We start from the raw sequence: 56,627 nt of genomic DNA, 5'->3' as shown, positions 1-56,627 counted from the left end.
AGCATTCTAAACATTGTCACCTTCTATATACTCTCCCTCGCAATCTCTACACTGCTCCATATGGATCTTCCATTGATTGAAACAGTGCTGAAAGTCTTCTTGCTTGAGGTTCTTCAACAGGCTTGTCGTTTCTGTCTTTATCCATTGAAGAAAAATGTGTTCCCTTCAGGTCACTTTTGATTTTCGGGAACAAGTAAAAATCACAGGGAGCTAAATCGAGCGAATAGGGAGGATGATTGAGGACAGGAATGTTTTTGTCAGTCAAAAATTGCCTAACGGAAAAACCAGTACGATCATTTTGAACAATCTGATTCACCGTTTTGATGTTTTCATCCGTCCGAGACGAGCGTGGGCGACCTGGGCGTTTGAATGTCTTCCACATTTTCTTGTCATTCCTTGAAACGTTTGTGCCACTCAAAAACTTGTGTGACAGACAAACTGTTATCACCGCACACTGTTTTCATCATTTCGCAGGTTTCTGTGTCGGTTTTGTTCAATTTTGTGAGAAATTTGATGTTGATTTGCTGGTTTTTTTTTTTTTTTTTTTCCCACCCGACATTGTCACGGCAAGGCACTGTTGTGCCGATACTGACTGAGTTCTTCACAAGATATACGTAGCCGGTCGACGAGTTGAGACGGTGTGTAGGAGGGGATATAGTTCTATGATTCACATAGGAATTCAGACAGTTTTCCAGGAAAGCCCCAAGCCCAGTCTGGTAATTTGTGTCTTGCCTCACATACATACATACATACACACACGCACACACACACTCACACAATCAAATAATTGATATTGGTGAATAAATGCTGCTTAAATGTAAATATACCTGCACTTACAGGTGTTAATTATTTTTAATCATTGCGTTGCATTACAGCTTTTTTGCTGTGAAAATATACATTAACTATATTTGTACAGGTGTTTTTTTTTCTTTATTGTATCAGCTAGACATTCATAGTTCTTGAGGTGTAATTATAAATATGGATTTCCATTTTAATAACGCAGTACTCCTTTCTAACCAAAACTTATACTGTATGACACACAGCGACAAATAGTAAACACAGTACAAATCTTTAAAATAAAATGCAAATGTTCATGCGAGATGTTTATCAAGAAGAAGACACAAAACAGGTTTATAAGTAAAAGACACGTTTTTCTGTTAAGCTAACAAGACTATTGTTAACTAAACAGCAATTTCAAATTTGTCTTCTTCCAGTGGAAATGCTGAGGTACTTAAAGGAAGCTTGCAGTCCAAACTCAAATGGTTTCCACTTTAATTTAAAGGACAAAACTAAAAGGTCTGAATTCATTAAAGCAGCTGTTCTTGCCGTTTGATTAAGTACATGGGACCACTCCTCCGATTCCTTTTTCTCTGTTTATTGCTTCGCTTTCTTTAACGTAAAGGCTAATATTCCAATTCTCTCTCGTGCTCTTGTAAAACAAGCCTTGGTTTGCTTTGTTTTCACTGCAAGAATTTTGCTGCTAAAAAAATAAAGACATGGGCAGGATCAATTACGGTAGTACCTCACATAAAGGAGCACTGTAACTAAAATACCGTATAGATTAGAACAGCAGGTGCTGAAAAAAAATTTTTGTGATCAATTTACCAATCAAGCCTTTTTTTTAGTGAAAATCTGCCGATTTAGATCTGCGGCTGATTGATCTGAGCATCTCTAATAGATAACCAGTGCTGCCCAATAGGGTGGGCAATGTCAGTCCTGGAGAGCCGCAGTGGCTACAGGATTTCATTCCAACCCAACTGCTTAATTAGAAACCAATCCTTGCCAGTCTCATATCTTATTTTATTTTATGGCTTGTTAGTCTGCAATGTAAGGTTCTTAGATCGTAGATTTTTTTCCTCTCCGAGGATATCATTCAAATGATTTGAAGCCTAAAACGGATCATTTTCAGCCTGTCACGTTTTCTGTTACATGTTTTATTAAATCAAACCGTGCATGATGAACACACACAGATGTAAATGAAAACAAACTGGATGGAGAACTACTGGCTGCTTTGTCATTTATATTTTATTGCTAATAAGGAGCCATTAAAATAATGAATGCAACTGTTTAAGACTGAAATAAGCAATCGAGGGTGGGGAACCTTAACAAGCAGGCCACTAAAATGAAACATCAAAATGTCACTTAAGCAATAAGTGCTTCATCAGCAATAATTGTTTTCTCATTAAGAAACAAAAACCTGCAGCCACTGCGGCTCTCCAGGACCGACATTGCCCACCCCTGCGATAGAGGAACCAGTTTGGTTGCTAGTTGGGATGTGCTGATGGCCCAGAGATTAACATTATAAGGAGGAAGAGGTTAGGAGCACGTGCTGATACAGAGCATTGCTGCACCCACCACATAAAAAACCAACTCAGGATCCCAGATTAGGACCTGAGTGCAGCCATGCAACGGGTGACACCTCAGCACTACACTTGTTCAGATGAAGTAGAACAATGAGGTTTTTTTTTTTTTTTACAGTGGCTGGAGTGCCAATTCTGCCACCAACCCCCAGGTTTCTCCCTGCAGGTTGGAGGGTCTACATGTAGGGCTGGATGCAGATTAACATCATACCAAGGATGAAGCAATTCCAGGTTAAGGGCCTTGCTCAAGGGCCCAGCAAAGTAGAGTCCCTTTTTGGTATTTACAGGATTCGAACCGGCAACCTTCCATTTGCCAGTACAGATCCCTTGTCTCAGAGCCACCACCCCGCCAGTAACATCATAAGGCACCCAGATAAATGCTAAAAAAAATAAAAAAACATAAAAACGACCAGAGCACAGAAGGTGAGGAGGTGTGAGTCTTTTGGAAAACGCAGATGGTATGTGTTTAGGAAATTGAAAAAGAAGCTGACTGGAACAAATACATAAATTACTAGTACAATACAAAATGATGCTTGCAATGCCTGAGCATCTTTAAAATTCAGTTCCTCTTGGTTCATTTCAGTAAAATTATTAAAGTTTCATTTGCTGTTGAAAATTTGGAGGTTTTCCACACCAGAATACCAATGTCCAGTTCATGTGACGAACATCATTCCACCAGGAAACGACTAAAATGTAAAAATCTGCTAAAGCTGCAGACACAGTCGGCACAATGGCTGACCACAACAACACAATTTCTGTTTTCACAATCGGAAACAAACTAAACTACCAGAGAGCTGCCCTCTCCTAACGTACATCTCTAGCCTGTTTTCAAAGAACTGATGCCAGCAGAATTTGCAAGCATTGATCTGATGATAAAACCATGGCAATGGAGTAAAAACCGATGGAAAGAAATAAGCTATGGCATGAGAAATCCTTTCATGTTGGGTAGGAATAAAGTGTGGTTAAAAGAAAAAAAAAAAAAGGCACAAGCCCGAAAGGTGCCAATGAATTATTAAAAAATGGCTTCCGTTAGCTCGTTACATTCATGGATTCTCAAAAGCCTGCAACTGAACTAAACATACAACGTTGTGATAAACTTCATAATGCACCACTGTCAAAGGACGCTGCACTTTCTTCAATAACAAGAGGCCACCAAATCCAAAGATTAGGAGATGAGTGAGTATTCCACTGAGATTCTATGTCAACATTTCTGGATTTGATGTAAGAGAAGAATTTGAGGCCCCCCTGCCTCTAACCTGAAACTGCACATGGTGGAATTTTTTTTTTAATCAAAGGAAAGTTCTTATCCCCCAAACATGCCAGCGTGATAATGATAACTGAACTTGATAAGAAATCTGTACAGTAACCAGAAATGTAGAAGTGGGTAATGCTGGTACCATGTAGCATTACGTCATTTCATTTTGTGCAGCATAATTGTTATATTTTATGGATAACTTATGTCATGACATTGTGCATTTTATGAATCTTTTCTATATATTTTGATATGAAAAGCAACTGTAGCTCTTAACACTCTTAGGTTAGACAGGGCCATTTGTAGCATTTCAGTTCATTACAGTACTTACAGTGTTACAGGGAAAATAGCTTGGTGTGAAAAAGTGAGAGGTTTTGTCAAATGAAAATAAAAGTACACCAATGTGCTATAAATGAGGGCTGCTGAATTAATTTTCAAATTTAGAATATGGTAATATGTATAAGGGAAAGGGAAAAAGCAGTTAACAAATAGAGAGGAGAGGGGAAGAAAGGATCAAAGCCAGGGCCGATGAAAGGAGAATAGTAAATAAATTGAAAAGTCATATTGGCACCAGTATTTAGACCCTTTACTCAGTACTGCATTGAAGCAGCATTGGCTGCAATTACAGCCTGGTTTCTTCTTGGGTCTGAGGTGATGAGCGTCACCCGACCCAGATTTTGGGGGTTTTCTGCCATTCATCTGTGCAGATCCTGTCAAGCTCTATCATCCGTAGACAGCTGTTTTCAGGTCTCTCTAGAGATGTTCAATTGGATTCAAACTGGACCACTCAAGGACGTTCCCACAGGGTCTACCCTAAGCCACTCCTGATGTCTTCTGCTTTATGCCTAGGGTCCCTCTCTTGTTGAGAAGGTGAATCTTTGGCCTAGTCTGAGATCCAGAGAGTTCAGGATATCTCTGTATTTACAGTATACTGCATATGAGACGTGCCAGATAGAAAGTGAGCCTACCAGTAAAGGAGAAATGGCAGGTACAGTATGTGGATTTTTTTTTCTTAAGTAGGCCAGACCTTGTTTGTAATTCAAACCAACTTTAATCCTGTCAATGTTGAAGCAGATTAGATGGCACAGGCACCCTCGGCCCCAAAGAAGGAATGCAGAGGCTCAGGACAGGCACCAGAATCAAGTTTTATTATGTGATGCACACATGGCCCCAGTTCAGATAAACTGAGCCCCGAGCATTCCGTGAGCTTCAGATTTATTGTAATTCTTATCACAAAATATTTCCCCATCAGACAATTTCCCATCATCTGCTTTACAGTTTCTAATAATAATGACCTCGCTCAGCACCTTTTCTCTTAAGAACCTCCAGGGGCCTCATGCATAACACTGTGCGTAGAATTCACACTAAAACATGGCGTACGAACAAAAGCAGAAATGTGGGTATGCACAAAAAAATCCAGATCCATAAATCTATGCGTACGACAACTTCCACATTCTTCCGCTCCATAAATCCTGGTCAGCGTGAAAAGTAACGCACGTGCGCACGCCTGCTGCCACTCCCAAACTCCTCCCAGAATTACACCTCTTTGAATATGTAAATCAGTATAAATACCCCTTAAGCTCAGCGTTCTGTGAAAAGGCAATGGCAAAAGCACAGGGGGAAATAGAAGAATTTCAGTGAATACCAAATGGAGGCAAGGAAAAATATACTATTTGTTGGTTTAAACAGTGGTATAAACAACAAAAGGAAGTTGATCGAGTGACACAGAGTGATGGAGAAACTCGAAAGATTACAAAGTCACACAGTGCCCTAAATAAAAAAAGTCAGATATCCAAGTCACCGTGAAAAGGCGAGTCATAGCCCACCATCTGAGTGTCATATGAAAGCTTATTAGGGTACAGAGAAAAGGAAAAAAAAATAGGGACACACTGAGGAAAAAAGCACGAAATGTCAACTTTAATCTTGAAATTTCCACTTTAATCACATAGTTTATTTTGTCATTAAAGTAGAACATCATAAACTTCATCTTAATCATTTAATTTACTACAGTAGTTTCTCAAATCCCATCATAATTAAAGTAGCACGTTAAATGCATTTTTTTGTATGTATTCTTCTATGTGCTGTGTGTGTGAATCACAATGTGCTTCTTAAACGGACTTTCTCTTCTGCAGACAGGACACAGACTCCATTACATTTGTGATATCACAGCTCGTTGAACAATTAAAATACTGAGATATATACTTGATATCATTTTTATGATGATAGGAATTAAAGCATGTTATTAAACATGGGAACACGGTGGCGCAGTGATAGTGACAAGCTGGCGCCCTGGCCAGAGATTATTCCTGCCTCACGCAAGATGCTTGCTGCACCGTGCGCGACCTTCGATGAAATAATGTATTGCAGCAGTACTGTCTCTTTCAAACGTACTAACCCCCAATTCCTGTCCTTCCTTTTCTTTCTCCAAGTAACCAATAGCCACACAATCAGCTCTGTAATAGACGTTAAGCCATCTGTAAGCTTAGAATGCCGATTCTTCAAAACTTTTAAGGAATATTGAAATATCTTCGTAGTACATGTTTAATTATTCTATCCATCTATCCTTCCAGTGTCGCGCCAGTCCCAGCAAGAATACAGTGCAAGGCAGGAACAATCACTGATCTAGCTAGCGCTGCGACACAGTGTCCTCTCATGTTTAATTATTAACAATACAGATTATTTAAATGTTGTTAATAATAATAATAATACATTTTATTTATATAGCGCCTTTCCCATGCTCAAGGCACTTACAGAATATAATAAAGAACGGCAGAATATACAGTATATAACATTGTACAAACCAGATCAATAAAGAAGATTAAGACAGTAAATTCTGAAAAAAAAAAGACAACATAATTGATGGTCTCGCACACACATACAGGTTACATGAGCATCTTGACAGAGAAGTAAACTGAGAGGAAGGTAATAAAGTCAAGTAGAGCTAAAAGCCTTCCTGAACAGATGAGTTTTGAGTTGTTTTTTAAAAGAATTCATGGAGTCAGCTGACCTGATTAATTTCGGTAGGTCATCCCAGAGTCTGGGCGCTATAAAGCTGAAGGCCCTGTCACCCATGGAGTGTAGATTAGTGAGGGGCACAACAAGATTGCCAGAATCAGAGGACCTTAGTGGGCGGGCAGGCACATAGTGATGGAGAAGGTTACTGATGTAGTTTGGTGCGAGGTTATTTAAGGCTTTGTAAGTTATTAGTAGGATTTTATATTCGATTCTGTAGGACACAGGGAGCCAGTGAAGACGGAGCAGGATGGGTGTGATGTGCTCGCTGCTGCTGGTTCGAGTAAGGACTCTTGCAGCTGAGTTTTGAATAAGCTGGAGCTGTGATATAAGATTAGAAGGGGCACCTGCCAGTAGGGAATTACAATAATTGATGCGGGATGTGATAAAAGCATGGACAAGTTTCTCAGCATTAGAGAAGGAGAGGAAGGAGCGAACACGGGATATGTTACGGAGGTGAAAGTAAGAAAGTTTCTTAATGTGATTTATGTGAGCGGAATAAGTGAGGGAGGAATCAAAAATGACACCAAGATTTTTTACAGTAGAGGCAGGTCTGATGAGATCACTGCCAAGATGGACTGGGAAGGAGCTCATTTTATTAAGTTGCATTTTAGTCCCAATTTGCAGGAGTTCAGTTTTATTGCAATTTAATTTTAAAGAGTTCTGCTCCATCCAGGTTTTAATTTCACTAAGGAATGTTGTGAGCTGAGAAAGCTCTGATGAAGTTCCACTTTTAACATTGAAGTAGAGCTGAGTATCATCTGCATAAAAATAATAACCCAATCCATAACTACAGATAATATGGCCAAGGGGAGGCATATAAATACAGAAAAGCAGAGGACCGAGGACAGAGCCCTGAGGGACTCCTTGTGTGACTGGCACTGAGCTGGATCTGCTGTTGCCAAGACTAACAAACTCTTGCCTATCAGTCAGATAGGACTTGAACCACTGGAGGGCAGTGCCAGAGATACTCAGCATGTTCTCCATTCTGGACAGTAGGATGTCATGTCTGACTGTGTCAAACGCTGCACTGAGGTCTAACAGAAGTAATATGCTGGTTTGTCCAGAGTCTGCTGCCATAAGCAAATCATTGGTTACCCGTAGCAGAGCAGTTTCACAGCTGTGCCACGCCCTGAAACCAGACTGAAAGGGTTCCATCAAATTATTAGAGGTTAACATTTTATGCTTAATGTAATACACATTTTGCTGCATTTCATCTTAAAAATATCGTCATCATATGTAAATACGCGCTTTATAAAGTGTCTCAGGTTGTGCAATATTATAACTGCATTGCAAGTTTACAGTGAGGTGATTGTACTTATAAGTACAAGCAGTTCTACAAGGAGCACTTGATGGACTGATTGAGTGCATTAATAGTTCTTGGGATGAAACTGTTTCTGAAATGCGATGTCCCTACAGGAAAGGCTCTGAAGTATTTGTCACATGAGAGCAGTTCAAATAGACTGTGTGCATGGCTGAGGTAGCGTGTGCCAGATGCTGTTTACCGATAATTCTCTTTCCGATCAACTGCTTTAGAGCTGTGATTCCCCACTCAGATACAGTGATATAAATACTCTGAGTGGTGTAGTGAGAGTAATATGGAAAAAGATGATCCGCTGTGGCAACCCCTAATGGGAGCAGCTGAAAGAAGAAGAAGAAGGTGCAGTGAGAGTAACAATGCTAAAGCAGCTATGGTATTTGGAATAGTTTGGCTATTCTGTGGACCATTATATTGTTACAGGTTAATTACAATCAGATGCCTTAAACTAATAAAAAAATATGCAGTTCATTTCAGTGTATATGAATGCTTTGACGCTGGGTGCCACCAGTTTTCAAAACCGAGCGGAGAACTTGCATACGGCAGGGATTGAGCTAGCGTGAAAATGTGTGTGGCTTTCCACCAAGTTTAGTTTTTATACATCGCGATGTGAGCTTGGAAACGGGCGTACACAACATTTTTTTGCCTACGCACCGTTAGTACATGTGGCTCCAGGTGTTGTAGACTTTCTCATAAATCTGTTTCTTCATTAAAATCCCTTTGGCTCAAAGGACGTATTTGCCTCAGGGAGGTGAGCGTCGCCTTATTGCTCCTCCTTAATCCTGAGCTGTTAAAGATCGACGGCCTTTAATTAATCAGTTCTCACCATTACTTTAGACTCCGTAGAACCCACCTGTGAAACTGGACTACTTATTTAATAATTACATTAATGTTTACTTGTTGTACTAGCATCTCTTAAGGCTGACATACAGTAATAGACAGGTGTGCCAGTTAGGTGGCAGCAGGCAGCTTCATTGATAAGGGCTAAGCTGCAGACAGCTTGGCATGATGCCTAGTGGCTACTTGAAATAAAAGTACAGGCCATTAACAATTAATTCTTGCATAGTTTAAAACTAGTTTAATATACTCTTCTGTAACTTTTTTATTATTATTCATAAAGAGGCACAAACATATAAACTTAAATGCACCTTTAATCTGTATGTATACGTGCTAATATGAAAGTTCCCATTAATTAAGCCTTTGAATGCTTAGAGAAACTTGTCTAATCTGTCAGGCAGAAGAGCCAGCCCAGCGCCTGTGTTCCTAAAACAAAATCCGGCTGTTCGTTAGCTCACCTCCTTCAAAGAACACAACGGCCTTGATTCACAGAAATTCAACACAAAGCAAGTAAAGGGGCAGGCAGGCCGCTCTTTTATGCTAAAATCAATTGTGCCCTTTCTTAATTAACTCCTCCATGGTCTAAGACTAACCGTAACCCTCTGCTATACTAATGTGCACCAGGATATAATGCATATATATATATAATATATATAATCCTAAGCCAAAAAGTGCAACGATTTTATGTCCCGTATTTTGTCACGCTTTAAATCGGGCTTATTTTAAAACCTACATATATGTTTGGTATCATTCTTTTCAGAATTTATCGAACTTTAAAGTGATGTTGTTAAATTTCCAGATTCTTATTCCGTTTCTAAATTATAAACTAAAATATCAAGAAAGTTGTGGGGTTTTTTTTGAGTGAGTAAACTTTTTCACAGGAACAAGCTATTAAAATAGTTCTCTATTCATAACACCAATGTTTGTATTTAGGTACTTTAGTTAGCTGAAGGTCGAATTAAGATGACCCATTGCATACCACTTTAGTTTTCACATGGTTTTTTTTCTGTTATTTAAATGAATTTTTTTTTAAAAATTTTTGTCTGTAAGAATGTCAGTTAAAACAAATGGATCGTTTGTTTAGTCTCATATAAATACTCATCGAGCACAGTGGACCTCTGTTTAATGGGAACACTCCAATCGGTAAGAAAGTAAATATTTTATTCTCATTTCGTGATTTTTACTCCATTAAATAATTTTTCTTTTACATATTTATAGAATTTTGTGATTTTGACTCCAATAAATAATAATTTTGCTTTTGTACATTTACAGATTTTACTAATATTCTGGCCACAACGTGGGGTTGGGTGCCGGGGGGGGGGGGGTTTGCCCCCCTAGTTTTCATATATGCACATGAATCTCTTTGAATATATGCAAATCATCAACTTTAACAATATACTTTTCTATATCAACTCTTTCTCTTCCTCTGCCATTGCTGAAAAACAAAGTGTCTCGTGAAGGTGTCCCTAAGAGTCCTCATTCATTATGACAGAATGCACGGGACAGTAGAAACAGTGCAAGAATGCGACTTTGCACCGCTGCTCCACCCTCCCTATTCACCAGATTTGGCACTTGCTGTCCTCTTTTTCTTTCCTGAAATAAAGAAATTCCTGCATGGTCACCATTTTGACACAGACGGACTGAGAAGCTTACTGAAGATGTAGACCCACAGGACATTTTCTACAGCACCTACACAATAAAAAAGGGCAAGGTTTTGTGGACATCGTGTAAAGCTAAATTGGTAAATGCAGCATCATCACTGCTTGCTTTACTGTGGACACTCACTCCATGACCATCATGCATAGCTTGCGGCATGCAACAGCGATTAGGAAGGTCCTTCTCCTTCTTCTTCTTCTTCTTTGTGTTTATGGCAGTCTTCAATTCACCTGCAAATACCTTGCCGCCTACTACTGTTCTGGAGTGTGAAACAAAAATTCAGATTCTCCAAACCAGCTCTGTTTTGACTAAAATGCAATTTCTGCTCCTAATCCATTTTCAATCCCCTCCTTCCAAATCCTTTTTGTATTTCCAATTAAGTTCTTTAGGTGGGTTCTTCATGTGTAGCTCCATTACTACAATCTGTATCTCTCGCACCAGAGGGCTCTGAAACTATTTTCCCGTCTCATGTCTTTCCATAATATTAAGAATATTAACTTAGACTCTGTTTCCTCTAGTATTGATTCCCTTATGGTCATTCATAATTTATCCACTGCTGAAGAACTGGTCTCACACTATAACACTGGACTCTATGGTATTCTTAACTCTCACGCTCCATTAAAAACTAGATCTGTTTCTTTCTCCTTTTTTGCTCCCTGGTTCACGCCTGAACTTCGGCTTTTGAAAGCCAAAGGCCGGCAACTTGAACGGTTGTATAAAAAAACTGGACACTTTGTTCACAAAGAGATGTATAAAAACATACACTTTATTACAAGGACTGTATTGCCCAAACTAAATCTATTATACTGGCATTATTTCTTCCAATGAAGGCAACACCAAGTCATTGTTTTCACTACTTAATAATATCACACAACCCCTGGATTCTTTACCTTCTCACATTTACTCAACTGATTTTTGCAATTCCCTCATGTCCTTTTTTAATGAAAAAATCCAGAAGATTCATCAGTTTCTCAGTACGGATTCCTCCAGTACTTCATTTGAATTTCACCCACCAACTCACTCATTTTCCTGTTTTCAGCTTCATACTTTCTCAGAAATCTCAGATCTTGTCTGTAAGTCTAAGCCATCCACCTGTCAACTGGACCCCCTTCCCACAGTTCTGGTCAAAGCCTGCCTCCCCTCTCTGGTCCCTGTTATTTCTGCTATAACTCTCCCACCACTGGAACTGTTCCTTCATCTTTTAAAACCACTGTAATAACCCCGATACTGAAAAAACCTGGTACTGATCCAACTAATTTCAATAATTTTTGTCCTATTTCTAATCTACCCTTTATTTCCAAAATTCTTGAAAAAATACTGGGCATTCAACTTCATTCTCATTTATCTCATAATAATCTGTATGAACAGTTCCAGTCTGGTTTTCGTCCCCTCCATAGTACAGAAACGGCACTTATCAAAATTATTAATGACCTCCTTATGGCAGATGATTCAGGTTTAATTACTATTCTCGTCCTTCTTGATCTGAGTGCAGCCTTTGACACTGTTTGTCACACTACTCTTCCCAATAGATTATCTTCGATTGGCATTACCCACACTCCACTAGATTGGTTCAGATCCTACCTCTCAGGCCGCACTCAGTTTGTTCAGCTTAAAACTTTCACATCCCAACTCACCGCTGTTAGTTTAGGTGGGCTCTGTCCTGGGACCTCTCCTTTTCATTATTTACCTCCTTCCCCTTGGTAATATCTTTCAGAAATATAACATTAGCTTCCACTGTTATGCTGATGACACCCAGCTCTACCTCACTAGCAAACCTACTGCTTCCTTTCCACCTTCCTCAATTATTGATTGCATAGCAGAAATCAAATACTGGTTTTCTTCAAATTTTCTTAAAAAGTGACAAAACTGAGGTTCTCCTTATTGGTACAAAATCAACATTATCCAGAACTGATCATTTTTCCTTTGTAATTAATAATTCCTCTGTCTTCCCTTCCCCACAGGTTAATAGTCTGGGTGTCATCCTTTATAGTACTTTATCTTTTCAGTCGGGGAGAGGGAAGTCTGGGCATCTCTGCTCAAGCTGCTGCCCCCGCGACCCGACCTCGGATAAGCGGGAGACAATGGATGGATGGATGGATCTTTTCAGTCCAACATCAATAACATCTCCCGGTCTGCATATTTCCACCTTGCATAACATTAATCGTATTCGCCCCTCCATCACTCCCTACACCACTTCTATCCTTGTTCATAGCCTTGTCACTTCTCGTCTGGATTATTGCAATTACCTTTTCTTTGGTCTTTCTCACAAATCTCTTTATAAGTTTTAACTGGTCCAGAATTCAGCTGCCCACATCATTACTAGAACCCCCTCTATTCACCATATCACTCCCATTTTGCAGCATCTTCATTGGCTTCCAGTTCAGTTCCGAATTCAATTCAAAATTCTCCTACTAACTTTTAAGGCTATCCACAACCTTGCCCCCTCCATATCTGTCTGACCTCCTCCATGTTGCCATTCCCTCCCATACCCTTCGATCCTCTTCCTCCATCCACTTGACTGTCCCCTTCGTCCATCTTACCACTAAGGGGAGCACAGCATTCAGTTGCTCTGCTCCCCAGCTCTGAAACTCACTACCATCTGAGCTTAGAAATAATGATTCATTTTCACTTTTCAAATCTAAACTTAAAACTCATTTGTTTAAGACTGCTTTTTCTCTGATTACAATTGCTCTGTCTGATTTTAATTGTTGTATTTTTAGTTTTGTTTACAATGTGTTTTATGTATTGTTCAGTGTCCTTGAGTGTTTAGAAAGGCGCCTACACACAGCCACAGGGGACGCACAAACCAGTGTGTTTCTTCGTGCTGGTCCCAAGCCTGGATAAATGGGGAGGGTTACGTCAGGAAGGGCACCCGGTGTAAAATTTTTGCCAAATCAATATGCGGACAACAATACAAATTTCCATACCGGATCGGTTGAGCCCTGGGTTAACAACGACCGCCACCAGTACTCTTAGCCAACAGGGTGCTAGCGGAAATTGGGCTACTGTTGGCCGAAGAAGAAGAAGAGTGGGAGACGTGTCCGGAGGCAGGAGGAAAGTAAAGAGAGTGGAACTGAGAGTAGGAACTTTGAATGTTGACAGTATGACTGGTAAGGGGAGAGAGCAGATATGATGCAGAGAACGAAGGTTGATATATTGTGCGTGCAAGACACTAAATGGAAGGGGAGTAAGGCCAGGTGGATAATTCAAATTGTTCTATCATGGTGTGGATGGGAGGAGAAATGGAGTAGGAGTTATTATAAAGGAACAGTCTGTCAAGAGTGTTCTGGAGGTGAAAAGAGTGTCAGGCAGAGTAATGATTATGAAGCTGGAAATTGGAGGTGTGATGATGAATGTTGTTAGTGCATATGCACCGCAAGCTGGGTGTGCAATGAGTGAGAAAGAAGATTTTTGGAGTGAGTTGGATGAAGTGATGAACAGTGTACCCAAGGGACAGAAAGTGGTGATTGGAGTGGATTTTAATGGGCATGTTGGTGAAGGGAACAGTGGAGACGAGGAGGTGATGTGTAGGTATGGTGTCAAGGAGAGGAATGAAGAAGGTCAGAGGCTAGTGGATTTTGCCAAAAGGATGGACATGACAGTGGTGAATACATATTTTAAGAAGAGGGAGGAACATAGGGTGACATACAAGAGTGGAGGAAGATGCACACAGGTAGATTACATCCTATGCAGAAGAGTCAATCTGAAGGAGATTGAAGACTGCAAAGTAGTGGCAGGGGAAAGTGTAGTTAAGCAGCATAGGATGGTAGTCTGTAGGATGACGTTGGAGATCAAGAACAGGAAGAGAGTGAGGGCAGAGCCAAGGATGAAATGGTGGAAATTGAAAAAGGAAGACTGCAAGGTTGAGCTTAGGGAGAAGGTGAGATAGGCACTGAGTGGCTGTGAAGAGTTACCAGACTGTTGGGAAACTACAGCAGATGTAGTAAGGGTAACAGCAAGAAGGGTGCTTGGTGTGACATCTGGAAGGAGGAAAAGGAAACCTGGTGGTGGAATGGGAAAGTACAGGAGAGTATACAGAGGAAGAGGATGGTAAAGAAGTAGTAGGATAGGCAGAGAGATGCAGAAAGTAGACAAGAGTACAAGGAGATAAGGCGCAAGATGAAGAGAGAGGTGGCAAAGGCGTATGATGAAGTGTATGAGAGGTTGGACACTAAGGAGGGAGAAAAAGACCAGTGGGCTAGACAGAGGGACCGAGCTGGGAAAGATGTGCAGCAGGTTAGGGTGATAAAGGATAAAGATGGAAACATACTCACAAGTGAGGAGAGTGTGTTAAGCAGATGGAAAGAGTACTTTGAGAGGCTGATGAATGAAGAGAACGAGAGAGAGCCCAAGTGCTCCTTGTAGAACTGTTTGTACTTGCAAGTTACCGTGAGGTAATTGTACTTATGATACAGTTATAATATTGCACAACCTGAGCCACTTTATAAAGCGCATATTTACATATGATGACGATATCATTTTTAAGATGAAATGCAGCAAGATATGTTGATTATATTATACAGATAAAACTTTAACTACACGGTGCCGCAGCGCTAGCGAGCTTGAGCTTCGTTCACGGTTTGTTCCTGCCTCGCGCTGTTTTCATGCTGTGGCTGGCGTGACACTGGAAGGATAGATGGATAGAATAATTAAACATTACGAAGATATTTCGATGTTCCTTAAAAGTGTTGAAGAATCAGCATTCTAAGCTTACAGATGGCTTAACGTCTATTACAGAGCTGATTGTATTGGGTATTTGGAGAAAGAAAAGTAAGGACAGGAATTGGGGGTTAGTACGTTTGAAAAAGACAGTACTGCTGTGATAAAGCATTTCATTGAAGGTCACGCATGGCACAGCAAGCATCTTGCTGAAAGACATGAACAATCACTGCGCCACCGTGTTCCCATGTTTAATAACACGCTTTAACTCATAACATCATGAAAATGATATCACGTATACTTTTCAGTATTTTACTCGGAGACCTGTACTATTACGAACGTAATGGATTCTGTGTCTTGTCGGAGGAAGAGTAGTGATTCAGGCACATAGAGCACATATAAGATCAAATACAAAACAAAGCATTTAACGTGCTACTTTAGGTACGATGGGATTTGAGAAACTAGTAAATTAAACGATTTTAAGATGAAGTTTATGATGTTCTACTGTAATGACAAAAATAAACTACGTGATTAAAGTGGAAATTTCAAGATTAAAGTTTACATTTCGTGCTTTTTTCACACTGTGTGCTTTTTTTTTCATTGTACCCTAATAAGCTTTCATATGACATTCAGGCGGTGGGCTACGAGTCGCCTTTTCACGCCGACTTTGATATGTGACAACTTCTTTTTTTATTTCAGGCACCATGCGACTTTGTGAACTTGAGCTTTCGAGTTTCTCCGACACGCTATGTAAACTCAATCAACTTCCTTTTGTTGCTTATATAACTGTTTAAACCAACAACTAGTACGTTTTTCTTTACCTCCATTTGGTATTCGCTGAAATTCTTCTATTTTTCCTCGTACTTTTGCCATTGCCTTTTCACAGAACGCTGGGCTTAAGGGCTATTTATATTGATTTGCATATTCAAAGAGGCGTAATTCTGGGAGAAGATGGGGCGGGACAGCAAGCGCGTGCACGTGCGTTTATTTCCACGCTGAGCGGGATTTATGTAGCGGAAGAACGCGGAAGTTGCCGAACGCACAGATTCCTGCATCTGGATTTTTCTGTGCGTAAGCACATTTCGGCTTTTGTGCTTACGTCATGTTATAGTGCGAATTCTATGCACGGCGTTATACATGAGGCCCCTGGTCACCCATTCCCCTGTTGCGTGTCCCTTTAAGCCAGGGAGTTAACTGCACACTTCCACCTGTTGACCAGATTGCGCTGCTTCACGTTCACGTACGCCTCCCGACTCCTGCACATGACTTCATATCACGCCCGAGCCAACGCACCTCTTCAGACGGCCACCAACAGCAGCAAAAAAAAATGCAGTTTTAAACATGCTTACTGAACTTTCCTATCCTGTTGCGCACAGAGGCGTGACCCACGGGGGTGCTGGGGTGGGCACTGCCCCCTCCCCATGCGAAATGCTCTGTATGTCCAATGAAAACTCTGGAGAAGAATAACATTTGATTTTCAAAACTGAGTTGCTTTCCAATCGGCCCGTTTGAATTTGGGGCGTATCCGTCAGTGTCTCCTCCACTAGACAGGCACCGTGCTTCTCACAGTTCACTTCGCCGCACATTTTGCAGCACGTTTTGAACCTGTTGACCGCATTCTTTAATTAAAACAGCATATACGTTCCATTCTTCTTTTATTTTTTGGTTGGTAACACCAAAGGCTATGCATAGGTGGCTTATTAAAAAGCAGACATCTTCAACCTCTGCCCCTCCGCAAGCTGCTGGCTCCACGGTTGAGCCCAGCACCGCTGCTACCAACATGGAGCACTGCGCACCCACGTCAGGAACTGAAACGCCAAAAGATGTAGATAAGCCTACACAATCCTCCAGGTCTGCACCCGTGTCGGGTACTCCAAACCTCTGCCTTCAACAAAATATACAGTCCGGTCTGTTAAATATGGAGCCCATCCCAGCCCATTTTAATTAATTATCCCAAGCGCGTCATTCGGAAAGACACTCAGATGATTTAGTGCAAGCTGGTATCAGTCTCGACCATGGCTTGAATATTCTGTTGTCCGTGATGGCAGCTTTTGCTTTGCCTGCCATATATTTAGTGTTTCCAATTCGGACCACGAGGACATCTTCACCAAACACGGCTACACTAATTGGAAAAAAGCTCTAGAAAAAGACGGTGGCGGCTTCCACAAACACGCGTGTAGTATCCAGCACGTCAGAGCCATGTCTACATCACAGCACTCATCATTGGTGTGTCTTCAGCTGCATGCGAAAGCTCTTTCTCTACTTTGAACCGCATTCCCACTCCACTCCGCCGAACAATGCAACATTCAAAGAAGAGAAATGTAGTCATTCTGGTACATGAGAAAAACATCACAGAAAATCTAGACATGAATGAATTTATTTCAGAATTTGCCAAGAGTAACCGCAGACTGGTCCTGAAGATGATATCCAGGTTAAACACTGGAAACTGATGTCCTATAGCCTCCCATGACTACAATAAGCCACGTTTCTGTTCTTGCTCTCATATGTTGTATACATTTGACTTTATTGATATTTACCTTGTAGATGTAGTTCTATATTTGTTCACAAAAAATAATACAAGTTCCATTGCCTCTGTTAATTTTATTGAACAATAGGTTATGATTTATGCCACAATTTTTGCTTTTATATGTTATATAAAACTATGTTGTTATTATTATTTGACCCCTCTTACAAAAATGGGGATGAATGGATATTTTTTGCCCCGCTAGACAAGCCAAATGCCCACCCACACATGATGTTCTGGTCACACCTCTGTTGTCGCCTCCAAACCCACAGCAGCAAGCAAGCGGCTCTGGAAGAAACGGACGAGCGGTGGCCACCACAACTCCCCGAGGGCCCTCCGAGGAGAGACGCCAACAGCGCTCTCCTAATTCCTCCCAAGATGCATCACCCGGTGGCTGCTGACATCGTCCTACAACCCCCACCCTCATGTGAACCCGAAACGATGCTGCTACGTTCCATTTTTCTAACCTTTACTTTAAATACTGAGGACGAACAGTACATCTCCGGGAGAATCCGTCCTGCAAAAAAGGTGGTGAGGGCAAATATAGCAGTACACTGCTGAGCAGGGAGTTGCATTTTCACATGCTGTCTGACTAGTAGATTTACACAGCCAAGTATATCCGCATGTCATGCACTGTTTAAGGAACCATCCTTAAGTACTTTGTTTAAACACAATTCAGGATCCCCTTAAAATAATAATGTATTGTAATAATATGCAATGTCTTTGGACTGTGGGAGGAAACCCAAGCAGACATGGGGAGAACATGCAGACTCCACGCAGGGAGGACCCGGGAAGCGAACCCAGGTCTCCTTACTGCAAGACAGCAGCGCTACCACTGCTCCGCCCTTCTGTATACTGTATATGATGTGTGTAAATTACTTCATATATTTGATATAAAGTTTAAATCTTTTACTTAGCCATGTTTAATTCAATTTAAATTCAATAAGAACTCGATTATTTTAATTTGTTCTTATTAAGTGGCCTTCTATATTGGTTTGGACATGTGCAGAGGAGAGATGTTGGTTATATTGGGAAAAGGATGTTAAAGATGGAGGTGCCAGGCAAGAGGAAAAGAGGAAGGCAGAAGAGAAAGTTTATGGATGTGGTGAGAGAAGACATGCAGGTGATGGGTGTGACAGAGCAAGATGGAGAGAATAGGAAGATGTGGAGGAAGATGATCCGCTGTGGTGACCCCTAACGGGAGCAGCCGAAGGAAGAAGAAGAAGAAGAAGTGGCCTTCTATACTTATGATCCCAGCATAATATACTTTCATTACAAATATAACATGAAAAATTAAATGCAATAAATACAGAACATGATATATAGATAGATACTTTATTATTTAATTTTTAATGATGAAACAAAACATGAAGCAATCCAATATTTAAATCCAAATTCCACCTAACCTAAATCAGCTGTCGTTGGTTTACATGAAAAACATTAATGTCTTTTCACTTGTATTAATAACTAAGCTTTCACAAAAGAAAAATAATTTCAAAATTAAAAAAATACTTTTCAAAAGAATTAAAAGAAAATTAAGCAAATGTCATTTATTGGATATTTACCAGCTAAAAACTTTGTCGCCCTCCGGCACGCGCGTGTCATGTCATCTACATCAGCCTGAGTTGTTTTGGCCTCCGGTCTGCTAATCTGCAGGAGGTTCCCTTACGTTCTGATAAATCGGGCCGTGATAAGCCACCGGTTAATTTTCTACCTTTGATCGATTTTATTACGTTTAACTGAGTCATTGATCCGTCTCTCCGAAGAAGAATGTATTGTGTCTCGTATAGCTGCGCATTAAAATGTCGTACATTTTGATGCGACGTGTGTCGAGAACTCATCTGTTAACTTGACTTCGAAGCCAACAAGGAGCCCACGTCGGACTGATAGGCGGAAAAATGGCGAACTCCACCCTCTCAATAGCACTGAGATGCGCTTTCATTTCAAAGTTAAACATTCGCTTTATTCAAACTAAATGAAACAAAATTCATCCCGAGGTGAAAACACGTGTAATTGTGTCCAGGGAGTTTTTTTAAATGGTTGGTTGGGGGGTTACATGCAACGCTTCCCACTGACTTTGACTTTTATACCACCTACGGAGCGGGGGTCTTTTAAGTGTGCACGGAAGTAACCGCGAACAAGTGCCTAGCACAAGCCTGCTGGTATAGTAGCTGTATTTCATATCACATTCATATTTTAACGAATCAAAAAGCCAAGTGTTACTGTAACTTGAGCGTTTATTAACAATGGCAAGGAGAACAAGCAAAAGTCTCCACTACACCTCCCTAATCCATTTATCTGGGGCAAGGAGGGGAACTCATCCCCCCTCCCCTCCCCCCACCTACACCAACAACCAAAATACAATTAGGCTCACCGTCCCCAGCATACCGCACAAATAGACCAGCAACGTGGGTCGTCAGAGTTTTAATCATTTTAAAAGCAGCTACAATAAAATTCCTTAAGTTAGTACCAGGGGCGGCATGGTGGCACAGTGGTAGCACTGCCCGTAGGCCTGTAAGGTGACACCCCTGTCAGCTGCATCTCTTTGGACTCCACCCAGTTTCCATGTCCCCAGCCCTGTGTTTGTGGTACACTTTTGTGCTTAATGTACTATTACAGAAATGGTGGCGAAATAAAAATATCAGTTTTGGTAAATTCAAGTCTTTTGAGTATCTCGCCATTATTATTCAGGGAGATTCTCACGTTCTAGTATTATCCGTGTATAGACCTCCAAAATTCAACGCGTCTTTCTTTGAGGAATTCTCTAACTTGATGTCAATCTTAATTACGAACTATGACACACTCTTAATAGTCGGCGACTTTAATTTTCATATAGATAATCAATGTGACCATAAAGTAAAAGAATTTATGAACCTCCTGGACTCTTTTGATTTGAGACAGCTCGTTAATCAGCCTACACATAAAGCAGGTCATACGTTAGACTTAGTGATTACTAAAGGACTAAATGTTGATATAAAGCAGGTCATTGATATTGGTCTATCAGACCATTTTCTTCTACTCTTTAATATAGAAATAATGATAGAAAACACTCATGAGAAGCATATTGTTAAAAAACGCTTCTTTGACTCATCAGCAGCTTTAAAACTTTCAAACATTCTAACCAATCAGTCCGTTTATAGTGCCAACTATAATAGCGAGGAGAATGTAAATAGTAAGGTGGAAAGATTTAATACTAAAGTGAGGGCTGCTGTTGACTTAGTTGCACCTGAAAAGACAGTTAAAAAATCTTCTAGCATTGTTATACCATGGAAGACCCAAACAGTGTCTGATTTAAAGAGAACATGCCGTAGAGCTGAGCGTAAATGGAGGAAAACTAAACTAACTATTGACTATGAAATATTAAAAGTTAAAATAACAGAATACAATAACACTGTCCGTCTTGAGAGGCGCTGCTATTTCTCTAAGATCATAAATAACAATGCTAGTAATCCCAGAGTCTTATTTTTGACAATTGATCATCTGTTAAACCCAGGTAACTCAAAGGAATGCCTCCTAAGTACTTCCAGTAAAACCTGTGAGGCTATCGCTGTATTTTTCAATCAAAAAATTAATGATATTAGAAATAACATAGTATATCTCCCCAACACTAAGGATCCTCCTAAACCCCAGTACCCCATAATAAACAAATTAAAGTCTTTCACTAGGATAGATTTACCTGATTTACATAAAATAATTTCTCAAATGAAACCCTCCACTTGTGCCCTTGACCCAATACCAACAAATTTTTTCAAAGAAGTATCGGGTGTGCTTATTGATAATGTTCTTGACATAGTAAATTCGTCATTAGATACGGGGGTCTTCCCAGACTGTCTTAAGACTGCGGTAGTTAAACCCCTACTTAAGAAAAATAATCTCGATCCCTCTGCTCTTGAAAATTATAGACCCATCTCTAACCTGCCTTTCTTAAGTAAAATTCTAGAGAAGGCAGTCATTATGCAGTTAAATGAGCACCTCAATAAACATGCTATTCTTGATAAATTTCAGTCAGGTTTTAGAACAAATCACAGCACAGAAACTGCACTCGTTAAAGTAGTAAATGACTTGCGGGTAAATGCAAACAGAGGCCATTTATCTGTTCTCATCCTCTTAGATCTGAGTGCCGCATTTGACACCATTGATCATAATATTCTTAAGAATCGCCTTAGTCAATGGGTGGGCCTCTCTGGCAGTGTCTTAAATTGGTTTGAATCCTACCTGGCAGGGAGAAAATTCTTTGTTAGTTGTGGTAATTATAACTCAAAGACATGATATTCTATATGGTGTTCCACAAGGCTCTATCCTGGGTCCACTGCTCTTCTCAATCTACATGCTTCCATTAGGTCAGATTATCTCAGGGCACAACGTGAGCTACCACAGCTATGCTGATGACACACAGCTGTATTTATCAATAGCACCTGATGACCCCAAATCTCTTGATTCGCTAACACAATGTCTAACTTGTATCTCAGAATGGATGAAAAGTAACTTTCTCAAATTAAATAAAGAAAAAAACGAAATCTTAGTGATTGGCAATAATGGATACAATGAGGCTATTAGAAATAAACTGGATGCATTAGGATTAAAAGTCAAATCGGAGGTAAAAAGCTTAGGTATTGATCCTCCAATCAGCTGTGAATCACCCAATCTCACTGAGATTGCACAAGCATTGAACCAGATGAGGCGTGTGGGGAGGCTGCAGGGATCTGTGTTATCCGGGTTGAACTTCTCCAGGCTGGTGGTAAGGCTGTCCTCCTGGCATTGCAAGCAATCTTTGCTTCCATTTGGGAGAGGGGTGTCATCAGAGCTGACTGGAAAATGGGACTTGTCGTCCCTATCTGGAAAGGGAAGGGTGATCACCTGGGGCCTCATGCATAACGCTGTGCGTAGAATTCGCATGAGGCCCCACATGACAAAAGCCGAAATGTGCTTACGCACAGAAAAATCAAGATGCAGGAATCTGTGCGTACACAAACTTCCATATTCTTCCGCTACATAAATCCAGATCAGCATGAAAGTAACACGCCTGCTGTCCCGCCCCAGCTCCTCCCAGAATTACAGCTCTTTGAATATGCAAAGCAATATAAATAGCCCTTAAGCTCAGTGTTCTGTGAAAAGACAATGGCAAAAGCAAGAGGGAAAATGGAAGAATTTCAGCGAATACCAAGTGGAGGTAAGGAAAAATGTACTATTTGTTGGTTTGAACAGTGATATAAACAACAAAAGGAAGCTAATCGACTGATATAGCGTGTCGGAGAAACTCGAAAGCTCAAGTTCACAAAGTCGCACAGTACCCGAAATAAAAAAGAAGTTGTCAGATATCAAAGTCGCAGTGAAATGGCGAGTCGTAGCCCACCGTCTGAGTGTCATATGAAAGCTTATTAGGGTACAGAGGGAAAAAAGGCACACAGTGGGGGAAAAAGCACGAAATGTCAACTTCAATCTCGAAATTTCCACATTAATTATGTGGTTTATTTTGTCATTAAAGAAGAACATCATACACTTCATCTTAAAATCGTTTAATTAACCAGTTTCTCAAATCACATTGTAATTAAAGTAGCACTTTAAATGCTTTGTTTTGTATGTGTTCTTCTATGTGCTCTATGTGTGTGAATCACTACCTGCTTCTTAAATCGGCTTTCTCTTCCTCCGACAGGACACAGAATCCATTACATTCATGATACTACAGCTCTCTGAATAACTAAAATACTGAGATGTATATGTGATATCATTTTCATGATGATAGGAGTTAAAGCATGTTATTAAACATGGGAACACGGTGGCGCAGTGATTGTGCGCGACCTTCGATGAAATAATTTATTGCAGCAGTACTCAGGGGCGGCTCGTGGCGGCCCTGGGCAGAGAAAGAATCGGTGGCCCCTTCGCCCGCCAATGTCAATATGGTCTCTTATGCACGGAGGATGGCCACGTCCGTTGTGGACACCGCATAGCCACCTCGTGCTCATGACACAAGCGTTTAACTTTTGCCGAAATTTGCCGCTGCATTTTTATCTGTGTCGTTATTTTCTCTTTCTGTTTTATATTCAATATATATTGGCGTGGCGGCCCTGTGCAGGTGCACAGTTTGCACATGCCTAAAGCCGCCCCTGCAGTACTGTCTCTTTCAAACGTACTAACTTCCAATTCCTGTCCTTCCTTTTCTTTCTCCAAGTAACCGATCGCCACACAATCAGCTCTGTAATGGACGTTAAGCCATCTGTAAGCTTATAACGTCGATTCTTCAAAACTTTTAAGGAACATTGAAATATCATTGTAGTACATGTTTAATTATTCTATCGTTCACGCCTGTCCCAGTGAAGCATACAGTGCTTTTATCTGTATAATATAATAAACATATTTTGCTGCATTTCATCTAAAAAATATTATCGTCATGATATGTAAATACGCGCTTTATAAAGTGGTGCAGGTTGTGCAATATTATAACTGTATAGCAAGTTTACACTGAGGTGATTGTACTTATAAGTCCAAACAGTTCTACAAGGAGCACTTGATGGACTGATTGCTGATTGTAGAGCTCTTGGGATGAAACTCTTTCTGAACCGCAAGGTCCGTACAGGAAAGGTTTGAAGCGTTTGCCATGTGAGAAGCAGTTCAAATAGAAAGCATGGCTGAGGCAGCGTGTGCTTGATGCTGTATACCGATAATTCTCTTTCTGATCAGCTGCTCCGAGTGGTGCAGTGAGAGTAATATGAAAAAAAGATGATCTGCTGTGGCAACCCTTAACGGGAGCAGCTGAAAGAAGAAGAAGGTGCAGTGAGAGTAACAACATTAAAGCAGTTATGGTGTTTGGAATAGTTTGACCATTCTGTGGACCATTATATTGTTACTGGTTAATTACAATCAGATGCATTCAACTAATAAACAATATGTGGTTAATTTCAGTGTATTTATAAAGCCGCGTCAGGGACATGGATCTGAAAAAGAAAGGGAAACCACACTGGAACAGTAGCACTGCTTTGACGCTGGGTGCTCTGGGTGCCGCCAGTCTGCAAAACCGAGCGGAGAACTTACGAACTTACGTACAACAGGGTATGAGGTACCGTGGAAATGTGTGTGGCTTTAAGCCAAGTTTAGGTTTTATACATCGCAATTTGAATGTGGGGCAGCACGGTGGCGCAGTGGGTAGCGGTGCTGCCTCGCAGTTGGGAGACCTGGGGACCTGGGTTCGCTTCCCGGGTCCTCCCTTCGTGGAGTTTGCATGTTCTCCCCATGTCTGCGTGGGTTTCCTCCGGGCACTCCGGTTTCCTCCCACAGTCCAAAGACATGCAGGTTAGGTGGATTGGCGATTCTAAATTGACCCTAGTGTGTGCTGGGTGTGTTTGTGTGTGTCCTGCGGTGGGTTGGCACCCTGCCTGGGATTGGTTCCTGCCTTGTGCCCTGTGTTGGTTGGGATTGGCTCCAGCACACCCCCGTTACCCTGTGTTCGAATTCAGAGGGTTGGAAAATGGATGGATGGATGGATTTGAAAGTGGAAACTTTCTTACGCAACATTTCTGTGCGTACGCACCATTTATACATGACATTACATATTACATATTTTGACTGTTTACACAAATTATATGATTTATTTGATTCCGAGTCTATAAGAATATGTAGTGTTAATCGTACTGAGTGCAGCATATTATTTATTCTTCATCTTCGTCTTCCTTAGCATCTCCCATTTTTATAAGGGGTCAACCTTCTGATTAGCAGTGTGGATCCTTAACCACAGAGCCACTACTCCGTTGAGTGCAGCTTATAACTAAGATATTAAAAAGTGCAGTCTCGTGAATGAGACATGGCAAACACAGATATAAAACATATACTATCAAATACAAAATGTTGCGATTCTTTTGTTCCATTTGTATCTAATATATGACGCCAAAACAACTGAAAGACATTTACAAATGTAATAAATGGTGAATACACACTTGAGTACAGGAAACAGCGAAACAGGGGAATGGCTTCAGAAGGGGCTTGTCAATTTATGAGGTCCATAGAGTCTGAAGTGCTCGGATTTGTCCGAGGCCTAAAACTATCCTGACTGCAGCTGAACACTTCTCACGTATTCTGTGACGAAGGGCCTTTCTGAGATGTTGCCACACGTGGATTCTTTTATTTTGATATATCTCTTAACCCTTCCAACTGGAAATTCTTGTTTTCTGTTGCCAACTGGTGGCTCGCAGCCTCGCACTGCACTGGACAGGTTACGCGTTGCTGTTACAGAGCAAGCACAAAAAGTGTGAAAAAAGGAAAAGATGCAGGAGCGTCGCAGTTCACCGTAAACGGTAACAACCTGTTCACACGTGGAGGCCTCCCTAGTCATCGCAGGTGACACGCAGGTTCTGCTCAAATCTCGACTGGACTCTCTTGCCTTGTTCACCGCATATTTGGCGCTCGGACGTTCAGAATTGGCCCACTGGTCCTGTGCTTGTACCACAGCTGACAACTGCAGCAGGGCTTCCGTGTTTTGCCGATTAGACTTTACCTAAAAATCGGAGCCCATATGATTTACAAATTTACCAGCTGCACCTGCTTCACCAATTTGCTCAGTATACCTATTATTTAATAATAGTATTAATTATATGAATTTTCCCACTTAATTAATATCCAGAATCTATACTTTATGAACCCAAAATGAATCCGCTTATTTTGGCATTCCTAACTAGTTTGTTCAGTTTCCATCCCTTGGAATATAAATTTGCTGCAGTAATGAACAAACCTTTTTTTAAAACTATAGCTATTGTGACTAGACTTATTGACTTGTGGACTCGTTACTCACTTAAACCCCAGTAAGTGTCTTTTTCTTCCTGTCTCTTCAGTTCTTCATGTCTTTGTCTTTAGTCTTTGCTTGTCATCTTTTGTGCTATGTAGGTAGGTCTGTAAAATGGAAGGTGACAAAGCAGTTTCTGTCCATCTCATCTTCTTGGTTGTTAACCTGGTGCCAACACTCAAACTTTGCTTCTAGACATTCATTGGAACAGCTTGGCCACTAGTGCCACTCCACTCCAATGTGCTAGTTGTAACCCGATCTCCAGTATGGATTTTACTCTGCTAATTGCCTTCACTATTTATTACCTGCACCAACCCAAAGTCCGTAAAACCTTACAATAGATGTAGCACTATTGCTAAAGGTCAGGAAATTAAAACAGAAATAACTGTTTTCCCTTTCCTGCCTTCTTGCGCTACCCTTCTATTTTTTTGTCATTGCCTGTGTGTCCTTTTTATTGTGTGGTAACTTCTACCTGAAAGTGTGAGCTAAAACCTCTCCAAAATCCAAGTGCTAAATCCACCATCTCTCCTAAAACTGACCTGTGTTCTTTACTCAAGACCAGCTTGCTTTTCTCAATTTTATTGCATGGAGTTTCATAGGCTGTGTTTTTAATGAACTGGTCAGTCAGGTTTTGAATTACTGAACCTAAGTGTGTGTGCTTTTTAATTACAGCCGGAACCAGAACAGCTGTTTAGGACCCTCACACCCGTGTGCATTCCTGACTTGCTGCCTGAGCTTGTAAACTTTCCTGCTGCACCGTTCCCCCATCCTTTGTTCTTTGGCTTGTCTTGGTTCATTCAAACCAACTCCTAAACTGGTGCACTTTCTTTCCAACTCAGCCATTCTTGCACTAGCACTTTCAGACCTTTCACACACAAACACTTGAATTCCCTTAATTTCTATTATTCTTTCTTTTAATTCCACACGTTCTTTACTCAGTACCAACATGCCATTATCCAGTTCATGCCCTTCAGTCAACAATTGCCATTCAAAGTCACCAGCTTCTCTGCCTTCTATCTGATTTCTTTGTCCTAAATCAAATTTCAGTGCAGCACTGGTTACCTTACCTAACAGTGATGAAATACAGTAATCCCTCGCTATATTGTGCTTCGACTTTCGCGGCTTCACTCTATCGTGGATTTTATATGTAAGCATATCTAAATATACAGTGCATCTGGAAAGTATTCACAGCGCATCACTTTTTCCACATTTTATTATGTTACAGCCTTATTCCAAAATGATTAAATTCATTTTTTTCCTCAGAATTCTACACACAACATGCCATAATGACAAAGTGAAAAAAGTTTACTTGAGGTTTTTACAAATTTATTAAAAATAAAAAAACTGAGAAATCCCATGTACATAAGTATTCACAGCCTTTGCTCAATACTTTGTCGATGCACCTTTGGCAGCAATTGCAGCATCAAGTCTTTTTGAATATGATGCCACAAGCTTGGCACACCTATCCTTTGCCAGTTTCGCCCATTCGTCGGTGCACAGTCATTTTAAGATCTCTCCAGAGATGTTCAATCGGATTCAAGTCTGGGCTCTGGCTGGGCCACTCAAGGACATTCACAGAGTTGTCCTGAAGCCACTCCTTTGATATCTTGGCTATGTGCTTAGTGTCGTTGTCCTGCTGAAAGATGAACCGTCGCCCCAGTCTGAGGTCAAGAGCGCTCTGGAGCAGGTTTTCATCCAGGATGTCTCTGTACATTGCTGCAGTCATGTTTCCCTTTATCCTGACTAGTCTCCCAGTCCCTGCCGCTGAAAACCATCCCCATAGCATGATGCTGCCACCACCATGCTTCACTGTAGGGATGGTATTGGCCTGGTGATGAGCGGTGCCTGGTTTCCTCCAAACGTGACGCCTGGCATTCACACCAAAGAGTTCAGTCTTTGTCTCATCAGACCAGAGAATTTTCTTTCTCATGGTCTGAGAGACCTTCAGGTGCCTTTTGGCAAACTCCAGGCAGGCTGCAATGTGCCTTTTACTAAGGAGTGGCTTCCGTCTGGCCACTCTACCATACAGGCCTGATTGGTGGATTGCTGCAGAGATGGTTGTCCTTCTGGAAGGTTCTCCTCTCTCCACAGAGGACCTCTGGAGCTCTGACAGAGTGACCATTGGGTTCTTGGTCACCTCCCTGACTAAGGCCCTTCTCCCCCGATCGCTCAGTTTAGATGGCCGGCCAGCTCTAGGAAGAGTCCTGGTGGTTTCGAACTTCTTCCACTTACAGATGATGGAGGCCACTGTGCTCATTGGGACCTTCAAAGCAGCAGAATTTTTTCTGTAACTTTCCCCAGATTTGTGCCTCAAGACAATCCTGTCTCGGAGGTCTACAGACAATTCCTTTGACTTCATGCTTGGTTTGTGCTCTGATATGAACTGTCAACTGTGGGACCTTATACAGACAGGTGTGTACCTTTCCAAATCATGTCCAATCAACTGTATTTACCACAGGTGGACTCCAATTAAGCTGCAGAAACATCTCAAGGATGATCAGGGGAAACAGGATGCACCTGAGCTCAATTTTGAGCTTCATGGCAAAGGCTGTGAATACTTATGTACATGTGCTTTCTCAATTTTTTTATTTTTAATAAATTTGCAAAAATCTCAAGTAAACTTTTTTCACGTTGTCATTATGGGGTGTTGTGTGTAGAATTCTGAGGAAAAAAATGAATTTAATCCATTCTGGAATAAGGTTGTAACATAACAAAATGTGTAAAAAGTGGTGCGTTGTGAATACTTTCCGGATACACTGTATAATGTGGATTTTTCACTGCTTCGCGGGTTTCTGCGGACAATGGGTCTTTTTATTTCTGGTACATGATTCCTCAGTTGGTTTGCCCAGTTGATTTCATACAAGGGATGCTATTGGTGGATGGCTGAGAAGCTACCCAATCAGAGCATGCAGTTAAGTTCCTGTGCGTTGATTGGCTCCGCGACAGTGCGCCGAATTCGATTCCATTGCGTTAACCAGGAAGTCTCGTCTCGCTCATTCAACATCAACGTGTTTCGCTGGGTAAAGAGTTTATCTTTGTGCATATAAAGCCGTTTGTTATGGCTCCAAATCGATCTGCTCCTGCTACTGCTTCAGGGGCCATGCCCAAGCGCCAATAGAAGATGCTAACGATGCTGAAAAGGTAAAAGTTTTGGATATGTTGAAGGAAGGGAACAGCTACAGTACACCGCTGCAGGACGCCATTACGGCATCAATGAGTCCATCCATCCATCCACCCTCTTCCGCTTATCCGAAGTCGGGTCGCGGGGGCAGCAGCTTGAGCAGAGATGCCCAGACTTCCCTCTCCCTGGCCACTTCTTCTAGCTCTTCCGGGAGAATCCCAAGGCGTTCCCAGGCCAACCGAGAGAGACATAGTCCCTCCAGCGTGTCCTGGGTCTTCCCCAGGGCCTCCTCCCGGTTAGACGTGCCCGGAACACCTCACCAGGGAGGCGTCCAGGAGGCATCCTGATCAGATGCCCGAACCACCTCATCTGACTCCTCTTGATGTGGAGGAGCAGCAACTTTACTCTGAGCCCCTCCCGGATGACTGAGCTTCTCACCCTATCTTTAAAGGAAAGCCCAGATACCCTGCGGAGGAAACTCATTTCAGCCGCTTGTATTCGAGATCTCGTTCTTTCAGTCACTACCCATAGCTCATGACCATAGGTGATGGTAGGAACATAGATTGACTGGTAAATTGAGAGCTTTGCCTTGCGGCTCAGCTCCTTTCTCACCATGACAGACCGATACAGAGCCCACATCACTGCGGACACCGCACCGATCCGCCTGTCGATCTCATGCTCCATTCTTCCCTCACTCGTGAACAAGATCTCGAGATACTTGAACTCCTCCACTTGAGGCAGGATCTCTCTCCCAACCCTGAGAGGGCACTCCACCCTTTTCCGGCTGAGGACCATGGTCTCAGATTTGGAGGTACCGATTCCCATCCCAGCCACTTCACACTCAGCTGCGAACCGATCCACAGAGAGCTGAAGATCACGGCCTGATGAAACAAACAGGACAACATCATCTGCAAAAAGCAGTGACCCAATCCTGAGTCCACCAAACCGGACCCCCTCAACACCCTGGCTGCACCTAGAAATTCTGTCCATAACAATTATGAACAGAATCGGTGACAAAGGGCAGCCCTGGTGGAGTCCAACTCTCACTGGAAACGGGTTCGACTTACTGCCGGCAATGCGGACCAAGCTCTGGCACCGATCGTACAGGGACCGAACAGCCCTTATCAGGGGGGCCGGTACCCCATACTCTCGGAGTACCCCCCACAGGATTCCCCGAGGGACACGGTCGAACGCCTTTTCCAAGTCCACAAAACACATGTAGACTGGTTGGGCGAACTCCCATACACCCTCCAGGACTCTGCTAAGGGTGTAGAGCTTGTCCACTGTTCCGCGACCAGGACGAAAACCACACTGTTCCTCCTGAATCCGAGGTTCGACTATCCGACGGGCCCTCCTCTCCAGAACCCCCGAATAGACTTTTCCAGGGAGGCTGAGGAGTGTGATCCCTCTGTAGTTGGAACACACCCTCCGGTCCCCCTTCTTAAAGAGGGGGACCACCACCCCGGTCTGCCAATCCAGAGGCCACTGTCCCTGATGTCCATGCGATGTTGCAGAGGCGTGTCAACCAAGACAGTCCTACAACATCCAGAGCCTTGAGGAAATCCAGGCATATCTCATCCGCCCCTGGGGCCCTGCCACCAAGGAGTATTTTTGACCACCTCGGTGACCTCAGTCCCAGATATGGGGGAGCCCACCTCCGAGTCCCCAGGCTCTGCTTCCTCATTGGAAGGCATGTTAGTGGGATTGAGGAGGTCTTCAAAGTACTCCCCCCACCGGCCCACAATGTCCCGAGTCGAGGTCAGCAGTGCACCATCCCCACTATATACAGTGTTGACACTGAACTGCTTCCCCCTCCTGAGACGCCGGACGGTGGACCAGAATCTCCTCGAAGCCGTCCGAAAGTCGTTCTCCATGGCCTCCCCAAACTCCTCCCACGCCCGAGTTTTTGCCTCAGCAACCACTGAAGCTGCATTCTGCTTGGCCTGCCAGTACCTATTAGCTGCCTCCAGAGTTCCACAGGACAAAAGGGACCGGTAGGACTCCTTTTTCAGCTTGACAGCATCCCTCACCGCCGGTGTCCACCAACAGGTTCGGGGATTGCCCCCACGACAGGCACCGACCACCTTAGGGCCACAGCTCCGGTCAGCCGCCTCAACAATAGAGGCACGGAACATGGCCCATTCGGACTCAATGTCCCCAACCTCCCTCAGGATGTGGTTGAAGTTCTGCCAGACATGGTAGTTGAAGCTACTTCTGACAGGGGGCTCTGCCAGACGTTCCCAGCAGACCCTCACAACACATTTGGGCCTACCAGGCCTGAGCGGCATCCTCCCCCACCATCAAAGCCTACTGACCACCAGGTGGTGATCAGTTGACAGCTCCGCCCCTCTCATCACCCGAGTGTCCAAGACATGTGGCCGAAAGTCCATCGACACGACCACAAAGTCGATCATCGAACTGAGGCCTAGGGTGTCCTGGTGCCAAGTGCACATATGAACACCCCTATGCTTGAACATTGTGTTCGTTATGGACAATCTGTGATGAGCACAGAAGTCCAATAACAAAACACCACTCGGGTTCAGACTGGGGGGCCATTCTTCCCAATCACGCCCTTCCAGGTCTCACTGTCATTGCCCACGTGAGCATTGAAGTCTCCCAGCAGTACGAGGGAGTCCCCAGAAGGTATGCCCTCTAGCATCCCCTCCAGGGACTCCAAAAATGGGTGGGTACTCCAAACTGCTGTTCGGTGCATACGCACAAACAACAGTTAGGACCCGTCCCCCCACCCGAAGGCGGAGGGAGGCTACCCTCTCGTCTACCGGGGTAAACCCCAGTGTACAGGCTCCAAGTCGGGGGCATCAATGAGTCCACGATTCTTTTTATTTAAAAAGGAGGTAAAGAATATAAGATCTATGGCCGCAGTGTCCTTTAACCAGGGAGCAAAATGAGTTGTAAGTGGATGTAATAATGTGGTAGTCTGAATGGAATCTGCTTTAGGGATTTGGATTGAAGGCTACTGGAAGAAGAACAACGGCGGTGCTACACAGTCGCCTGAAGAGGCTCCTATAGAAGAGCTGTAGCGCTCTGCTTTGTTGTGCAGTAAAATTAAACTCATTGTTATCGGACAAGTCGTTGTGTCATTGTTGGTGAGTAACTATAATTCATTTTCTACGTACAGTACTTAGTACATGTACATACGTTTAGTGTCACTGTACACACATTTTACTGTATACAATTTTTCTTGCATTGTACGTATTTATTGCTGGTGGCCTGTCTATCGTAATAGCTGTAACATATGTAAAATGGGGCAAATGGGGCAAAATGGGGCAAATATTAATAGGTCAATCTAGGTGTGCAAAGCTGACAGAGAAGTATCCCAACAGACTCAAGGCTGTCATTAAAACAAAAGGTGGTTCAACAAAATGACATTGACATTGTTGGGTGATCCTTTATTAATCTCAGAATGTCTTGTTTTTGATTTTTAATAATTTTTCTGAACTGTAGCTGTGATATCCTTCACTTGGATGTTATAAATTACATTGAGTAAGTAAAGCTGGAAAAAAAATTGGTTTGTGTGTTTTCATTTAAGGCTGTAAAGAAAAAAAAATGGGAATATTTCGAAGGGGGGGATTCTTTTCTATACTCACTGTATTTGGAAGTTGGCTGCAGATGCAAAAGTTGAGGAAATAGTCGTTACAGATGTGGACGATCACTTAGACAAGACAGCAGGTGTGGTCATATAGCAGCTTTATTTTCACATCGTCACAGTGAGCAGGTTTCAGAAAAGCAGGCAATCAATATTACATGACAGTGTCAGAGCTCTTCTGAACACTGTTGGGTGGGGCAAAGTTTTTATACCCCTAGAATGCGTGATTTAATATTCGTTATGAAAATGCAACAGTCAACACTTTATTATACACAATCCTTGAGCCCCTTCAATGCCCCTTGTGCAACTTGATTCCTTGGCTCCTTTGTTATGGCGTTCAGATGTAAACTAAGGGAAACTGTGATAAGGCAGTCTCAGTGTGGAATGCTTAGACCTTGAGTCCTTCTGACAAATATTTTTCTGTTTGCTCAGCAAAGCATGTTTTTAAAGCTGACTTCTGCTTAACTCCTTAGACAAGGATTAGTACAAGGGAACGAAGAGAACATTCATCTTCCACACAGACAAGCATCCAATACAGAACTGAAACAATGATACAGGCAAGGCGGTTTGACAGTCGGAGGGATGAAGTGATGGCAATCTGGAGGAACCAGAAGTGACATCGTGGGAACCAGGTGGAATTTCCCACATTTGGTCTGCGGGGAGATAAGAGAGAGGACCAGTGCACTCTGCCACCCCCTGGTCTAACTGGGAATTACCTTCTTTTGGGCCCTTTAGCTGTCTCCCATGCGCACGTGTGGGACAGCGCTTTGTCCTACAAAGAAATATTATAAATTTCATCCCATTGTCTATTAAATTATTGTATATAAATCCCCTAACACATCGTGTTGTAGTTGTATATATTTCAAAAACATGAGTGCATATTTTTTGTTTATTTCTTGCATCATTAAATGTTTATGTACATATAATTGCATTATTTGATGTGAAATGGTATGTAAAATGTTAGTGTTTGTTAGTGCTGCTTGTAATGCAAACTGTGCATGACTTAATTCAATTCTTGCATGAATGTGTTTGTTTTATTTTAAGTATATTATAATTTATGCCACATGTGTGCAAAACTCTATTAATTGGGGAAACTCCTTTATAAAAATATTTGTACTAAATGAATTACTGCAGTAAACGAACCCAGCGGGTACAACTTTAACAACCACATATTTCCATTATGGCCATCCTTCAGTATTTTTAACAGTTTTCTTTAAAGACATGCATTTAAAAACCTATTTTTTAAAATGTGCAATATGCAGAACTACCTGTCACTGAACCCAGATATGAATGGATGGATTTTATTTTTTTACTGGTTTAAATGTTTCTTTTACACCTGAAAACACGAATGCCTGTTTTTTATGACCCTACAGAATATTTTTATGAAAGGCCGAGTTTATGCAGCATGCGCTGCAGTGAAGCCTGCTGTTAGGCCTTTGTCATTTCCACGCTGTATTAAAACATTAAATCAGCCATGAGATGAGTATTAGCTCTGTGCATCATTGAAGCTCCTGGGTTAGCCATTGCACTCCTAGTGTTGACTTCATGTGGGCAAAGTCCTCTAGCATGTCCAGTTGCACTGCCATAGCCATTAGAGCCACAGGTAATGCAGGCGTCCACTTAAGTCCTCACACGTTATGTTGGGTCAGTCTCTCTCTCAACTGGAGGATGAGGGCAGCGTCATTCTAGTGCTTAGTAAGACCCCCATTACTTATTGTTCTGCACTGATCACCCTCAGCATGGAGTCTACAAGTTCATGGCACTTTGGGACTTCATTCCTTTTCCATTTCTGCAGGATGGCCTCCTCCTTTGACCAGCAGTGTTGTGCACCTCGTCGCTTCAAAACTCCCTCAAGGTGCTCAGTAGGACACTTTCACTTTGCTCTCCCTTAAGAATGCAGCAGAGGTCTTGGAAAAATAGTTGGGGGTGTTATCATGTTGGCAAAACTGCCTGATGACCCAGGGAGTTGAGAGAAAGTAGCAGCTTTTCTTTCAAGAGTTTGCAGTGCATCAATGAATTCATGATACCACCGATGAACTGCAGCTCTCCCACACAGTTAGCATTCACACCTCCTCATGAAATAAACTGACCACCATGTGGCACCCTCATCAGCATAAAGTCTGGGAGTCATCAATGGGTCACTTATTAGTCTTCATGGGAAATGAACTGATTACTGAACCCCTGTTTGAATGTCTGAAGGGACAACAAACTCATCTGCTGACTCTTAACTCGCCTCCACAAACACATTTCCGAGTTCTGTTAGGCAGTTTCATTACGGTGTACTTATTTTTGCATCATCCATCCATCCATTTTCCAACCCGCTGAATCTGAACACAGGATCATGGGGGTCTGCTGGAGCCAATCCCAGCCAACACAGGGCACAAGGCAGGAACCAATCCCGGGCAGGGTGCCAACCCACCGCAGGACACACACAAACACACCCACACACCAAGCACACACTAGAGCCAATTTAGAATCACCAATCCACCTAACCTGCATGTCTTTGGACTGTAGGAGGAAACAGGAGCACCTGGAGGAAACCCACGCAGACACGGGGAGAACATGCAAACTCCACGCAGGGAGGACCCGGGAATCGAGCCCAGGTCCCCAGGTCTCCCAACTGCGAGGCAGCAGCACTACCCACTGCGCCACCATGCCACCTTTTTGCATCATGGCCTTTTATATATATTTCTTTCAATAAATCATACCATTCTAGTTAGTACTGACATGTTTCATTGAAAACTGCTGACATAATCTCCTCATATGGGAACACCAACTGATTCATACTTGTAAACAGAGAGAGCTGGACTTGTGAGGGGGTCTACTCATTTACTACTCCACTATGGCCTGTCTCAAGCCCGGGCTGACAAAAGGAGGAGGGTTGAGCTTTGGGCTAGGAACTCAACCTCATAGACACAGACAGACAGACAGATAGAAAGTGAAAGGTACTATATAATTATAGACAGAAAGTGAAAGGCACTATATAATAATAGAAAGTGAAAGGCACTATATAATGATAGAAAGTGAAAGGCACAATATGACAGACAGAAAGTGAAAGACACTATATAATGATAGATAAAAAGTGAAAGGCACTATATAAATGACAGACAGAAAGTGAAAGATGCTATATAATGATAGATAGAAAGTGAAAGGAACTATATAATTATAGATAGAAAGTGAAAGGTGCTATATAATGACAGAGACAGAAAGTGAAAGGCGCTATATAATGATAGATAGAAAGTGAAAGGCACTATATAAATGACAGACAGAAAGTGAAAGATGCTATATAATGATAGATAGAAAGTGAAAGGAACTATATAATTATAGATAGAAAGTGAAAGGCGCTATATAATGACAGAGACAGAAAGTGAAAGGCGCTATATAATGATAGAAAGTGAAAGGAACTATATAATTATAGATAGAAAGTGAAAGGCGCTATATAATGACAGATAGAAAGTGAAAGGCACTATATAATGACAAAGTGAAAGGAGCTATATAATTATAGAAAGTGAAAGGCGCTATATAATGACAGAAAGTGAAAGGCACTATATAATGACAAAGTGAAAGGAGCTATATAATTATAGACAGAAAGTGAAAGGCACTATATAATTATAGATAGAAAGTGAAAGGCGCTATATAATGACAGATAGAAAGTGAAAGGCACTATATAATGACAAAGTGAAAGGAGCTATATAATTATAGTTAGAAAGTGAAAGGCACTATATAATTATAGACAGAAAGTGAAAGGTACTATATAATTATAGATAGTGAAAGGTGCTATATAATGATAGACAGAAAATGAAAGGAACTATATAATTATAGATAGAAAGTGAAAGGTGCTATATAATGACAGATAGAAAGTGAAAGGCACTATATAATGATAGACAGAAAGTGAAAGGAACTATATAATTATAAATAGAAAGTGAAAGGCGCTATATAATGATAGATAGAAAGTGAGAGGCACAATATAATGACAGACAGAAAGTGAAAGGCACAATATACTGATAGATAGATAGATAAATTGGTTATCAGAGAAGCCTATTTTAATTGCATTAGCACTTATTCCGTTATTCTCTTCACTTGGGTTGCAAGGTACTGGCATCCCTAAAGTTCATTTCAGGGTTTAAAAATGGCCAAATTGAAATAGCTTAAAAATCAGTCATTTCAAGCACTAATAGGCGTTAGCAACACTAGTAATGTCTTGGCTATATTTTTAAAATCAATTTAATGGTATCTTGATTAAAAAAAAATAAAAAAAGATATCAGTTTCCATCAAAAACGTTTTCCAACTGTGTCCAAATCTTTGCCTGGTAGGGCATGTGCGCCAACTGAAGACCCAGAACGGGGTATGCTGTGCAGTTTTCAAAGGGTATTTGCACACATTTTGGTTACAACACATTTTCTACACCGTCCCTTCATTTCAGGGCAACATAATGTTTGGGAGGTCTATTGAAGTCGTTGTCATGTTTAAGACTTTCTGTTGAATACAATGACTGCTCGAGATCTGCGATTCACAGACATCATCGGGTGCTGAGGATCTTCTCTGGTGCTGCTCTGCCAAGCCTCTAATGCAGCTGTCTTCAGCTCCTGCTTGTTTCAGGGGGCTTGCCCCCTCAGATTTTCTCTTCTGCATATGGTGGCAGTATCATGCTATGTGGTTATGTTTCACTGGTAAGAACAAGACTAGTCAGAGTTGAGGGAAGGCCAAAATGATCAAAACTCATATCCTTCTATCCATTCTATAAAACGGTAGTGAGACCAGCTATGTTGTGTGGTTTGGAGATGGTGGCACTGATGAAAAGACAGGAGTTGAAGGTGTTACCATTTTCGCTCAGAGTAACAAGGGTAGACAGGAATAGAAACGAATATATTAGAGGGATAACACAGGAACCACATTTTGGAGACACTAGATTGAGATGGTTTGGACATGTGCAAAGGAGAGATGAGGGGTACATCAGGAAAAGAATGTTGATGATAGAACCACCAGGCAAGAGGAAAAGAGGAAGGCCAAAGAGGAGGATTGAGGATGTGGTGAGGGAGGACATGAAGGCAGTCGGCGTGGCAGAAATTACATAAAAGACAGGAGTAAACAGGAGCAGACAAAAGAAGATAACACATAGGTGTTAAAAGCCAAGACGTGTTTTTTATGTCAGCTTAAACAAATGACATGCATGAGCCACACGCTGGTCTCAAGAGCAACTCTCTGGACTCTTAGCCACAAGCTCATGTCCGAAAGGTCACAAGCTGGACTTGGACCCCTTAAATTGCAAGGCCCACTTCTGAACAGCTGCAGGAGGAGTAGTCTTGGGGAAAAACCACAAGCAGACACGGGAGGAAGAGGAAGATCTGCAGAGGGTCAGAGAGCAGGTGGGACAGGCAGCTGCAAGCAAGATGCAAGGCTGGCCTCCTCAGAGAGTGGAAGAGAGACTGAAATCCCCGGTTTATGACGGACTGATGCTGCCGCTGGAGCTCGGGTTGTGCAACGTAATTTGTCACAATTGTTTGCTTCTGCTTTGGTATGTTTATGGAAAAATGAAGTGCAAACAGCTGCTCTTCCGTCATGCTCAGTGCTCTATCCATTAGAGAAGAACAGTTTGTGGGGAGACGTCCCCTGTGATGTGTAGGATGGTCACTTGGTCGCGGTCGACTAGGTGCAAGCTCATAGTCTCAGAAGAAGGGTGCACTACTCCATGGGTCAAGGGATATTCTGCACAGAGAAGGAATCCAGTAGCAGGAAGCAGCGGATTAAGAGAAGGGCCAGCTGAAGTCGGGGGCTGTGACATCGCTGGCTGTACTCCTTTGGAACAGGGCAGAACACAACGGTCAAGTACAGTAGCCAGTAAGGGACAAAGGGGTGAGACATCCATAAAAGGAACCTTGTTGAGCAGAAAGGGAATTATGATTTGGTTAGTGAGGACCCCACACCTTCATGACAAAACACTAAGACGTGTCACATTTTTCAGCAGCAAAAGAAGCACAAGACAGTGAATAATATAAGGGCCTACACAACACGGGTCAGGCCCTGATGAACACAAACCCTTTCTTTTGTAACCTTTAGAATCTTACTTGCTGTGTAAGACCGTGCTGTAAAAAGCCCGGACTCCTAGAAACTCTTGAAATCGTCAGGAAGAAAAATTGAAATGCAGAGTCGGCGGTTTCGTTTTGCGGACGTGCTCGCCCTCCTCGTCGATCAGCGGCTAAGCGAGTTTCTCTCTCGTTTTGTCTTTCCCCGGCGGTTTCACTTTGGCGATGGAGTCGCTTTCTTTCAGCTTCATGCTGTAGCCTCGTCCTTCTTTCTTCTTCCGAGTCGTTAACTTGGGGCCGCCTTGCCAGTTCTCGGAGCTTCATACTGTAGCCTCGCACCTCCGGGCCGGACAGACCCACACATTTCCACGTTTACCTATAAGATGATACCAGACATCACTACAAACCTGTCATTTCACTTAATGGATGAGCTCTGCATGGTTCAAATCAGTTTTTTTTTTCTCCATAATCATGGCATTTATTAATTTGTCAAAGGAAAATCGTGTTCTTAAGTGAAGCACTTATTTATAAATTTTAAAGAGTCCTGTGCCTGATTACGTGGTTTAAAAAGGGGTCTGTGAGACACCCATTCCAAACAGGAAAATGAGAGCCTTACAATGACATGCGGGAATGGCAAATGTGTAAAGAACAAAAAAACAGGGAGCGTTTGTGACCACGTGCTTTTGTGGTGACCCCTTTAAAATCTACCAAATAGGACCACTTTGAAACACCAAAGGTTCAAATTTCAGAAAACATGCCTGAATTTCTGACAAGAAATGGAAATTTGAGGGATTCCTACATTCTTGGCAGGACTCTTTGTTGAGGTAAGGATACGTTCCTGCTCACTACCTGTTGACGGTAACCATCATGGGTGAAGTGTTCATGTAAATTTGCAAGTAAAACAGCATGAAGCTACACACTTCTGTCAGACTCTTTAGTGTGACTTTACCTTTCTAATTCTTCACAGACATTTTAAAATAACACCTTTTTTGTCTAAATTCATAATTTCAAAAAAATCTGCGTTCTCCCAAACCACTTTCAAAAAACGAAAACAGCAACTGCAGAACTCACAAAATAAGCTACAAAAAACCAAAGCTCCGGGTATGAAAAAGGGAGATGGACAATGAAGTGAAGAACACAGCCAGACTTCTGCTAAAATGACAGAATCTCACCAGAGTGTGGACACGATGGTTTACAATATGTGTGCAATATCAAGAGGTCGATAAATACCGGTGAACACTGTGGACTTGAAAATGAACACATTCTGTAAGTTTGGAGGCTTCGGCCTTCAAATCTGGGCCAGTGCCCCTTAAGCTCCATTTTGTGCCACAAGAATAAGCACCATATTATTTAAGATTTATAAAATAAAACCTCACTTAACAGCACAACTTCCTGTGGCAAACATATATCTTAAATGTGAGAAAACAAGGTGTCCTTTAAACCAGGGGTTCTCAATTGCAGTCCTGGAGGAACGCAGCAGCTGCTGGTTTTCCATCCAACTGGTTTCCTAATTAGAACTCGGGCCTTGCTGATAATGAAACATGATATTGAAATATTTGGCTTGTTAGAACTATCGTTCATACAAGAGCAAGTGTAATTGCACTGTACAGTGTCCTTCTCTGAGAACATCATCCATGTGTTTTGTGGACCAGAACAGATTTAAACTTGATGCTCCTTCCAATTCCCCTCTCATTCATTTTTAAACACAGATACTTGTTGGTGTCTGTGCACGGGTTTAAAAGGAAGCACATTAGCCGAAGAGCTGCTGGTTTATTGGTTATCTGCCTTTCATTATTAACTAATGTCTGGTTAAGAAAACAGGTGACATGTAAAACTTAAAAGCAGCTGCTGAAATCTAAAACAGACAATTAAGGGCTCTGAATGAAAACAGGCAAGAGAACTATGGCCTCTATTGAAGAAATTGGTTGAAGTGAAAACCACCAGCCACTGTGGTCCACTAGGACGCTGTCTGGGGACCCCTGATCTACAGTGTAACTAAAATTTGTCTTTGATGAATGAAAGTGCTAACAAGTTATATAGTTAAATACCACGTGTCATGGTATTTAATGAGGAAAACTGGCTGGAATGAAAACCTGCAGCCACTGCGGCCCTCCAGGACTGTGACTGGTTTAAACGATGCATTACTGCTTTTCATGGATGATATTAAGATGATCTTAATATTTTAAACGTTAGAAGTGCTAACGTGAACTCGGTGCTCTGTCTAATGATCTTCATTGGTCACTAAGATTGGTAGCCAGTTCCAAGTATGATTTAATGATTAACAGGTGGGTCAGGAAGCACATTGAGGACAAAGGACTTAATGTACTACACTTGAGTTATGATGCTTTTTGGGAATAATTCGTAAATTAACAATGCACCACAAGATGGTGTTTACACTGATCGTAGCACCACAACCCTATTAGGTCACTCACCCCTGCTAAGTGCTACAACTGGAGAACCATTTGTCACATTAAGACCACCAATATGGCTTCTCTCAAATGTGAATGGGAGTGTGGGTCTAAAGTCTGCTAATTTGAACAAGTTATTGGTCAGATTCAGAACAGCAATATGATTTTTCTCAGAATGCTTTGTTTTGTGCACAATCAAAACAGGACTGATCCTCATTCACTAAGTTGTAAAGTGTTGTTGTACTGCTGTTCTCTTAAACTTGCCGTGAGGACTTGTCTTTGTCCCGGGTGATGCCTCCTGACGTAGTTCATAGGTGTGATGGAAGGGCATTAAGATGATCCCAGAAGTTTCTTTTGATCTCAGCCCCACTTAAATGGATTTTCTTTCTTCTATCGTCAGTTGGTATTGTGTGTTCCACAAGACTAACACCTCCTTGTTTTCTGTTTTGCAGTCTAAATAGTAGTTCCAGTGTTTCTCTGTTGCTGGTAGGTTGCATGATCTTGTAGATTTTCCCGTTAATTAATCTGCCAACTTTGATGTTTCGTTCAGTTTAATAATCCTTCAGCCATCAGGGCTTACAGTGTGAATTTTTAAGTGTCTTTTAAGAGCACTACCAGCAGAAAACTGTTTGCCACATTCAGAACAGCAATATGGCTTCTTTTCAGTGTGGATTCGTTTGTGAGTCTGAAGGGTGCTGGTGGTGGCAAATTCTTTGCCACATTCCAAACAGCAATATGGCTTCTCTCTAGTGTGAGTTCTCGAGTGGATCTGAAGATGACTTATTTGAACAAATTGTTTGCCACATTCAGAACAACAATATGGTTTCTCTTCAGTATGAATTCTTCTATGATTCTGAAGATAGTTCATTCGTGAGAATTGTTTGCCACAGTCTGAACAGCAATACGGCTTCTCTCCCGTGTGAATTCTTGTGTGGATCTGAAGACTGCCATTGGTGGTGAATTGTTTGCCACACTCTGAACAGCAATATGGCTTCTCCCCCTTGTGAATTCTTGAATGAATCTGAAGGTTGCTTATTTGAGTGAATTGTTTGCCACAGTCAGAACAACTATATGGCTTCTCACCAGTGTGAACCCTCCTGTGGATACAAAGATAGTTTGTTCGTGAGAATTGTTTGCCACAGTCAGAACAGCAATATGGCTTCTCTCCAGTGTGAATTCTTGTGTGGATCTGAAGCTTGGCACCACTGATGAATTGTTTGCCACATTCAGAACAGCCATATGGTTTCTCTCCCGTGTGAATTCTTACATGGACCTGAAGGTTGTTGCCCGTGCAGAATCGTTTTCCACATTCAGAACAACGATATGGCTTCTCCTCAGTGTGAATTCTTTTGTGTATGTGAAGACCGCTATTGGCTGTGAATCGTTTGCCACAATCAGAACAACAAAATGGCTTCTCTCCAGTGTGAATTCTTATATGGGTCTGAAGACTGCGACTGGTAGAGAATTGCTTCCCACATTCAGAACAGCAATATGGCTCTTGTCTTATGCAACTCCTTGGACTATCTTTGTATTTATATTTGCATTTAATAGTTTTTTTCATATCTTCACAGACATGAAAAGTTGTTGAATTTGAACTCTGTACTTGTGTCCGACTGTTTCTTGTGTCAGTTTTTGGTAGTTTCTCAGTGTTTGGAAGACTACCCTGTAAAGTGGCTGGTATTAAAATCTCTGATTGAGATTTCAGCATCTTCAAATTTCCATTATGAATTTTCTGTTGTGGTTTGCATTGAAGAGAAGTCTGAATAAATGATGGTGGAAAGCCATAACCACTCTCCTGTAAATCTGCAGAAAAATATAAATGCAGAACTTTAAGTAAATACAAGTTTAGCATGCGATAGGATAAGGACACTAAAGTAAACATTTATCATGAATGGTTGTTCTAATAAAATAACTTGTCTGTGAAAGTTCAAAAGCAAATAGAAGGAAATAAAATGCTTGTAAAAAAAAGGCAGTCAGCCTGTTAATTAGCATTAAGCGTATAGTATAGTCAGGGAGAAGAGACACCAATATTATAGAAAACATAATGACCAATGCCTTCTGGTGTAGATTTATTATGGTATACAATAATTATTCTTTACATTGATATAGCACTTTTCTCACTACCTAAAGCGCTTTTATTGATTGGAGAACCAATTCAACCACCATCAATGTGTAGCATTGACCTGGTATGATGATGTCGGTTCTGCTCCATGCTCCCATCTAGCTTCTGGGAGCTTTTGAACCCGACACCATCAGTAATGTCACTGATGAGCTGATCACTGAGGACATCATGAAACAAGGGGATGATGCAAAAAGTGCAAAGTGCTTTTATTAAAAAAAAAAACAAAATCAAAACAAAATGTTCAAATAAATACTGCAGTGTTCATGATGCTATTAAATAAATAATCCATTAAAACCAGTGAAAAATGTGGATGTTAAAAATACAACAAATAAATCCTTTAAAAACAAGGTTAAAAACAATGGCTGAAAGCAATCCTTTTAAAAACAAAGCCCGGTGCCTTCTTTCTGCTGGCGACCCCCCTGCTTCTCCCATCCAGGCTATGCACCAGGGGAGTCACTCTACCTGCAGCTGACCTTCTACACTTAAATGGTCTGGTGGCCTCCTGATCCTTGGCTTTGTTCAGCCCTCTGCCAAACCGAGACTTGGCTTCCCACAATGGACAGGATGCTCTTGCTGGAGTTCTACTCCAAATCTCCGACTCCCGCTGCCTTTGCTGCAGCAAGCCAACCTTCTCCCGGTCACTCCTGCTCCATACAAGCGTTCAGTAGGAGCGACCACTACCATAGGCCCCCGGGTGTTGGACAAACACCCAACTAGGGCTTGCCTCTCCCAGCTGCCTGCAAACATCCACGAGCTTGCTCTCTCTCTCTTGCACACACTAGCTCCCTCACTTCCTTAACCTCCATTCTTTTTTTCTTTCCTTTCCCCCTCCACACTCACGTTCCTATTATATGTAATGGGGTCATGGATCAGGTGTGATGATTAGCAGCTCCCAGCATCAATTACGGATGCAGACGACTCCTCACGTGTGCACGTAAGCGAGGACCACCCACAATCACAAAGCACCTCTGGGAACCACTCCGGCCACACTACCATGTCCCCTCTTTAAGCCGCAAGTGCGTCGATTATCTATTTAAAAAACTGGCCTTTTCAATCTGAGCTGTGGGACCCGCTACACCACACCTGATGATGTGATGGCAGCCATTATTGTGAAAGTACCCCTCATCACAGATTAGCTATTAGTTGGTTAAGTGGTGAGAGAGAGAGAGAGACATTTAGAGACAGTGGATGATCAGGGGTCCAGAATGACTAAGCCATGGAGTCCAATTTAACCTGGACATCAGGATACACCCCATGCCCAGAGATTCTTTCATGACCACAGAGAGTTAGCACCTCAGTTTTATGTCCCATCAACACCTCTCCCTGCAACAACCCAAGCTTTTCCTGGATGGTCTCCCATCCAAATACTGGCCGGGCCCAAACATGCTTAACTTCAGGTGGATGACCTCTTGTAAAGTGCATGTGGTATGGCTGCTGGTATATGTTCAAATCAATAGGTTAGGAAGGCAGACATTTTGAGTTAAGGTAGTTCTAGTCACATACCAAGGTACCAGAGAGGTGACATGGTGCTTGTTGACCAGCAAATTCTATTAAGTCTTACACTGTACAAAATGTGCAAATGACCAGTATGCACCTATAAACCTATATTTGTTAGTGAAAAACACAATTTACAATATTTAACAAGGGTCATGGCCCCATGAGCTCTTGAAGCTAGTCCTGAAACTGAAAGCGATTGTTGGGGTTGTTCTCAGAAAGAACAGCACTAGTCAGGGCTTAAAATCCCCTTTGTGCCTCCAGAGTTGACCTTGGGATTGAGAAGTTGATGGTTAGAAAAAATTAAACTAGTAAGAGGAAACAGAGAAAAGTATGTAGAATGTAGTAGAGGAGAGCCTGATTACGATATTAGGTAGGCAAGTGTGTAAGGCTCTCAGACCAAGGTTCACATCCTGTAGGCCCAATGGGGTTGCCAGGTTTTTATCTGATACTTTGTACCTCCTCATGTCTCTCCTTTTCATGCATGCAGTTATAACAAAATTGTATTTTATTTTTGTATGCTGGTCTCTTTGGCATTTACTTCAAGATGGCTTGAGAGTTCCTCCTATCACTGACATTAGACAAAGTCCTTTGAGTGCTCAAATGAGCTTTCCAAAAAATGGGTAGTTTCTTGTTTCCCCCGTTGCACTGTATGATTACAACATGCTAACCAGATTTCATTTACATTTTTTTTTATCCAAAGCGACTTGCAAAAGAGGTCAATATAATCAGTCTGGGGTCTGTTTGGGAACAAGAGTTACAGAACAAGTGTACAAATATAAGCGAGTTACAATTCCCAGCTTTACAAAACCTAACAGCCATCACTTAGATTTTGATTTCCTCGCAATTCTACTGCACTGATAAACCGGTGAAGCTATGGCATTTATTCCTTATTGTGAAAGCCCTCAAAATCAAGCAATTTGATCAGCTAAACATCATCGATGTCTTTTGGACAACAAGATAATACTGATGTCAACTGCAAACAGCCTTCACACCCAAAGAATCTTGTTATTTTTCAAACCAGCCTCAGGATTATGGCTGTGCAAATATTAATAGGGTGGCCCAATGACAACATTTAAATACAGTATCTTCTGGATATACTTAAGTCAGATATAATAATAAAAAAATCGGATATAGTAAAATTATTTTGTGGCGATAACATTAGACTATTGAAATGTGTTTATCAGTTTAAATTAAATAAAATTGGTTATAATAACATTTTTAATAACATGTTTATAATAAAAAGCAATCTCCTACAATAAAAATTGAATGTCTGCATGGCAGTTGCGGTTTGTTGTGCAGTTAAGGACGTGATTACAGCGTGAAAGAATGTGTGGGCATGTGCAATAAGCATGAAAAGTGAGGAAGACGGCATCATTACCGTATCCCCAGAGCAAAAGTTGGGGAGCGGGAGATGTGCCACTGTCAACCGACGTCTTTAGAAAACATGTGCATGTGTTCTCGTAAGCGTTACTCGCAGGAATGTTTTGAAACATTCTTCTTCTACTGAGGAATTTTGTAATTTAGACAAGTTGCAATTTTCTGTTACTAACACAGCATTCAACAGCAAAACACAAACCACTCTTGATAATTTTTTTAAACACAAATGAATTACCTTTCTCATACTGAATGTTGTATTACTGCATTACTGCACAGGTGTCTGTTGTCATCTGAACGCTACAAAGAAAATGAGCTAAACTGTCACTTCAGTTCCTGTTTCGTTTGGATTGCATAAGTCGATTATAGTAGTGGGAACAAGTCAGTACAGCTGTGTAAACTGTGCAGTTTTTAAAGATAGGGCCTATGCATTGCTTTTAATTTTTGAAAAATCGGCTATAATAAAATCCGGTTATGATAAAAAAAAATTTCTGGCAAAAGGCATTTTATTATATCCAGAAGTTACTGTACTTTCAGGAATGGCTGATTTTATCATAGCTTTATGTTTAAATGATGACACAACCGAAACTTTGTCATAGTGTGCATTCTGACTGTTGTTCTAAAAAGACTAACTGTAACTTAGTTTAAAAATTGCCCAATCATCGCTTGGCAAAATGTTGACTAAATTGACTTTCTAACAGCATGTAGCCCTTGGGCACAACTTTGTTGGTCCTGACTGGTCCATCCATGTAGCAACAGTGATGCCTGTGGGTTTGTTGATGATGGTTTGTTTTGTTTCTTTGCTTACTTATGTTTTTATTTTTTTTTAATACCACTGCCCAATTTTTGAATGAACAGTTTACCAATGCTCTGGTTCACTGTTATAAAATATCAGTCAATAAATAAATAATAATATCCCCAGTAAGTAAGATGTGAGTCACTGGTGAGTCACCCCCAGCACAGGCCTAGATTCCAATTACACTTTACAGCCTTCCATTTGAAAAGAACAAGCTTAAACAAAATCTGTACGGTGGACCCTAAGGGCAAGCGGCAGAAAACTTAAACAACTGCCACGGACAAAATAAGATGTGAAAGTGCACAATTCAAACAAGTGATGTCCATAAAACAAGAGGCGACACGTACAAGCAAGAGGTGTTGAGCGCAAAATTGAGTGTCCAATAAAGGTAGGTACAAATTCAGAACAAAAGAGGACTGCTGGTTGGTGTAAAGAACTGTCAGTTATAGCTTTCTGTAATTGAATTATACTGTACATACATCAGTAAAGTACCTCTTCCAAATTTGCTTTCAGCTCTGAAGCTGTAAACCTACAAATCATAATCTTCTGATACCTTGTGTGTATTCACAGCGAGACAAACTCAGTCAAGCTAAATGAACATTATTGTAGGTAGTGCTTTCTCTATTCAGTAATCTATTTCTGAGGCTAAGGAGGAGCCGAAGCCATGGACTGAATACTAACAAGTAGACGGAAACCTCCTCACTTATGTGGGGCCGGTCTGGAGTCACTATGCAAGTTTTTCAGAGGATCCCGACATAACAGGTGTTTTATCAAATTATGAATCTCCCCAAGTACCCCATAACTCAGCCAACCCCCCCCCCCCCCCCAAATGTTCTAGTGAATGCACACACAATGTACGTTATGTCTGCAAAAGCAGAGATATGCCCAGTCCCAGAAATATTTAGTTTTTCAGCCATCTCACAAATAAACCATAATCAACACAAGAGAATTTGTGGTGTTGTCAAACCTATCATAAAATAATCGCACTTTGAAGCCAAATTTCCCCCTGGGAACAAATAAAGTTCTACCTATCTACTGTCTACATGCTTGTAACTGCCCCACTGTCTAAAACGATTATGCACAGAGAAGTATTAGGACTGGTTGTTAAAATGTGATGCTTCCGCAACTACACTGTCATGATGTTATTTTACCATTTCACAAACAGTCTTTGTATGCGAGGTGAGTGAATAACTAAATCTAACTAAAACTAAATCACGCAGGACCAGCAGGTATATGGCGTTTTGGCAGGCAGCATTATTAATAAGGTGCACACGCATTCACATTATTTTATGTTGGAATTTGGTAAAATGCCTGATATTTGTCATGCTTATCGAGTTTAAACCCGGCGATTGTGGCTGTGGATATGTGGTGGCATATGGTCCAAGGCTTGTTTATGCCTTACTTTGGCTCCTCTCCTCCCTCTGAGTAACAGATAACAGACAACAATAATGCAGATGCTGTTCTATTTTTAACAAAGGCAACATTATAAAAGCAGTCCTTTTAACATTGCATGGATGTATACCAGGAGCATTACGCACATTACGATTCCAGTTCTACAATTTAATAATCAATGCGGGTATGTTAATCTGAGGGTAGGGAGGAGCCAAAGTAAGGCATAAACCAACCTTGCACAGACTGAACATTATCCATTTTAGGCTTCAAATCATTTGGATGATATCCTTGGAAAGGAAAAACAAATCTACAATATAAGAACCTAAAAAGATTGCGGACTAACAAGCCATACATTTTTTAAAAAAGGCGTGAAATTGGCAAGTATTAGTTTCTAATTAAGCAACTGGGCTGGAATCAAAACCTGCAGCCACTGCGACCCTCCAGGGCCGACACTGCCCACCCCTGCTCTGGACTGTGCTTTCATGTAAGTTGCTGCACCAATTAGGTTACTTTAAATTAGATTAACTCTTAATACTGCAAAGAGCGCAGTCATTGCCTTATTTACTTACAGTATCTGCTCACACAGCTCTCTTGGACAAATCACTTTAGAGGCTGAGGGAGCCAATCCACACCACTGCATATAAGATGGCATATGAAGGGTACAGTCAGTTAGCAATGTCTGGCACCTTCACTTTCACAGACTGGAAATATCTGTATATATATTAGAGTTTTTCTAAGAAATTGAAAGGTGTTTGTTGCACTATTCTAACCTATTCTCTTTCTATTGTAGCATGTGGCCATGGTGCCTCCACGCTGGGAGGACCGGGGAAGCAAGCGTGGCCAGAGTGTTACCTCCCCCGGGATGTTAGATGGCAACCCCCCTGGATTGCAGCGGTGCCTCGGACTCCCGCAGGGCTTCATGGGAGTTGGAGTGTGGTGCAGCCCTGTTGGGATCCACAGGCGCCACCAAAGGGGTGCTGCAGCAGCAGCTGCTGAACCCTTATGGGCAGTTCTTCCACCACACCCGGAAGTGCTGCCGAAAAGGAGTAATAAAGCACCTGCAGCACTTCTGGGTGCCTTATTAAAGGAGCCAGCAGCCACTACTCGGGAAGCCAGAGTCGGGAGGAGGAGGACGAAGCTTGCCGTGGAGGAGAAGGAAAAGAGTGAAGGAAGAAAATATTGTGTTTGTGCTGTGCTTGTGCTGGGACTGTGTTAAGCTTGTGGGAATGGGGACAGCGTTGCCGACAAGGTAAAATAAAATAAAAATCAGCATGTGCCTTGTGTGTCCCACTCTTGTCTGTGTTGGGTTAAGCTGGCAGTGCCAGCCTGGGTGGTCCACACTATATAACAAAGAAAAAAATACTAACTTGTTGGCAACAGTCATTGGTTCATGTAACTGGTTTAATTCTATTAGGAAGCATACTATCAGAGAGGCACATATCATATTATTTGCCTTGATTTTCATGAAAGGTTAGTGATCAAACTAAAACAAGGGGGAATTCTAGGCATGCTGTGTAGGTGGGTTCAAAATTGGGTCAAACGCAGAAAGCAAAGGATTATGGTGAGGGGAACTTTTTTTTAGATTTAAGTGACGTTAAACGTGGAGTCCCTCACAGCTCAGTGCTCTTTTTAATATGCATAAACGGCCTGGACAAGAATAGAAACAAAACGTTAACAGATGATACCAAAGTGAAAGGAAGGACAGAAAATGTAGGGACCGGTGGAGCTACGGAGCATACTGGCTTAGGCACAATTTAACGTAAGTAAATATAAGGTATCACTCCGAGGAAGTAGACCTGAATACACAATGGGAAGTTTGAAACTTGTCCACCTGATGAGAAGGACCTGGAATCTTAGAAGAATTGTCACTATCGACATCCAGACCGTGTACAAATGTGATCAAGAAGGCCAATAGGAACACAATATACAAGTCAAGGGAGATCGTGCTTAAAGGTGTATGCCACCCAAAAACAATATTTTGTTTAAATGTTACTTACCCCAAGTGCTTTGCAGTGATAGCCAAAATCAAATTTTTAATCTCGTGTTTCCATGCAGAATGAGATAAAAAAAATGTTTTGACAGAATAAAACAGTAACGGTGACCAGTTCTGTCTAATGACAAACCATGTGAAAACGTTCAAGGAAAAAAATGTTAAAAATTCTAGTGACGCATACTCCATATAGCTGTTATCCATTTGTACTGTCAAAACATGCAAACTGTACATTTTTTGCTAAAATATTATTAAAGCTTTATTCTGGAAATCTCAGCATAGAAGATAAACAGGAAAGACAACACCATGTGTTTGAACTGAAGATCCACCTCTCTCTCTCATGAGTCAGTTCAAATGCACAATATTGTGGAAATGACGTAAGTCCTGTTGACATTCAATGCAGAGTTCTCAGGAAGTAATGGTTTGTAATATTTTGGCAAAAAATGCACACATTTTGCACGCTTTGACCATGTGAATATGTGAATTAGAAACATGAGTTAGGTGAGAATTTTTTTTTTTACATTTTTTTTCCCATCAACATTTTCAGTTTGTTTGTGTTGTTAGTAAAATTGCTTCTTGCTGCTGAATGACAACCAAAGGTTGTAATGATATACAAGTCAGCTCTGCGGACACAAAAACTGAGCATGAGCTTTTTGTCAGTCTTTGCACTTTAAAAAAGATCACTGCTACTGAGTTTTTGATGCTTGGTTAATTGATCTCCAAGTTTATACTTTTACTTGAGTTTTTTGACTATTGATTTCATGTCCTGCTTCTTATTTCTCCTGCCTTTTGGCCTGGGACTTTTAACAATTAGACAATACAGCATAGGGCAGAAACTGACGTCATTTCCCACAATACTCGTGGAACAAAAATGGCTTTACATTTCAATTCAGCTTGACTGGTGTTGGAGAAGAAACATGGGGGCTGTAAGGTAGTATTTCTCAAAATATGTTTCGATATTCTTATCAAGAAGAAACAAATGATAAAGTAATCAACAATAACTTTAATCTTGTACTTGTAAATGGAACAGCAAGCCATGAAAACCAAAATGTATAGGTTTATGGTGGGCATTGATAAGTATTTCAGTGGAAACATTTTTAATTGGGATTGATTTTTACAACCATGCAGTATTACTGAGAACTCAATTAATACAGAATATTCTGGGAGTGCCATTCCATAATGGCTCTGTAAAACAACAGAAGTGTATTTCAAAAATCATAAACATGGGAATAGGGCGGCACAGTGGCGCAGTGGATAGCGCTGCTGCCTCACAGTAAGGAGACCCAGGTTCGCTTCCCGGGTCCTTTCTGCGTGGAGTTTGCATGTTCTCCCCGTGTCTGCGTAGGTTTCCTTCCACAGTCCAAATACATGCAGGTTAGGTGCATTGGCAATCCTAAATTGGCCCTAGTCTGTGCTTGGTGTGTGTGTGTGGGTGGGTTGGCGCCCTGCCCAGGACTAGTTCCTGCCTTGCGCCCTGTGTTGGCTGGGATTGGCTCCAGCACACCCCCGTGACTCTGTATTTGGACTCAGCGGGTTGGAAAATGGATGGATGGATGGATAAACATGGGAATGCCATAGCAAGTCTTCTGTCCACCCTTAATATTAATCGTGCTATATGGTACAAAAATCTACAACTTATGTCTTCACAGAAATGACGAGTTCCTGTACTAAAAATTAATCAAGTTCAGATATAATTATTTTTAATTCCCTGCCACCAATATTATTATTCATTATTTTTTAAGTACGACAACTGAAATATATATTTTTTTTATCTAAAAAATAAACTAATGTTTAAGGTTTACATATGATGATTGAGAGAAAGATGTTCTTAAATTATCTGAAAAATTTCAATATTGGCTTTCACCAGCTAGTGCTGGCATTTGCATAACTACAGTCAATTGTACTCTACTACCAGTTATCAAAATGCAATTTATGTTATGCAAGTGTGGGGTTTCATTGACCTTCATTTTTAATACCTGAACAGAAAAGTAACAACTACGTGTCAGTTTAATCTCCGTAACTCTACTTTACCCCTGCACGGAGGTGTAAATTGAGGAGGAATAAGTCTTTAAGAAAACTAGGGGGCTTTGCCCCTTGCTCGCTTCGCTTGCCAACCCCTGTGCTTGCATTACGTGCTAGCCTCTTTGTGGTTCTGCAGCTCGCGTATGGGATGCACAATTTACTATTTTACATTACAGTGAGTAATTAACCATATTAAAAAAATAGTAAAATGTAATAATTTGAAAGTGTATTATGTTTCATGTTGCACTAAGAGTTATTCGTTGCGTAATACGATTTTGTTCTGTTTGGCTTTAAAGTTAACACTCAAACTCTTTAAACTTCAATATCGCATTGTATTGTGATTCTGTGTTTGGACTTTCATCATGATAACACAATGTATAGCTGCCTGTGATTGAATTCCGGTTCTTTCTCTCTATTAAATAAAATGACTTTTTCAAATGTTTGGCTTTGAGATTTGTAAATTGTCTTTACAAAAGCTAATCTAACGGGAAACTGTAGATGTTTTAATACAAATGGCATATCAAGATCTCCTTTGTTGTCTAATGTTATCCCCTGAAGATGTACTACACTACCTTTCTTGGATACATCCTTCTTTCTACAGTAATTTGTGTGGTGGAAGACCGGACGGTGTTAACAGTTGTAGATATTCTTTGTGATATTGTAAATTGATGTTTTCATCTTCCGCACGATCACCACCAACTGTTTCAGAATAGTCTATTGATACGCATGTAACCAATTTGCCATGTAACCGATTGACAATTTTAGCATTAATTCATTTGACTTCTTCGTTTCTTGGTGCTAGGATTGCCTGTGTACTCATTTCTTCTGTTGATAACCCTCCGTGATGAAATTCTTCAATAAGATTTGACATATTACGTCTTCTTTAATTGGGAACTTAAAGTGAGGAAAACGTTACAATTTATAAGAGCTCAGAGAGTAGGAACTGTGTCTGTCTAAAGCATTCACATGAATGAGAGGTGAGAGGAATGTGTCCATGTGAATTTGGTTTAGAGGAGGGGCTGACTTGAAAATATCTCATGGCCAAAGATTCGACTCGCGGGACTTGAAACAATCTTTCAAAAAGTCTGTTCTCGTTGCAGGATTTTTTTATATAATAGAGAGACTATAAATAGAAGTGCATAAATCATTTTTTGCTACAAAAGATCCAATCAAGGCTATTAAAAAAATAGTGGGCAGGATGAGTATCTGGGTGGGGTGCATTTCTTATAATTTTGAATTTCCTCTTTAATCATTGTGGAAGAAAATAAAGTTCATCAAGGGGTAATGTAGTAATTTAGGGCCAATATAGTTATGCTTTATCTTAGAAGTAGCATGAAGAGTTAAGTAAGCCTGGGTGTGTGAGCAACAAGGAGATAGAATGTTCTAGATGATGATGAATTATAAGTGGTAACTGTAAGACTTGATACTTGTCATGTATACAGTTTCCATAAAAGGATAAGAGCTGAACTTGAGAGCTAGAAATTAGACTTTTATTTAGGTGTATAAGAGATGCGTAAGTTAATGAACCAATCAGAGTAAATGTCACAATGTGGTGTAAACATTAATTCGGCATCATTGTGTAAAGTTGGTTGTTTATAAATATAGGTTTCTGTCTTTGCTCTGGGACCATTCTTTCACAGGCGGCTGTGATGGAGTGTATCCCTGTTCATGAAGAGAAAAGTAAAGATGTAATGAACAAGCTTCCTCCTGCCTGGTTCTTCGGGTTGATTATTTACTTACATTGATTATTTAAATATGTCTAATTCCATCAACATCATTTAATGTTAGCGTGTCACATTAATTAAAAGTAAATAAATAAATAACTCTGATAAAATTACTTGTTGAGCTCACACCTTGCAAATACATTGTGTTTATGAAGATCTTTCATCTTTCAGCACAAAATCATAAACCATATGCATTATGCATTTCTAACCTCATAAAAAAAATTAAAAGCATGCTTTTCATTTATTACATATCAGCTTGAAACCTGGCATATCTTATTTTATACCTACCTTCTCTAGAATGACTTGAACATGATGCTTTCTCTGTCCTCTTCATGTCAGATTCACACTTCAGATGGACAGAATGACACTCACGGATATGGTGTCTGCTCGATGTAAAGCCTAACTGAGACACCTCTGGACACACATACTGAGAGGAAGACTCTGATGTGATGGCTTCTTCCTTGATGCTGCTAACAATTTCACTTTTCTTCATGTCAGTGCTAATAGATCTTGGTTCAGATTCTTCCTCTTTGATGCTTGCTAACTTGCATTCACAATCCTCCTCCTTAATTCCGTGACTCCCCTGCTGAAGATGCACAGCATTCCTTCTACAGTCTTCTTTCTTAATGGCTTCACTTCTTTTGCCTGTGGTATCCATGGAAAGGAGGCTCATGTATAGCAGGTTTTCCTTTTTCTCACCACTGCTTTCTTCTTCCAAAGCCACCTCTTCACAATTGTTGCTCACTTCCATTTTCCCACCTGTAGACAGAACACAACAGAATCAACTCCAAACTGAACTAAACACTCATACTGCAAGTCAATGCCTTCAGGCTTTCTTTATAGCTCAAGGCCTACTGCCCTTAAATCACATTAATGCTCTCCTTAGAACTTTCCTAGTGGATTTAATATGCTTCCTACATTATGGAGAATCAAACTGCACACAAAATTCTAGATTTGTCCTAGAGGTTTGCTAATCAGTTTAGACATACTGTAAACTTAAATTCCACATCCATCTATGGGGACTGTGCTGTATTTATGGTATCTACTAATCTATCCTAGTCATTGTCATCTGTACATTTAACCATGTTCTTCATTACATTGTTACAATTAAGAACATCAGAGGACTCCACACTACCCTAGTTTTTAGCTCAAAAAGTTAATAAAAATAAATAAATGAAGTTTCCTGTGCATGAACCAATTCTGCAACTATCTGTCCACTTCATACTAATCTCTGAAATTTGTTCACTCGTCGTTCAGAATGCACCATACCTACAGCTTCTTGAAAGCAGAGTTAATTCATATTGTCAGCACTCTATACAAGATCTTTAGTTGCCTCCTCATAAAATGTATCTAACTGGTGAAGCACCACCTCACAGATGTAAAACTGTTTTGATTGTCTGCTCACACTCCTGTAATGGACAAATAAAGGACTAACTTGTTCTTCATAACAACTATTTTCAGGCCTGCTAAATCCAGTTCAGCGGTCTACAGTCAGAGTCTATCCTGGCTGCAAAAAGCACAAGAAAGGTAGAAGGCCTTGACAGGGCACCACAGGAGCAATTTGGAATTGCTAATTAACTTACAGTGTTAATCCTTGTGGGTGTGGAAAGGAAACTGTGCCCGCTAATTTATCTTTGCCATGAGTACACTTACTGGCCTGTAGTTACAGGGAGAGATGATTGTGTCTTTTATTTAATGGCATGTTAGGGCTGCCTTCAGTAGGTAGAAATTCTCCCAGCTTGACTGATTTGTGAAAAAAAGCATATTATTGGGTTAAACACACATCTTGTAACAGCATCCAGACCCTGATGGATGAAAAGTGACAATCACATGTTTAACACTCCCATGTTTATGAGTACTTTACAGGTAAACACTTAAGGACAAAAATAGGAAACATTTGTTTGTGCATTTTATTTGCCTGTTATTGTTTTGCCCTCACCCCCGACTTTTCTTGTATAGCTAAAATACTCAAAGAACTTAAGAATGACTTTTGCATCACTAGTAAGGCAAATTCCTGTAGTTACCGGTGGAGTTATTTTTCTGTATAAAGCCACCATTCCCTTTATACCAAGTTTCTCAATTACTGAACAGATCACTTCCATTTTTTGTACTTATTTTTTGGAGTTAAGTTATTTTGTGTGGTATGAAATACAAATATTTTC

The 56,627-nt window shown here is 41.2% G+C and overlaps 1 protein-coding gene across 1 annotated transcript; it reads right to left on the bottom strand.

Moving 5' to 3' along the window:
* Nucleotides 1-42,049: 42,049 nt before the first annotated feature.
* Nucleotides 42,050-55,216, bottom strand: LOC114666268 (gastrula zinc finger protein XlCGF57.1-like). Its single transcript, XM_028821068.2, has 2 exons — nucleotides 54,754-55,216; nucleotides 42,050-43,351 (listed from the first exon to the last, which is right to left on the bottom strand). The coding sequence occupies exons 1-2, from the start codon at nucleotides 55,214-55,216 to the stop codon at nucleotides 42,111-42,113; spliced, it is 1,704 nt and encodes a 567-aa protein (XP_028676901.1). The 3' UTR covers nucleotides 42,050-42,110.
* Nucleotides 55,217-56,627: the final 1,411 nt, after the last annotated feature.

The sequence above is a fragment of the Erpetoichthys calabaricus genome, chromosome 1 (assembly GCF_900747795.2).
Source record: "Erpetoichthys calabaricus chromosome 1, fErpCal1.3, whole genome shotgun sequence".
Classification (NCBI taxonomy): domain Eukaryota; kingdom Metazoa; phylum Chordata; class Cladistia; order Polypteriformes; family Polypteridae; genus Erpetoichthys; species Erpetoichthys calabaricus.
This window is presented reverse-complemented; position numbering and strand designations above follow the sequence as displayed.

Excerpts from the sequence above, each read along its gene's own strand:
- LOC114666268 (XM_028821068.2), bottom strand. The coding sequence starts at position 55,216 with ATGGAAGTGAGCAACAATTGTGAAGAGGTGGCTTTGGAAGAAGAAAGC. Across the intron at positions 43,352-54,753 it reads TTCAAGTCATTCTAGAGAAG|ATTTACAGGAGAGTGGTTAT; the intron begins GTAGGTATAAAA and ends ATTTTTCTGCAG.